The following is a 70,713-nucleotide window of genomic DNA, read 5'->3' as shown; positions in this document are numbered from 1 at the left end:
AGAGGGGACTGCCCTGGTGTGGTCAGGGAACTCTACTCAAGAGAGTGGCCTGGAGGGACAAAGAGATCCCAGCCAAGAGAAGCTGGAGGTGTGGCCAGATTGCTAGGGATGTGGATGGAGTAAGCAAAGAGCCTGAGGAAAGCATATCACCTGAATTGAGAGGTCCCCAGCAATGGGGGGCTGGGGGAGCCGAAAGCACCCACAAAAGTGTCAGCATTAAATACTTGCCAAGTATAGGAAACCTCCCTGCCAGATCCTCACACCAGGACCAATCACATGGAAGCTTTCCTGCTTCTTCCCACTGCAAGGATCAGAAATCACAGTTTCAAAGAAGAGAGAGAGGGGACAAAAGTGCCCTCTTCTCTAAGTGCACAGCCTGAACTGAAGGAGAGGGGAGAAGCCTCAATTTTATGTCATATTTGGAGTCTTAACGATTATATAAACATTTTAATCACTGAGTTGAGGACAGACATAAGGTGACTAGGAAAGACCTAGAAAATCATGGGATCTGCTTGAATTTTTATCCAGGTGCAGGTGACATGCCAGCTCCACCAAATTTAAAGGGTTAATGAAAGAGGAAACTTGAGTTTCTTTAGAAATACATCCCATGAGTTATGCTTGTTTAATGTAACAGTTGTTCAAAGAATGTACTGATTTGTTAAATTGCTTTGCTACGAAAGCTAGAAACAGTTATGCCATTTATAAATAGACCCCGCTCCTGGGATGATGTTCAGCTATTGGGAGGAGACAGGCCAATGAGAGACAGACCTCCACTCTCGACGTCACAGCCTTGAGGGAAGTGTCCAGGCAGGAGCAGACCTGCTTCTACAGGCTTGGGGAAATTGTTACCCAAGGTCAGGCCTTCATCATGGTCTGCAGCTGGTGGAACACCACCGGCCTATTCTGAGGATGCTCTGAGACTCGAGACTCTGCCAGCTTGCCTTGGACAGAAGAGACGGAGAATTATGCAGCTAAGCCTTGGTGCAAGAGGAGCCACAAGCACAGAATCTGCTCCATTTGTCCAGATGGGAGAAATTCTACCCTGAGCTGGGTTGAAGGGGGTGTGGAGCCATTGGTGCCACTTGCTTCTTGGTTCGCAGTGTGCCATCAATAGCCTCCTTGTGCATCTGACTGCCTGGTATAAGCAGACTCACTTCAGCTGAAGCATGCTAGTCGGCAAGGGAGGATGGAAATAGAGCATGTGGAAATTACTCAAGGTGGCTCAGAGGTCATGCATCTGGAAGGCAACCCAACGTGTTCATCAGACATGTCCCAGCAAGTTTGAATTCAAGCTGAGACCTACCCCCCAGGTCCCCTCTCCCTGTCCCATCACATACATACACACTCATACATGCAACATTAGGAAGTAAAATATGAAAATGCCAAGAGTGGAACCCAGGACTTCTGGCACACTCCTGCCCACTGCAATAGTGTCCCCAGCGGCCTCCTTGCCTCAAAGCTTTCCTCCTCAAATGCAGCCTGCACACCACCACCAGATTAATATCCCCAAATCCCTGTTTTAATGTTTCCCGTTTCTCAGGTATGGATCATCCTGCTCTGGGAGGGCTCAACTCATCTACCTTTTTGGCCTTCTCTGGGGCTTTTCTCCCATACAGCCCTCCTTCTTCTGTGGCTGCACCTCTCTCTTCACTGGCCCTGAACAGGCTTCAAGTTTCCCTCTGACCTGTTTACACGCTTCCCCCAGTGCACAGAATCCCACGAGCCTCAGGCACATGGGCCAGAGAAGCTGGCAGTGGACTGACACTGTGAGACCTAGTCACCTCTTCTGACTCTGCCACTCCACTCTTCAGACCTGTGACCTACAGGAAGCAGCTTCCATCTCTAGGTCTCCTTTCTTCTACCATAAAATTATTAGACTGGATAATTTTGAAGTTTTCTTTTGCAGCTCAAAAACTCTATGACTGCCCCAGTCAGCTTATGTCTGAATACAGTCTCAACTCAGTAACTAAAATGTTTATATCATCATTATATGTCTCTCCTTCATCTCTGCTGAAAACCCAAGGAGAGAAATCATATTTAGAGGGTAGCACAAAAGATAAAATGATCTGTCATGGGAGTTAGGTTCACTTGGGTCTAGAATTACCTAAAAGGCAATTCCAGACCCAAGTAAACCTAAATCCCATGACCTAAAAGGCAATTTCAGACGCAAGTGAACCTAAATTTTAAATAATTCCAGACCCAAGTGAACCTAAATCCCATGACAGATCATTTTACCTTTTGTGTCACCCTCTAAATGTGATTTCTCTCCTTGGGTTTTCAGCAAAGACGAAGGAGAGACATATAATGATTATATAAACATTTTAGTTACTGAGTTGAGACTGTATTCATACATAAGGTGACTAAGAAAGACCTGGAAGTTTATGGAAACTGCCTGAATTTTTATCCAGGTGCAGGTGACATGCCAGCCCCACCGAATTTAAATTTGCATTGCTTTTGAGCATCTCAAATTTTCTTTGCTTTTGAGCATCTCCACCAGCAAAGGAAACTTTGTCTTTTTTTTCTTAGCATATTCTGGGTCTTCAAATTTGTGTTTTTTATGGCAATAGCTTGACTTGAGGCCCGGCTTCAAATGGTTGAAGGATTTTAAAGATTCTGCTGTCCAAGCTTTAATTAGACACAAAAGTTTCTGGGTTCATTTGGGGCCACAAGAATGGATTTTTTTTTTTTTAAGAGACAAGCTCTTGCTCTGTTGCCCAGGCTGGAATGCAGTGGCACAGTCTTGACTCACTGTAGCCTCAACCTCCGGGGCTCAGGTGATCCTCCTGCCTCAGCCTCCCGAGTACCTGGGACTACAGGTGTGTGCCACCATGCCTCACTAACACAAGAATAGGATTCTAAAAGAGAGAAAGGGCAGAGGTTTAGCTAGAGTATTTTCCAACTAAATTTTCATCACTCAGGAAAGGCTAGAGACTACCACATAACAAGAACCTTGCCAAAGACGTTGAGATTTTGCCTGCTTATCTGCTCTTGGCAACTGTTCTGCTTCCACTCCGGGGATCAAGGATCACAGTGCCTACCCTCCCTTTCAATCATTAAGTCCATTTGAGAAACCCATTCAGATGGACATAGGAGCATCAAAAATGCAAACATTTGCATTAAGGACTGGGCTCCCCGGGTACCAATCCTAGACAGCTGTTCTGTTAGTTGGGTGACCATGGGCTAGAGTCATAACCTCTCTGTGCCTCAGTTTATTACCTATCAAATGAAAAATAACAACAGGATTATCATGAGGATTAAATAAAATAATGCATGTGAAAGTCCTTAGCACAATGCTTGGCACAGGTGATTCATAGTACGATAAGGTATAAATAACCACACCAAGTGCTCACAGTCACTCAGCTTTGTGCTCCTGAGAGTGAGGTTTGATAATGAGAGAACACAGAGAATGCAAGGGCCCAGGGTCTAATCCTTGTTCTCCTCATCTCCTTGCCTTTGACATGAGTTCCAAAGTATCCCTCCACCTACCTACCCTTCAGCACCATGCTACAAAAATAGGAAGTAACATGCAGGCAGCAAGCAGTATGATGAGTTATTATGAGTGGCCCATAGAAAAGGCATAAGAGGGCCAGCCATAGTGGCTCATGCCTGTAATCCCAGCACTTTGGGAGGCCAAGGCAGGCAGACCACTTGAGGCCAGGAGTTTGAGACCAGCCTGGCCAACATCGTGAAACCCCATCTCTACTAAAAATAGAAAGAATTAGCTGGGTGTGGTGGCGGGTGCCTGTAGTCCCAGCTACTTGGGAGGCTGAGGCAGGAGAATCGCTTGAGCCCGGGAGAGGGAGGTTGCAGTGAGTTGAGATCGGCCCACTGCACTCCAGCTGAGAGTGAGACTCCATCTCAAAAATAAAAATAAAGAAAAAGCTTGGCAGGGCGCGGTGGCTCACACTTGTAATCCCAGCACTTTGGGAGGCCGAGGTGGGCGGATCACGAGGTCAGGAGATCAAGACCACGGTGAAACCCCGTCTTTACTAAAAATACAAAAAATTAGCCGGGCGTGGTGGCGGGCACCTGTAGTCCCAGCTACTCGGAGAGGCTGAGGCAGGAGAATGGCATGAACCCGGGAGGCAGAGCTTGCAGCGAGCCGAGCTCGCGCCACTGCACTCCAGCCTGGGTGAGAGAGCGAGACTCCATCTCAAAAAAAAAAAAAAAAAAAGCTTCAGAGAAAGTGAAGATAAAACGTAAGAACTGGGGCAGGGCAGAGGTGTGAGAGGACCTGGACTCCATTCATCCTTGAATTCTCTCTTTACAGGTAAGCAAAGGAAAATCCATAGAGTAATAGTGAATCAATGGTAGGACTAATTTCAGGGAGATCTTGGTAAATGGCAGACCCAGGGAAGTAGTGCTAAGTCAAGTTTTAGGAAGCTGTGAAGAAACTAGTATTAGTTTTTGCCATAAATTGCCATTATAATTGCCATTTAGATTTATTGCCTAATAAATTTAAACCATTTTCATTAACCACCCCAAAAACTCTATACCCATTGGCAGTCACCCCCGATTTTCTCCCAATTCACACCCTAGGCAACCACTGATCTACTTTGTCTCTATGGATTTGTCTAATTAGCTTATTTCCCTTAGCATAAGGTTTTCAAGGTTCATTCATGTTGTAGCATGTATCAGTACTTCGTTTCTTTTTATTGTGAGAGAATATTCTGTTGCATGGGTATATACATTGTGCTTATCTACTCATCAATTGATGGAAACGGGTTGTTTCCACCTTTCGGCTGTTGTAAATAATGCTGCTATAAATATTCCTGTACAACCTTTTGTGTGGCCATGTATTTTCATTTCTTTGGGGGATATATACCTAGGAGTGGAAATGTCAGATTATGTGGTAACTCTGTTTATCCATGTGACGAGCGGCCAAATTGTTTCCCAAAGTGGCTGCACCTTTTACACTCCTACCAGCAGTGTATGAGGGTTCCCATTTCTTCACATCCTCACCAACTTGCTACTATCTAACTTCTATTATTATTATTATTATTATTATTATTATTATTATTGGAGACAGAGTCTCGCTCTGTCGCCAAGTGTGGAGTGCAGTGGCATGATCTCGGCTCACTGCAAGCTCCGCCACCCCAGGTTCAAGCAATTCTCCTGCCTCAGCTTCACGAGTAGCTGGGACTACAGGCGCATGCCCCCATGCCAAGCTAATTTTTTGTATTTTATTAGAGACGAGGTTTCTCCATGTTGCCCAGGCTGTTCTCGAACTCCTGAACTCAGGCAATCCGCCTGCCTCGGCCTCCCAAAGTGCTAGGATTACAGGCATGAGCCACCGCGCCTGGCTTATCTAACTTCTATTATACCCATCCTAGTGGCTGTGAAGTGGTATCTCATTGTGGTTTTCGTTTACGTTTCCCTGATATCTAATAATGTCGGGCATCTTTTCAAGTGCTTATTGGCCATTTGTATATCTCCTTTGGAGAAATGTCTATTCAGATCCTTTGCCCATTTTTAAATTGAGTTGTTTGTCCTTTTATTATATATATATATATATATATATATGGTCTTGTTCTGTTGCCCAGGCTGGTGTGCAGTGGAGCAATCTCAGCTGACTGCTGCCTCCACTTCCTGGGCTCAAGCGATCCTCTCACCTCAGCTTCCTGAGTAGCTGGGACAACAAGCATGCACCATCATGCCCAGCTAATTTTTAAATTTTTTATAGAGATGGGGCCTCACCATCTCACCCAGGCTGGCCTCAAACTCCTGGGCTCAAGCAATCCTCCCAGCTTGGCCTTCCAAAGTGCGGGGATTACAGGCATGAGCCACCGCACCTGGCCCTGTCCTTTTATCATTGAGTTGTAAGTGTTCTTTATATAATCTGGATACTAGACTGTCATCAGAGAGATGGTTTGCAACTATTTTCTCCCATTCTGTGGGTTGTATTTTCACTCTCTTGATGGTGTCCTTTGAAGCCTGTGATGGTTTTACTTTTGATCAAGTGCACTTTGTCTGTTTTTTCTTTCATCACTTCTGCTTTTGGTGTCGTATCTGAAACACCGTTGCCTGATCCAAAGTAATGCAGATCATTATTTGCTTCTCCAGGCATTTTGTTAGTGTGCAGCAATTTTGGGTGAATTATAAAGTAAAGATGTTTAATTAACAAATTATATTTTATTCCATAAAATTTATTTATTGTCTTTATTTCAGCAGTATCACCAACTATGTTGCTATAATCTAAATTCTTCACATAACTTACATTCTATTGATCTAAGGGGTCAGCAAACTATGATCCACTGGATAAATTCAGCCCACCACATGTTTTTGTAAAGATTTATTGGCACATAGTTACACTCATTCATTTACTTATTGCAGTAATCACCTATAACCGCAGAATTGAGTAGCTGTGACAGAGATCACATGCCTAAAATACTTATTAGGCATGCTAAGCCTGAAATACTTATTATCTGGCTCTTATTACTTATTATTACTATCAAGCTCTTTACAGAAAAGGTTTGCCAAGCCCTGATCTAACGGATTAAAAAATAAAATGTAATTTTGTTCAAAAGATATACAATTTAAATACATTTCATCAAAAATGTACATTAAAGGGCTGGGTGCACTGGCTCATGCCTGTAATCCTGGCACTTTGGAAGGCTGAGATGGGTGAATCACCTTAGGTCAGGAGTTTGAGACCAGCCTGGCCAACATGGTGAAACTCTGTTTCTACTAAAAATACAAAAATTCACCAGTAAGTTAGCCAGGTGTGGTGGCACATACCTGTAATCTCAGCTACATGGGAGGCTGAGACAGGAGAATCACTTGAACCTGGGAGGCAGAGGCTGCAGTGAGCCAAGATCGCCCCCACTGCACTCCAGTCTGAGGAACAGAGTGAGACTATCTCAAAAAAAAAAAAAAAAAAAAAAAGGACATTAAGGTCAGTGTCAAATATTGAAAAATTTAAATTATCTTTCTGTTATTAAATCTTAAATTGCCTATTAAAATTAAGACAAAATTCAGACCAGGCATAGTGGCTCATGCCTGTAATCCCAGCGCTTTGGGAGGCCAAGGTGGGTGGATCACCTGAGGTTAGGAGTTTGAGACCAGCCTGGCCAACATGGTGAAACTCCATCTCTACTAAAAATACAAAAATTAGCTGGGCGTGGCGGTGTGCACCCGTAATCCCAGCTACTCAGCAGGCTGAGGCAGGAGAATCGCTTGAACCCGGGAGGCAGAAGTTAGAGTGAGCTGAGATCACACTATTGCACTCCAGCCTTGGTGACAGAGTGAGACTACAACTCAAAAAAACAACAAAAAAAAGGACAAAATTCAAGCTATCAACAAATAAATATCAGTATTTTAAATAAAAATAATTTAAGGCTGTGTACGGTGGCTCACGCCTGTAATCCCAACACTTTGAGATGCCGAGGCCAGCAAATCACTTGAGGCCAGAAGTTCTAGACTACCCTGGTCAACATGGTGAAACCCTGTCTCTACTAAAAATACAAAAATGAACTGCGTGGGGTGGCGTGTGCCTGTAGTCCCAGATACTCGGGAGGCTGAGGCAGGAGAATCGCTTGAACCCAGGAGACAGAGGTTGCAGTGAGCCAAGATGGTGCCACTGAACTCCAGCCTGGGTAACAGAGCAAGACTGTCTCAAATAAATCCATAAATAAATTAATTTAATTAAACTGATGTTTTCTTTTTGGGCATTTTAATTAAATCTTAATATTTTTATTAAAATAAACTATCCTCAATTTGTCTTAGTCCCTTAAGACTGCTATAACAAAACATCTTTGAGTACCTTAGAAACAACAGAAATTTCTTGCCTACTGTTCTGGGGGCTGGGAGGTCCAATATCAAGATGCCAGCAGATTTTATGTCTGATGAAGACCCACTTCCTTGTAGATGGCACCTTCTAGCTGTGTTCTCACATGGTGGGTGGAAGAAGTGAGTGAGTTCCCTTGGGCCTCTTTTAGAAGGGAACTAATCCCATTCATGAGCGCTCTGTCCTCATGACCCAGTTACCTCCTAAAAGCCTTACTTTTTAATACTATTACTTAGTACTATATACTTAATACTATTACGCTATTGGAGGGTTTGGTTTCAACATATGAATTTTAGGTGGTGCTGTGGTTTGGATGTTTGTCCCCTCCAAACCTCATGTTGAAATTTGATCCCCAGTGTTGAAAGTAAGTCCTAATGGAAGGTGTTTGGATCATGGGGGCAGATGCCTCATGAATAGATTAATGCCCTTCCTTGAGGGTGAGTGAGTTCTCACTCTATTAGGTCCCTGGAGAGGGGGTTGGTAAAGAGAGACTGGCACCTCCCATCTCTCTTGCTTCCTCTCTTGCCATGCAATCTCTACACATGCTGATTCCCCTTCCCCTTCCACCAAGAGTGGAAGCAGCCAAGGTGCTTACCAGAAGCCAAGTAGATGCCAGTGCAATGCTTCTTGTAGAGCCTGCATAATCATAAGCTAAGTAAGCCTCTTTTCTTTACACATTACCCAGCCACAGATACTCCTTTATAGCAAAACAAAACAGACCAAGGCTGGAGACACACACATTCAGACCATTGCACAGTTCTAGTATACAATGTTCATCTAGTGACTAAAATAAAGAACCTGTATCATGCATCACAAATCATGTTACCTACACATAGGCACATTTAAGACTAATATGAATTGTTTAATATTGCAAAATATTCCTTAGTCACAATGTGAAACTTTTGCAAATACCACATTAATTAGCATGAGCCACAAATGGAACAAAAAGAGAAGCAAGAAAATAGATGTGTGGTACTCCTGGGAAACTACTTCATTATGCAAGAATCTATTGCATTCATGTTATCTGAGAGAAAGGATTTGACAAGTTAATTTGTCTTTTCTCTTACCTAATCCCCCTGGTGCTCAAATCCAAAGCGTTCTGTCACCAGCACAGGCAGCAGCCACAGACCATTTTGTTTCATGGATACCGGGCACAGGCAGTGAAAAAGCATTGTCCTGGGGCCTGAAGAGCATTCATCGTGAGAATGGATGTTTAGGATGATAGGTCATGTTGGTTCCATGCTGAGCATAGAATTCAGAATGACAAAGGCATATTTTGGTTTGTTTTTTAAAATAAATGTGTGCTTGTAATATGAAGTCTTATAAAGCATTGAACCCAGAGCAGGGGTCGCTCTTCCTGCATCTAAAGGTGGTGTTTCCAAGACTGTTAGAAGGAAGTGGCATGAAAATCTGGGGTTTACGAAGAATCATCCTGGAAATAGAGCCATGAACCAATATTTTAGTACAAAATATCTTACTGTAACCCAAATCTATAACTATATTGTGGTACAGAGTCTTCGACTAAATAAGCCTAGTTGGTTGGCTTCTCTTGGATAAGGGACTTTATCTCATGAAGGTATAGAAGTAGATGTTTGAAATGTTTTTGAAAATTTAAATTCTCTAAAATGTTAGATAATTTATTATATAAAATTTGTTATTTCAATTTGAAATGCTTAATGTCTTTAAGCATGATATTTTTAATTTTTTTTTTTTTTTGAGACAGGGTCTCACTCTGTCACCCAGGCTGGAGTGCAGTGGCACAATCACAGCTCACTGTAGCCTTGACACCTCCTGGGCTTAAGTGATCCTCCCACCTCAGGCTCCTGAGTAGCTGGGACAACAGGGACATGCCACCACACCCATCTAATTTTTTTGCATTTTTTGTGGAGACAGGGTTTTGCCATGTTGCCTAGGCTAGTCTTGAACTCCTGGCCTCAAGTGATCTGCTCGCCTTGGCCTACCAAAATTCTAGGATTACAGGTGTGAGCTACCGCATGTGGCCAATATTTTAAAAACCTTAATCAAAGTTCTCCATGCTTAGGGATGTGAATATGTTTTTTGTTTGTTTGTTTGTTTGTTTGAAATGGAGTCTCACTCTGTCACCCAGGCTAGAGTGCAGTGGTGCGATCTCAGCTCACTGCAACCTCCAACTCCCAGGTTCAAGCAATTCTCCTGCCTCAGCCTCCCAAGTAGCTGGGACTATAGGCGCATGCCACCACGCCCGGCTAATTTTTAGTATTTTTAGTAGAGAAGGAGTTGCACCATGTTAGCCCGGCTGGTCTCGATCTCCTGACCTCGTGATCCGCCTGCCTTGGCCTCCCAAAATGCTGGGATTACAGGTGTGAGCCACTGTGCCTGGCTGTAAATATGTTTTTAAAGATAACTTAAAAAGTGAAATGAGCTGGGTGCAGTGGCTCATGCCTGTAATCCCAACACTTTGAGAGGTTGAGGTGGGCAGACTCAGAGTTCAAGATCAGCCTGGGTAACATGGTAAAACCCCATCTGTACAAAACAAACCAAACAACAGCAACAGCAACAACAACAACAAAATTAGCCAGGTGTGGTTGCATGTGTCTGTAGTCCCAGCTACTTGGGAGGCTGAGGTGGGAGGATGGCTTGAGCCAGGGAGGCTGAGGTTGCAGTGAGCTGAGATGACACCACTGCACTCCAGCCTGTGCAACAGAGTGAGACTCTGTCTCAAAAATAAAAAAATAAAAATTTAAAAATGAAATAATAATTTGAGGCTTAACAACAATAACAAAAACCATAGTTCCCCATCAGTTCCTAGTAGCATGCATGTCCAATCTTTTAGTTCTTCTAGTAATTACTTCCATATTTCTATAGCATATTGCTCTCTTTTGTTTCATCAATTGCAGACAATATCTATGACTTCCTATTATGGTAGATGAGAATGTTTAACTCTCTCACAGCACCCATCCAATTTCCAAATATATCACAATTTTGCTTGGATTCATGTTTCACTTTTTTTCTTTTTTTTGAAACGGAGTCTCGTTCCGTTGCCAGGCTGGAGTGCAGTGGCACGATCTCGGCTCACAGCAACCTCCGCCTCCCAAGTTCAAGCAATTCTCCTGCCTCAGCCTCCTGAGTAGCTGAGGAACTCAGCCTCCTGAGTAGCTGTAGGGACTACAGGCATGCACCACTACGCCTGGCTAATTTTTGTATTTTCAGTAAAGAAGGGGTTTCACCATGTTGGCCAGGATGGTCTTGATCTCTTGACCTCATGATCCACCTGCCTCAGCTTTCCAAAGTGCTGGGATTACAGGCGTGAGCCACTGCGCCCGGCCCATGTTTCACATTTTAATTATGATGATCATGTAAATATTGCTCAAGGTTGAGCCAATGTTTTACTATGATTTTTCTTCATTTTCTGTTCACTTGGTTCTCTTAGAATCAATATTATCTCATTGTTAAAAATAAACTTTTAAAATTTTAGAATAGTTTTAGTTAACAGAGTTGTTGAGAAGATAAAACAGAAAGATCCCATATACCCCACACCCAGTTTCTCATATTACATTAGTGGGTATATCTGTCACAATTAATGAAACACTAATGATACATTGTTATTAACTAAAGTTAATACTTCATTCAGATTTCCTCAGTGTTTCCCTAATGTCCTTTTTCTGTTCCAAGATCCCACGCATGATACTTTGTTACATTTAGTTGTCATGTCTTTGTAAATTCCTCTTGGTTATAACAGTTTCCCAGACTCTCTTTGTTTTTATAATGTTGAAAGTTTTGAGGATTACTGGTCAGGTATTTTGTAGAATACTCTCAATCAGGATTTGTCTGATGTTCTTCTTGGAATTAGACAGGGGTAACATTTTTGAAGAGGAAGATCACGGAAGTAAAGTGCCATTTTTATCATGCCATACCAAGGTTACGTGTTATCAATATGACTTATCATTGTTGATGTTAATCTTGATTGCCTGGCTTGATGGAGTTTATCAGTTTTCTTCACTCTGAAGTTACTTTCCCCTCTTCATCTGTCTTTTTTTTTTTTTTGAGATGGTGTGTCGCTCTGTCACCCAGGCTGGAGTGCAGTGGCGCTATCTCGGCTCACTGCAACCTCCGCCTCCCAGTTCAAGCAATTCTCCCTGCCTCAGCCTCCCGAGTAGCTGGGACCACAGGCATCCACCACCACCCGGCTAATTTTTATATTTTTTAGTAGAGACAGGGTTTCGCCATGTTGGCCAGGCTGATCTTGAACTCCTGACCTCAGGTGATCCACCTGCCTCGGCCTCCCAAAGTGCTGGGATTACAGGTGGGAGCCACCACGTGCAGCCTGCCCCCTTCATTTCTATACTGTGCTAAAAAAGAAAACCACAGGCTGGGCTCCTAATACATTTAATCATGTATTTATATCATTTATACTTTGGTGATACTCCAATACTACTTTGTGTATTTTTCTTCTTTGTTATTTCTCAGATTGTTTTAGCTCGGGCCATTGGGTGCTCTGTCAGTTGGGTCCTATATCCCTTATACATATCCCCATTATTGTGGTGTTTTCTTTTGTTTTGTTCTTTCTTTCTTTCTTTCTTTCTTTCTTTCTTTCTTTCTTTCTCTCTCTTTCTTTTTCTTTCTTTCTTTCTTCCTTTCTTTTTTTTTGAGATGGGAGTCTTGTTCTATTGCCCAGGCTGGAGTGCAGTGGTGCAATCTCGTCACACTGCAACCTCCACCTCCTGGGTTCAAGCAATTCTCCTGCCTCAGCCTCCTGAGTAGCTGGGATTACAGGCACCTGCCACCACCATGAGCTACCGCGGCCGGCCTCGTGGTGAGTTTTTAGTTTGGTTTTGGTTTTGTATGCACTTTCTTACTTTACGGCACGAAAAGATGCTCCAGACTCATTATGTATATTTCCTGTCTCAGTCCTACAATCAATCATTTTTCCAAGGAATCCTGGCTCTTTTATTGGAGAATGGTATTAGAAACCAAGATCTGGGTGCTAGGTGTGCTCATTGCTACTGGGGTGTCTTGCTTCTAGGCCCTCTCAGCTGACAGAGCAAGGAGATATATGTGTGTATACTAACGTATATATATATATATGCATATTTATAAATATATATATGTAGCCATCTGTGTTAGTTTTTGCATTACTATAAAGAAATACCTAAGGCTGGGTAATTTATAAAGAAAAAAGATTCAATTGGCTCAAGATTCTGCAGGCTGTATAGAAAGCATGACACTAGCATCTGCTTGGCTTCTGGTGAGGCCCCAAGGAGCTTTTACTCATGGTGGATGGTGAAGCGGGAGCAAGCATGTCACATGGCAAGAGAGGGAGCAAGAGAGAGAGAGACAGTGGGAGGTCCCAGATTTTTTTTTTTTTTTTTTTTTTTTGAGGCGGAGACTTGCTCTGTCACCCAGGCTGGAGTGCAGTGGTGCGATCTTGGCTCACTGCAGCCTCCGCTTCCTGGGTCCAAGCAATTCTCCCTGCCTCTGCCTTCTCTGGGTGGCAGTGGGGCTTCTTCCTGGCAAAGAGCTTTAGGAGTCCTTTTATCAAATCCTCATGGTTTTGTTTTGTTCTGTTTTTGAGACAGAGTCTTGATCTGTCACCCAGGCTGGAGTGCAGTGGCACAATCTTGGCTCACTGCAACCTCCAATCTTGGGTTCAAGTGATTCTTCTTTCTCAGCTTCCCAAGTAGCTGGGACTACAGGCACACACCATCACACCTGGCTAATTTTTGTATTTTTAGTAGAGATGGAGTTTCACCATATTGGCCAGGCTGGTCTGGAACTCCTGACCTTGTGATCCACCTGCCTCAGCTTCCCAAAGTGCTGGGAGTATAGGCGTGAGCCACCACGCCTGGCCCCAGGCTCCTTTAAACAACCAGATCTCGCGTGAACTAACTGAGCAAGAACTCACTCATTATCACAAGCACAGCACCAATCCATTCACGAAGGATCCACACCCAGGACCCAAACATCTCTCATGAGGCTCCACCTCTAACATTGGGGATCTCATTTCAACATGAGCTTTGGTGGAGACACATACAAACCATATTAAGATAAACATGAATTCATGCTGATTTCTCTAATTCTAATTACCACACAGATTATTCTAGCCCCTGCCTCCTGCTTGTCTGTAAGCTTTCCTTCTAACAAGGAGAACCCCACTTTCACCATTGGCCATCCATTTTCTTAATTGTTCAATTCCAATATACATGTATAATGATTTTGGAGTTCTTAAGCTGTATCCCTGTAAGAAATAACTAGTTTTTTTTTTAATTAACTAGTATATTTACAGTGTTTATATAGAATGCCTTTTGCCTTATAATTACAGACTCCACTCATTTCCAAAGTTACAGAGGTCAGACCCTTATTCCCCCATCCTCTCTAGAAAGATTGCTTTGTGTGTTTGCAACACATTTAGATTCCTTTGTCACATTCTGCATTTCGTGCTGAGTTCCCCCAACCTCCTAAATGATTTAAATTTTCATACATTAAACTTTACTCTTTGTATAGTAGTTTTAGGGTTTTAACAAATATCTAATGTCTCGTGTTCACTATTACAGTGTCATGCAGAATCATTTCATCTCCCTAAAAAATCCTGAGTGCTTCACCTATTCAACCTTCCTCCTTGAGACCCTGTTGACCACTGATCTGTTTACCATTTCAGTAATTTTGCCTTTTCCAAAATGTCATATAATTGAAATACAGCATGTAGTTTTTTCAGACTGGTGTCTTTCACTTAGCAATATGCATTTAAGATTTATCCACGTCTTTTCATGGTTTGATAGCTCATTTATTTTGATTGCTAAGCAATATTCCACTGTATGAATGTATCAATCCCATTTTTCATGCACTTAGGTTACCTTAAACTTATAGTTAAATCTTGCAACACTACCCAACACTGAAGTGTTTTCATGCAAGTTTTACATGGTCAGTTGGTCAATGCTGTCAGATGATCTGCCAGTTCCTTCTCTCCCCACCTCCTGCCCAGAGATACCACACCTGCAGTTTTCCATTGTCACCCCTCCAATCTAAACTAGCAGTCCTTGGCCAGGCGTGGTGGCTCACGCCTGTAATCCCAGCACTTTGGGAGGTGGAGGCAGGCGGGTCACCTGAGATCAGGAGTTCGAGACTAGCCTGGCGAAAACCCATTTCTACTAAAAATACAAAAATTAGCTGGGCGTGGTGGCACGCGCCTGTAATCCCAGCTACTCAGGAGGCTGAGGCAGGAGAATCACTTGAACCTGGGAGGCAGAGGTTGTAGTGAGCTGAGATGGTGCCACTGTACTCCAGCCTGGGCACCAGAGTCAGATGCTGTCTCATAAAATAAAATAAAATAAATAAAATAAAATAAAATAAAAAAATGAAGCAGTCCTCTAACGAAGCTATAGAATTGTTGTCCTGGATCTGTTCCTTGACATCATGCTGAAAATTCCTTTGTCTCTCTCTGTAAACCTCTTGCTCCCTGCATCCAACGTCTTCCTTTTTCATGGTTTGTTTCTTTATTTTGGTGGAACATATCCTCCAGCAGCTTCTGCAGAAATAGTAAATGGAAAATGCACTTTAATAATAAGAGCAAAAATGGGCAAAAGTCACAGATAAGCAAAAAAGAAGGAAAGAAAGGAAGAAAGGAAGAAAAAAGAAAGAAAGGAAGAAAGGAAGGAAGAAAGAAAGAAAAGAAAGAAAGAAAGAAGAAAGAAAATAGAAAATGCAGCGCTGAAAGTTGTGGCTTCACTCACGATTGAGAGTTGAGCTAGATTTAGAATTGAACATTAAAAATAATTTTTACTCAGAAATGTAAAGAAATTGTTCCATCATTGTTATTGTCGATTTTAGCTCCCCACATTGTTGAGAAATCTAATGACATCTGATTCCTGTTTTTTGTATGTAACCTATTTTGTTCTTTACAGGCTTTTAGCATATTTTCTTAATCCATAATGTTCTAAGATTTCATGGTGTTGCGCCTTATCAATTTGAATATTGATGTTCTTCAGTTCTGGAAATGTTTTTGTACTCTCTCTTTAATAGTAATATTTTCTCTACCACTCTGCTTTTTTGGAGTGCCCATTTGTAGTTTTTAAACTTCGTGAATCTTTTTTTTTTTATCTTTTTTCTCCTTAGTGTCATCTATTTAGTTTTTCTGTTCTAATTTCTAAGAAGCATGCTTGATTTTATTTTCTAACTCTTCTGTTTAGTTTTTCTTTAATTTTTTCTATCATATTATGAATTTTAAAGTGTGCTTCTCTCTTATTCCGATTTTTAATATATATACGTACATATGCGTGAATGCATGGATGTGTGTGTGAGAGTGTATACATATGTATAAAAGATCGATGATAGATAGATAGATATTCCTGTTACTAGTTTGTAGAGATATATTATCTTTTATCCATTTGGGGAAACTAATTATAGTTTCTTTGAAGTTTTTTCCTGTACCTCACATTGTATCTATTTTCTCTGAACCCTCTTTTTTTCCTGTGTTCAATTCATTCTCTCTCATTGGACATTTTCCTTAAACATCCAGCAATCCTAGGCTGGCTATTCATATTTATAAGGCATTAAAAGTTGATTGAAAGCACCATATATATGGGTGGGACTTCACTGAAAGGAAATCTCTGGCTGTAGTCTTTCTGCTTTTCATCAAATCAAACTTTTCCAGAGATTTTATATTCTGTGCTAGCCCCACCTATCCAGGTACCTAGAATCTGTTTTTGAGCCTTTTCTGGGTTTTGCGAGGGACCCAGCTCACATTTGCCCTTCGGTGACTCTCCCAGCTTGCCAAGTCACCCATCACTTCCCCCTCTCCTTTCTATTTTCCTATATGGCTCAAGGCCTCAAGTGTCTTCTTACTTGTTTTCTTTACTTTTCTTTTTCTTCCTTTTTTTTTTTCTGCAAGATAGGGTCTTGCTCTGTTGCCTAGACTGGAATGCAGTGGTGGCAGTGCAATCATAGCTCACTGCAGCCTCAAATTACTGGGCACAAGCAATCCTCCTGCCTCAGCCTCCCACGTAGCTGGGACTGTAGGTGTGCATTACCACACCCAGATAATTTTTTTTTTTTAATAGAAATGAGGTCTCACTATATTGCACGGGCTGGTCTCGTCGAACCCTGGGCTCAAGTGATCCTCTCCGGCCTCGGCCTCCCAAAGTGCTGGGATTAAAGGTGTGAGCTACCTCACCCAGCCAATATTTGTGATTTTAATTTTTAAAAATTAAAGACAATTTGGTTAATTTAATTTTATTTATTTATTCATTTATTTTTTACTTGATAGCTCACTGTAATGTTGAAAGCCCTTTTTGTTGTCTTCTGTGGGGAGTGGAGTGGAGGGGAGGTGTGGGGTGGGGGGACAGTTGTCTTGCTCTGTTGCCCAGGCTGGAGTGCAGTGGTGCAAACATAGCTCACTGCAGCCTTGGATTCCTGGGCTCAAGCAATGCTTCTGCCTCAGTCTTCTGAGTAGCTGGGACTATAGGCGTGAGCCACCATGCTGGCTAATTATCTAAATTTTTTGTGGAGACATATTCTTACTATATTGCCCAAGCTGGTCTTGAACCCCTAGGTTCAAGCAATCCTCCCACTTCAGCCTTTCAAAGTGCTGGGATTACAGGCATGAGCTATTGCACCCAACCCCTAATTTTCTTTCCTTTTCTTTTTTTTTTTTTGAAACAGAGTTTCGCTCTTGTTGCCCGGACTGGAGTGCAATGGCGTGATCTTGGCTCACCACAACCTCTGCCTCTCGGGTTCAAGTGATTCTCCTGCCTCAGCCACCCAAGTAGCTGGGATTACAGGCATGCACCACCATGCCCGGCTAATTTTGTATTTTTAGTAGAGACAGGGTTTCTCCATATTGGTCAGACTGGTCTCGAACCCCCAACCTCATGTGATCTGCCCACCTCGGCCTCCCAAAGTGCTGGGGTTAAAGGTGTGAGCCACCGCACCCTGCCAATTTTCTAAATATAATTATGTTATTATTGGATTGGTAAGTAGTGTTACATTAGGACATTTTTCTTTATATCAGATTTACATGATGGCCATGAGTATCATTCCCAACACACTTGTGCAGCTAGCATTCTGGGTGTAAATTAAGTTACACCAATTAGATCTACAGGTGGACTACGCAGCAAACTAAAACTTTCAGCTACAGCCAACCACCACCAAACACCTACTATCCACAGCAAAATAGCTACTTAGTAATGTCTGCAATGGATGCCTCTGTTTCTAATTGGAATTGGAAGTGCCAATGGAAGCGACCCAGTTATCCTTTCCCATTGCAATAGTGCTTTCTGTGTAAGCTCATTTGTTTTTGGCTGGTGTACTGAAAATTGAGCTAATGAATCTGGAAGATGAGGATAATCCATCAAAACCCAAGGCATCAAGATGACAGAATCAAAATAGAGAATACCCAACCATCAAAGTCCGTTTACTGAGCAACTTCTGTTTGCCTGTGCCTCGGGCTGAAAACTAAAAAGTCGCAACACCTTTCCTCATGGAGGTTTCAATTCACTTAGACAAATCACAACATGTATATGAGCAACAATTACCAAACAAGACCGTGGAGAAAAGCGGCAAAGTCCCTCTTCCTGACGCTACGCAGTGTGTAGTGCTAGTGACATTTCGGCTTCGGTCTCTATCTTTGGTGTTGAGAATCCACTGCGGCAGTGGCAGCCAGATAGCGCAATTCGGTGATGAGACAGTTGTGGTGGTGGCTTCTACAGCTTCCTGATCCTGGCTTTATGATCTCTGAATGGCATTTTGGTCAGTATGCCAGGAATCTTTTGATCCCAGTAGTTTACTTTTGGCCTCCTGATCTCCACTTTTCTGTCTGTGGCAAAGGAAGCATCGTTCTTGATAGACCAGTTCTGCAACATTCTGGGAGTCATGCCAGAGATATGCCTAGAGCCCACCCCTCCATCTCTTCCAAAAAGTTTCTAAATACCTAATCTAATCTACTGTATTTAACCCCTTTCTGTTTAAAATACCTAGAGTAAGCAGGGTGAGGTGGCTCATGCCTGTAATCCTAGCACTTTGGGAGGCCGAGGTAGGCAGATCACCTGAGGTCAGGAGTTCCAGACCAGCCTGACCAAAATGGAGAAACCCTGTCTCTACTAAAAAAATACAAAATTAGCTGGGCGTGGTGACACATGCCTGTAATCCCAGCTACTCAAGAGGCTGAGGCAGGAGAATCGCTTGAACCCGGAAGGTGGAGGTTGTGGTGAGCCCAAGATCGCGCCATTGCTCTCCAGCCTGAGCAACAAGAGCAAAATTCCATCTCAAGAAAAAAACAAAACTAGAGTGTTTCTGTTTCCTTCATTGAACCCTGACTAATGAACCTTGTTAGGAATTTGAAGTGTTTGAGAGAATAAGATATATTAAAATTTTAATTACTTGAAATATTTAATAAAAGCTAATGAACTACGTATATAATATGCTAAATGTTTAGGGATTTAATCTTTTTTTGAGGCAGAGTTTTGCTCTTGTTGCCCAGGCTGGAGTGCAATGGTGCAATCTCAGCTCACTGCAACCTCCACCTCCCAGGTTCAAGCAATTCTCCTGCCTCAGCCTCCCAAGTAGCTGAGATTACAAGCATGTGCCACTACACCTGGCTAATTTTTTGTATTTAGTAGAGATGGGGTTTCACCATGTTGGTCGGGCTGGTCTTGGACTCCTGATCTCAGGTGATCCACCCCGCTCCGCCTCCCAGAGTGCTGGGATTACAGGCATGAGCCACCGTGCCTGGCCAGGATTTAATTTTTTACATATAAGTATTTTTTTAAATATAAGTATTAATTGAATGTTAATCACGGAACAAGTAAAAATAATGAATCTCATTTCTTATATAACATAGGATTAGATTAATAATTATCAAGATTTGTAAGTTGAGTTTAAAGACTTAAGAAAAACTATGGGTTTAGTGGCTTACACTTGTAATCGCAGTGAATCAGGAGCCTGAGGCAAGAGGATCATATGAAGTCAGGAGTTCAAGACCAGCTTGGGCAACATGGTGAGACCTTCACTACAAAAAACACAAAAATTAGCTGGGGTGGGACATGGTGTTGCATAGTTGTAGTTCCAGCTACTCAGGAGGCTGAGACAGAAGGATCATTTGATTCCAGGAGCTTCAGGCTGCAGTGAGCTATGATCACACCATTGCACTCCAGCGTGGGCAACAGAGAGACTCCATCTTAAAAAAAAATTAATGTTTTTAAAAAAGAAAAACTAAGCGGGGCACGGTTGCCCAGCCTGGAGTGCTGTGACGCAATCTCTGGTCACTGCAAACTCTGCCTCCCGGGTTCAAGCGATTCTCCCACCTCAGCCTCCTGAGTAGCTGAGATTGCAGGCACACACTACCACGCTTGCCTAATTTTTTGTATTTTTAGTAGAGACGGGGTTTCACCATGTTGGCCAGGCTGGTCTGGAACTCCTCACCTCAAATGATCTGCATGCCTCAGCCTCCCAAAGTGCTGGGATTATAGGCATGAGCCACTGCACCCAGCCTCATAATATCTAATTAGTCATAAGACAGACTGACTTGAATTTCACATCTTATTCCTTCTTCCGAAGAAGAGTAAAGTTGATCAGTCTAACCACAAATGTTGAAAAAGCAAGGGAATAGGTTTTTGCAGCCTTAATAAGAACCACTGTTTATGGTGCAGGGCACAGAGTAGTGCAGAGCATAGAGCGCTACCATGTGCAGGGCACTCAACGACTAGTTGATTTCCATGTTATTTCATTTAATCTTCACAACAGCTCTATAAGTGCTATTATTGACCCCATTTTATAGATGAAGAAATACAAGCTTAAGCAGGTTAAGAGAGTCATGCAAGATCACACAAGTAAGAAGTGGTACTGGGGATTTAAGCCCAAATCCATCTTGTTAAAAGCCCATCTTTCTGCTGCACTTTCATGCCTTTTAGTGATAAGATACATGGGCTGTGCCTCTGCCAACTCGTGGCTGCCAATATGTAACATAAGCAAGAAGCAAACCTCATTTATTTTCTTAAGCCACTGATATGTTTGGAGTTGTTTATTACTGCAGCCTTATCTAACAGAAGCTGGCTGATAATAGGTATCTTTATTTTCTATTTACAGTGGTGTAAACCTTGGAAACTGTTTTAGTATTAATAACTTAGTATAGTGCAAAACATGCTTGCTGAGAACCTCTATTAATTTATACCATCCCCAAACAAGTATTTTTTTTTTTCTTTTGACAGGGTATTGCTCTGTCGCCCAGGCTGAAGGGCAGTGGCGCAATCTTGGCTCACTGCAAACTCCACCTCCCAGGTTCAAGCGATCCTCTCACCTCAGCCTCTTAAGTAGTTGGGACCACAGGCGCGTGCCACATTGCCCGGCTAATTTTTGTATTTTTTTGTAGAGGCAGGGCTTCGCCATGTTGCCCATGCTCTCAAACAAGTACTTTATTTAGACAAACGCTCAACAATGATTGATGCTGTCTGGGGAAGACAGTGAATCTGTTGGGGGCATGGCTTCGGCATTCAAATTTGTGGCAACACAAATTCCTGTATAAATATCTAGAAAAGTGTATTTTCTTAAGAGCAACTAGAGAATTTTAAAACAATATTGTTAGATGGGAAATGTAAATAGAGCCCCATACTTTCCTATGTGTATTTGCAAAGTAATTAAGAATTTATAAGAAACTTACTAGAATTATGACATAACATTATTAACAAGGTGCCCAGGCAAATGCCTATAATTTTCATAGCCTGGATTTAGTTAAGGCTAAGAAAATATATACTAAGGTGATAAGCAGTTATTGTATCTGTAGAGGTGGAAAACCTGAATAATTCTTTAGAACAGATTGTTTCCTTTGTGTTAGGAAGTCTGCATAAAGGGGCTCTTCAGTTGCACAAATTTAAAGCAACACTCACTTGTCTTGGGAAAAGTTATAAAGAAACCTTTTTTCTGAATGCAAATATATATATATATTTTCGAGACAGAGTCTCACTCTGTTGCCAGGCTGGAGTGCAGGTACAATTAGAGCTTACTGCAGCCTGAAACTTCTGGGCTCCAGTGATCCTCCCACCTCAGCCTCCTGAGTAGCTAGAACTACTGGCACGTGCCTCCCTGGCTCTCTCTGTGTGTGTGTGTGTGTGTGTGTGTGTGTGTGTGTGTGTGTGTGTGTGGTGTGTGTGTGTGTGTGTGTGTGTATCTGTAAACAGGGTCTCTCGGGTCTCCAAAAAACTGGAGACTCAGGGCCAGGGGAAATAATTTTTTTCTCCCCTGTAGTCTTAATTTGATGGAGCAGAAATTAACCTGGAGTGAATTGCAGCTGGTGAGCAGAGTGGCTCCTGGCCACATGGAAACAGATGGAGGCAAACAAGGAAGGACCCCCTGGACATGGGTCTGGACTGTAAACTGTAAACACATCTAGTAGCCTCCTGGGGACAGGGTGGTGGTACCAGCACCAGCCTGAGAGTGAATGATCCCAGTATTGTAGAAAAACAATACGAAAATTTTGGAAATTTCCCTTGCAAATTCTATAGTGAGTGGACACTAATATTTACTTAGAACAAAACCTGTCATGGACTCATTGTGTGCCACATTACCTCAATGCAAGAATGGTTACAGAAACCTGCCATCATTGAGAAATTTTGATCAACTAGACTGAAAAAAGAAAGAAAAAGAAAGAAAGAAAGAAAGAAAAAGAAAGAAAGAAAGAAAGAAAGAAAGAAAGAAAGAAAGAAAGAAAGAAAGAAAGAAAGAAAAAGAAAGAAAGAAAGATCAGCTGCAGTAGAGCAACACCTCCTCTTCTGGGTTGGGCAGACGGGCAGGAGAATTTCTTTCCACCAGCTCTCAGTACCTTATCACTGAACTGTAGTAGTGGCTGATGAAACACGTGTTAGCAACCTATCACTTGAAAAGTGATTTCATTATTTATGTTTACAACTAATAATATATTACCCATGACAGAAACATCTGCAAGAGGAAAAGGACATGCATGACAAAGCTGAATATTTGAATTAGGTTAAGCACAAATGACAGAAGCAGGTTATTATTTTCCTTTTGGTAAGGGGTTGACAAACTTTTTCTGTAAAGGGCCAGATAGTAAATATTTTAGGCTTGTGAGCCATGAAGTCTTTTTTTGTTTCCTGAGATGGAGTCTTGCTCTTTCACCCAGGCTGGAGTGCAGTGGCAAGATCTCAGCTCACTGCAACCTCTGCCTCCAAGGTGCAAGCGGTTCTCCTGCCTCAGACTCCCGAGTAGCTGAAACTATAGGCGTGTGCCACCACACCCAGCTAATTTTTTGTATTTTTAGTAGAGACGGAGTTTCACCGTGTTAGCCAAGATGGTCTCGATCTCCCGACCTCATGATCCGCCCGCCTCAGCTTCCAAAAGTGCTGGGATTACAGGTGTGAGGCATCACGCCCGGCAGAGCCATGAAGTCTTTGTTGCAACTACTCAACTCTGCCTTTGTGGAATGAAACCAGCCATAGACAATATGTAAACAAGTGGTCATGGCTGTCTTCCAATAAAACTTAAATATGGACACTGAAATTTGATTTTCACATACTTTTCACATGCACAAAATATTATTCTTCTTTCGTGTGTTTTTTAACCACTGAAAAATATAAAAAACATTCTTAACTCATGGGCATTCCAAAGAACAGGCCATGGGTCAGAGGACTGTAGTTTGCTGACCCAGTGCTCTCGGTCTAATAAGCTCTGCAATGGTCCAGCAAGTAAATATACAAAAGTAATTCTGAGAGATTTTTAGCTCACCTAATCTGCAATACCTTTTGAAAAGAGTAAAGAGGAAAAAACTGTCACATACTCAAAACTTGAAACTAAAAAATTTATCAAAATTAATTTTCTAACATACTTGATAGTAGTAGTAACATAGAATACCACTATTACTATTAATAAAGATAGCTAATATTTATATAGGACTCACAGCATAAGAATCACAAAAATGGCCAGGCACGCTCAGGCCTGTAATCCCAGCACTTTGGGGGGCCGAGGTGGGTGGATCACCTGACGTCAGGAGTTCAAGACCAGCCTGGCCAACATGGTGAAACCCCGTCTCTACTAAAAATACAAAAATTAGCTGGGCATGGTGGTGCGTGCCTGTAATCCCAGCTACTTGGGAGGCTGAGGCAGGGAAATTGCTTGAGCCCGGGAGGTGGAGGTTGCAGTGAGCCAAGATTGCACCATTGCACTCCAGCCTGGGCAACAGAGTGAGACTCCATCTCAAAAAAAAAAAAAAAAAAATCACAAAAACAAAGGTAGCATTTTTAGTAAATAAAGTATGTCTGCAATATGTTTTTATAGGACCTTAAAGAGCCACTTACTCTAATTAGGAAATGTATAATTTGAATTGGAGTTTGATTTTAAAAAGAAAGAACTAGGCAGAAAGAAGGGGAGAGCAAGTTATAGTAGTAATAAGAAAAGAAAAACATGGGGAAAATACATCTTTTCATAATCTATTTTTTTTTTCTGAGACAGAGTCTTGCTCTGTCACCCAGGCTAAAGTGCAGTGGCACGACCTTAGCTCATTGCAACCTCCACCTCTCGGGTTCAAGTGATTCTCCTGCCTCAGCCTCCCAAGTAGCTGGGATTACAGGCGCCCACCACCACTCCCGGCTAATTTTTTGTATTTTTCTAGAGATGGGGTTTTGCCATGTTGGCCAGGCTGGTCTTGAACTCCTGATCTCAAGTGATCCATCTGCCTCAGCATCCCAAAATGCTAGGATTATAGACATGAGCCACTGCACCCAGCCCATAATAGATCATTTTAAGAGCTGTTTCCTGTCAAAGTCATATTCTATTATCATCAGTAACGGGACAATAAAGATGGAAAGAACTAGCCAAAGATGAAACAAAATGAATGAAAGAATGAGGTGGGCAAGTCCTAAAATAAAATTACTAAGAATATATTATTAGATGACTTATTTGGGCTTAAAACGTGGCCATCTTTTTTTTTTTTTTTTTGAGACGGAGTCTTGCTCTGTCTCCCAGGCTGGAGTGCAGTGGCGTGATCTCGGCTCACTGCAAGCTCTGCCTCCCAGGTTTTTACACCATTCTCCTGCCTCAGCCTCCTGAGTAGCTGGGACTACAGGCGTGCACCACCTATGCCCAGCTAATTTTTTTTGTATTTTAGTAGAGACAGGGTTTCACTGTGTTAGCCAGGATGGTCTCGAACTCCTGACCTTGTGATCTGCCCTGCCTCAACCTCCCAAAGTGCTGGGATTACAGGCGTGAGCCACCGCGCCTGGCTTGGCCATCTTTATTATACTGTGAAGTAAAAAAAACAGGCTGGGCGCAGTGGCTCACACCTGTAATCCCAGCACTTTGGGAGGCCGAGGTGGGTGGATCACGAGGTCAGGAGTTCGAGACCAGCCTGGCCAACATGGTGAGACCTCCCCCCCACCGCCCGTCTCTACTAAAAAAATAAAAAATTAACCGGACGTGGTGGCGCACACCTGTAATCTCAGCTACTCAGGAGGCTGAGGCAGGAGAATTGCTTGAACCCGGGATGCAGAGGTTGCAGTGAGCTGAGATTGCACCATTGCACTCCAGCCTGGGCAACAGAGAGAGACTCTGTCTTAAAAAATAATAATAAAAATTTAAAAAATAAAAAATGAAAAGAAATTTAAAAATCCGTATTTACTGACTGCTTCAAAGAGCAGTCAGTAAATAGTCAATAATATTCATTTTAACAGATAATATACTGGTAATAAAGGGAGTTACAGCCGAAATCTGTCCTCAATATAATTTACTAAGGAAGATGAGACAAATATAAATGAAAATTTAAAATACACGGTTTCTTTCCTTTTCAGAGAATATTTATCCCTGAATCAAGTGGAGCAAGGGAACAGAGAATCTTGCAAGTGAATTGTTTCTGGAAGTAAACTCCTGTGCACAGTGGAATCGAGTGGTAATCTCAACCTTTCTAAGTGTCTCTTTACCTAGTAGTAAAAATAAGAATTATCCGCTCAAAAGACAGTAAGGTTGGCACAAGAAATGTTGGAAACAGAGTTTCCAGATTAGGAAAGCCGTGTTTCAGTGCAAATTACTCTTGGACTTCCCCCACTCCCAATAATGCCTTTGGAGGATTGGTACTGGAGAGAGATTTTTCTAACTGTGGAGATACAGAGGTATTTCTTCCCCTAGTCATTTGAAAAAAAGAAGTTACTGAGTTATAATTTACCTACCATACAATTCATCTGCTCTAAGTAGACAATGCCATGATTTTAAATATGTGCACAGTTATGTAACATTACCACAGGTGGAGTTTTGAGTAGTAAGCAAATCACTGAAAAATTGTGTCTTGTGGCTGGGCGCGGTGGCTCATGCCTGTAATCCCAGCACTTTGGGAGGCCGAGGCGGGTGGATCACGAGGTCAGGAGATTGAGACCATCCTGGCTAACAAGGTGAAACCCCATCTCTACTAAAAATACAAAAAATTAGCCGGGTGTGGTGGCGGGTGCCTATAGTCCCAGCTACTCCGGAGGTTGAGGCAGGAGAATGGCGTGAACCTGGGAGGCGGAGCTTGCAGTGAGCCGAGATCACGCCACTGCACTCCAGCCTGGGCGACAGGGCGAGACTCCGTCTAAAAAAAAAAAAAAATGTGTCTCGTGATTTCAGCTCTTACAGCAGTTAACTCTTTGAATTTCTTTCTTCTCATGCCCCCCAAGTAATCATTTCCAGGGTAAAGTATGGTGCTGACACTAATATGAGGGAACTTCAGGAAGTTTATGGAAAAAATGGAATTAAAAAATAAAAATAAAAACTTAATTTCTCCATATAAGCTCCATCAAGCTCAAGACACTTTCGTAAGTAATGATACCAACCATTTAGTCCATCCCTAAAGACCTTCAGGTCCTGGGAATTTAACCATGTCAATGTACTCTTTTTCACTTTTTAAATTTTTTTAAATTTATTTTGTTTATATTTTTTTAGATGGAGTCTCACTCTGTCGCCCAGGTTGGAGTGTAGTGGTGCAATCTCAGCTCACTGCAACCTCTGCCTCCCGGATTCAAGCGATTCTCCTGTCTCAGCTCCCCCCCCCCTCGAGTAGCTGATTCCAGGCGCGCGCCACCACGCCTGGCTAATTTTTTGTAGTTTTAGTAGAGATGGGGTTTCACCATGTTGGCTAGGCTGGTCTTGAACTCCTGACCTCAGGTGATCCGCCCGCCTCGGCCTCCCAAAGTGCTGGGATTACAGGCATGAGCCACCACACCCAGCCCTTTTTCACATTATTATTAAAAAAAAAAAAAAAGGTGCCATTTAAACATTTATAAAGATTAAGAAACAGGCCGGGCGCGGTGGCTCACGCTTGTAATCCCAGCACTTTGGGAGGCTGAGGCGGGCGGATCACGAGGTCAGGAGATCGAGACCACGGTGAAACCCCGTCTCTACTAAAAATACAAAAAAAATTAGCCGGGCGTGGTGGCGGGCGCCTGTGTTCCCAGCTACTCGGAGAGGCTGAGGCAGGAGAATGGCGTGAACCCAGGAGGCGGAGCTTGCAGTGAGCCGAGATCGCGCCACTGCACTCCAGCCTGGGCGACAGAGCGAGACTCCGTCTCAAAAAAAAAAAAAAAAAAAAAAAAAGATTAAGAAACAAAAAGATGTCAGAAGGAGTCAAATAAAGACTGCAAGGTGGATGCCTAATGATTTCCCATTAAACCTCTTGCAAAATTGCCCTTGCTTGATGAGAGGAATGAGCAGGAGCATTGTCATGGTGCGGAACTCTCTAGTGAAGCTTTCCTGGGCAGTTTTTTTTTTTTTTGCTAAAGTTTTGGCTTTCTCATAATAAGCATATCTGCTTATTCTCATAATAAACACAAATTATCATTCTTTGGCCCTCCAGAAAGTCAACAAGCAAAATGCCTTGAGCAGCCAAAAAAAACTGGTGCCATGATCTTTGCTCTGGGACTGATCCATTTTTGCTTTGACTGGACCACTTTGATCTCCTAGGATCCATTGTTTTGATTATGCTTTGCCTTCAGGATTGTATTGGTAAAACCATGTTTCATGTCCTGTTACAGTTCTTCAAAAAAATGCTTCAGGATCTTGATCGCACTTGTTTAAAATCTCCATGGAAAGCTCTGCTCGTGTGCAGCTGATCTGGGTGTGCAGTTTTAGTAATCTTTGAGTGGAAAATTTGCTCAGCTTAAATTTTTCAGTTAGAATTGTGTGAGCCAAACCAATTGAAATGTCTATGGTATTGGCTTTGGTTTCTGCTATTAATTGTTGGTCATCTTCTATGAGAGCATGTGAGAAACAAACTTACCCATCCAAACCCAAAGAATGGACTCAGAGACCCAGAGAGCAGCAAAAGTGAGACTTTTAAAGACAGTCTTGCAAGATTGGATGTCTGATAGACAGGCACACTCAGCACAGTTTTTTTTAAATTAAATTTTATTTTCTTTTTTTGAGATGGAGTTTTGCTCGTCGCCCAGACTGAGGTGCAGTGGCACGATCTTGGCTCACTGCAACCTCCGTCTCCCAGGTTCAGGTGATTTTCCTGCCTCAGCCTCCCGAGTAGCTGGGATTATAGGAGCCTGCCACCATGCCCAGATAATTTTTGTATTTTCAGTAGAGATGGAGTTTTGCCAAGGCTGGTCTCGAACTCCTGACATATGGTGATCTGCCCACCTCAGCCTTCCAAGGTGCTGGGATTACAGGTGTGAGCCACCACACCAGGCCCCAGCATAGTTGTTTTTTTTGAGACAGAGTCTCGATCTGTCAACCAGGCTGGAGTTCAATGGCGCGATCTCAGCTCACTGCAACCTCCGCCTCCCAGGTTCAAGAGATTCTTCTGCCTCAGCCTCCCGAGCAGCTGGGACTACAGGTGCACGCCACTGCGCCCAGCTAATTTTTGTATTTTTAGTAGAGACGGGGTTTCACCATGTTGGCCAGGATGGTCTCTTGACCTCAGGATCTGCCTGCCTCAGCCTCCCAAAGTGCTGGGATTACAGGCGTGAGCCACCACACCCAGCCCCCAGCACAGTTTTTTAACAAGCAATTTATCCCCTAGTGTGCAGGTCCCTCCCGCCGGCTTCTCATAGGCTGAGTACTGAGGGGTCACAATCTTCCCAGACATTGACTATTAATTGTTGGGTAGAGGCTTTAGGGTTTTTTTTTTTAGGGTTGTCTTACTGCATTTTATTGCAGCCCACAATGCATTGCAATCCTAGTTAGCTCAGGGGCTCTTCAAGTATTTAACTAATGACCTAAGTAGCTGGGCAGTCTGATAAGAGAAGACAAAGTGAGCTATTTTGCAGACTAGTAAACTTTTATCTTAGACTAAACTTTTTTGGTTTGGGTGAAGGCAACTAAGGGGGGAAGGAGAAGTGCAGGGGAAGAGGGAGGCCGACAAGCAGGCATCAGCTATCCAAGCAAGGGTCTAGTATGTCCTGTTTCTTCTGTAGTTTGCTGACCTAAGCCCATGTAAGGCATTTATGTCTTGAAAACGGACCACTGTATATATTATTGCCTTCAAGCATGACAAGATTAATTTTTTCCTTGCAAATTGACGTGGGTAGTCTGCCATTGCAGGCTTCCTCTTCAACACTGTCTCATTCCTTTTTTTTTTTTTTTTTTTTTTGAGACAGAGTTTTGCTCTTGTTGCCCAGGCTGGAGTGCAATGGCACAATCTCAGCTCACTGCAGCCTCTGCCTCCCAGGTTCAAGTGATTCTCCTGCCTCACCCTCCCTAGTAGCTGGGATTACAGGCATGTGCCGCCACGCCTGGTTGATTTTGTATTTTTAGTAGAGACGGGGTTTCTCCACGTTGGTCAGGCTGGTCTTGAACTCCCGACCTCAGGTGATCCGCCTGCCTCAGCCTCCCAAAGTGCTGGGATTACAGGCGTGAGCCACCGCACCCAGGATCCCTTCTTAAAATGAACTCTCCAATTATAAAATACTGATTTCTTTGAGGCATTGTGCCCATAAACTTTTTGTAAAGAATTAATGATTTCACCATTCTTTCACCCAAGGTTCATCATAAATTTGATATTTGTCCTTGCTTCAATTTTAACAGAATACATGTTGCTCTGATAGGGGCTTTCAAACATATGTCTTATTCTTTTTAGTACCTCAAACTAGATCCTGTTCATACATGTTATAACAAGTTAGTATGAGTTTATTTTGGTGTAAAAAATTTTGAAATCCATGCATGATTTGTTCATAATACACATGTTCCATGAACTTTTAAAAGTCTCCTCCTGAGATTATTGGATTGAATCAAAAGTATTTAAAAAGTTTCTCTTGGAGGAAGGAACTTTTAATAAATAGCAATAGTGTTAAAAATTAGGTTGCTTCCGACAATGAAGTTGGTAAAGTTCATGCTTACTAAATCAGCTGGTTGTGGGAGCAATTCATAAAACTGACAGTGAATGTATAACTAGGGAGTTTAGAAAACCCTTAAACTCCAATTAAGATGAGGATGTAATCTTAGGAGGCAAAACTGGAAGTGGTTGTAATTTGCTCAGCACAAAAGGAATCAACCGTCTAGTATATTGTTTAGAGAACTGTATGAAGATTAGCCTGTAGAAAGATAATTGCCAGTCTTTACCCAGCACTGTCCAGGGAACAGAGACACAGAATCCAGGTGCTGTGGATTTTCCTGTCTTGGAGAGAAATACTTTGTTGTGGGGGCAGTGATCGTTTATCAGGTCTCAGGATCTGAATGAAATATCCCTCAGAATGATTCACCTTGTTTTGTTCTTATTTCCAAATAAATTGTTTACTTGCTTTTTTGATGTTTTACTCTTGTGGACTGAAATATGTTAACTCTGGATAACTGGTAACATCCTTAATTGTAATCATCACAAAGCTAACGCCATCCTGGGAGACCTGATAAAACAGCCGTCAAGACTTTTCCTGCCATATACTGACCTCATCATCAACTCCAGAACAGTTGGTTACATTCAAATACAAAAAAAGATGCCAATAGAGAAATAAGAATGTCCTATTCACTCTCAATTAAGTTCTACTTTGTATTGTGCTGAACTGAACAAAATCAGAAATTACTGCATTAAATTAGACAAGAATAAATCAAAGCAAATTCAGGTTGGGTGCGGTGGCTCATGGCTGTAATCCCAGCACTTTGGGAAGCCAAGGTGGGCAGATCACTTGAGGTCAGGAGTTCGAGACCAGCCTAGCCAACACGGTGAAACCCCATCTCTACTAAAAATATAAAAATTAGCCAGGCGTGGTGGCATATGCCTGTAGTCGCAGCTACTCAGGAGGCTGAGGCACGAGAATTGCTTCAACCTGGGTGGAGGATGTTGCAGTAAGCCGAGATCCTGCCACTGTACTCCAGCCTGGGTGACAGAGCGAGACTCCATCTCAAACAAACAAACAAAAAGCAAATTCAATTATATTTTTCTGGAATGAAAATACCTTGAAATTAAAAGTACCTATGTGTATTGTCTCATCCCTTCTTAAAATGAACTATCCAATTATAAACTACTGATTTCAGTTATCACTTCAGTTATTGACTTATCATTAATTAACAGAAACTTTGCCTGCATAAATTTAAACTGATGTATAAAAGAACAGAAAGAAAATGTGTTCAGCAAATAACTGTTGAATGAAAGAATCAACAGGCTGCAAGTTTTTTAAAACTCTCCTCTTTTCTGCCATTCACTTAATGGAACAATGCTAGAAACAGTAGATTTGTCGAAATAGTATCTTTTTTGGTCACCTTCTCATTTAAAAACATATCAGGCTCTGGCCAGGCACAGTGGCTCATGCCTGTAATTCCCCCACTTTGGGAGGCCAAGATGGAAGGATCGCTTGACTTCAGGAGTTCAAAAGCAGCCTGGGCAACATGGCGAGAGCCCATCGCTACAAAAAATACAAAAATCAGTCTGAAGTGGTGGTGCATACCTGCAGTCTCAGCTACGAAGGAGACTGAGGTGGGAGGATCACTTGGGTCCAGGAGGTCAAGGCTGCAGTGAGCTGTGATTGTCCCACTGCACTCCAGCCTGAGTGACAGAGCAAGACCCTGTCTCAAAAAAAAAATTGGCCGAGTGCAGGGGCTCATGCCTGTAATCCCACTACTTTGGGAAGCCAAGGCCGGAGGATCACTTGCAGCCAGGAGTTCGAGACCAGCATGGCCAACATGACAAAACCCCGTCTCTACTAAAAATACAAAAATTAGCTGGGCATGCTGGCTCATGCCTGTAATCCCAGCTACCAAAAATACAAAAATTAGCTGGGCATGGTGGCACATGTCTGTAATTTCAGCTACTCGGAAGGCTGAGGCACAAGAATGGCTTCAGCCAGGGAAGCAGAGGTTGCACTGAGCTGAGATCATGCCATTGCACTCCAGTCTGGGTGACAGACGGCAACTCTGTCTCAAAAAAAAAAAAAAAAAATATATATATATATATATATACACACACACACACATACACACACACAAACACACATCTATATATACTTGAAGGATGGTCTGAAGGATAGGCAATCTATCCTTCCTTTGACAATTTTCAGAAGTTCTTTTTCCTTTTGGGATCTATGGACTCCTTTAAGAAGTTCATCAAAATTCCAAATCCTCTTCCCAGAAAAAAGTACACACATGCATATAATTTTGTACATGAACACATGCATATAATTTTGGAAAATATTACAGAAAGCTCAAGGATTACCAAAGGTCATCTGTGGATATACCGAGGATCTACAGACAAAAGACCAAGCATCCCTGCTCATTTCAAATTGAATTTGTATTTTGGGGTCACCGAGAAACATTTGTAAAATATATTTCATCAGCTTTTAGAATTAGGAAAACATGTCCTTCTCCTGAATGACCTATTTATTTTTATCCCAAAGGCACTTTGGATTTTGAATACACAATACTTCTGTACCCTTCTTTACCGTGACTTCTGGGAAGACTAAAGTAAAATTTGCAATCTATCTCAACAAATTCAACGGGCTTTCACTGCAGGCATTTTGTATAGCAATTTATGCTTATTTAATTTAATCCACCCCTTATTTTCCCATTCCTCTGATTTCTTACTCTAGTATTTTTTGTTGTTGTTAGATGGAGTCTTGTTCTGTCACCCAGGCCGGAGTGCAGTGGCGTGATTTCCGCTCACTGCAGCCTCCACCTCCTAAGGGTTCAAGAGATTGTCCTGTCTCACCCTACCGAGTAGCTGGGACTACAGGCACGCGCCACCATGGCCGGCTAATGTTTTGTATTTTTAGAAGAGACGGGTTTCGACATGTTGGTCTCCAACTCCTGACCTCAGGTGATCCGCCCGCCTCGGCCTCCCAAAGTGCTGGGATTACAGGAGTGAGCCACCACGCCCAGCCTCATCTAGTTTTAATAATGTTTTATGGTATCTTTGTAAATTGCCTCACATCCTTGTGGAAAGGGACTGCTGTAAATAAATAACATGAAGAAAATTATCCCTTAAATTCAGGGTGTAGATCTGTTATGGCAAACTTATGACTGCACGGTTTGATTTTAACTTGTTGTTGTTTCCCCCTCCTTTTTTTTTTTTTTAGGAGGAGTCTCACTCTGTAGCCCAGGCTGCAGTGCAAAGGCGCCATCTCGGCTCACTGCAACCTCCGCCTCCAGGGTTCTAGCGATTCTCCTGCCTCAGCCTCTCCGAGTAGCTGGGACTACAGGCGCCCGCCACCAAGCCCGGCTAATTTTTTGTTTTTTCAGTAGAGACGGGATTTCACCATGTTGGCCAGACTGGTCTCGAATTCCTGACCTCAAGTGATCCAACCGCCTCGGCCTCCCAAAGTGCTGGCATGAGCCACCGCGCCCAGCCTGATTTGAATTTGAATTCATTAGCGACGTTTAAAAATCCCAAGATTTCACATAAAAATCCAGATTTCAGACGTCGAAAAAAAAGTAAAATGTTATCTCCCAATGCCGCAGGCAAATAGGATAACAGTCCTGAATAGCAACCGCGGTCTCTAGTGGTTACGGTTCTCACATCCATTTTGCTCCATTTTATTACCTGAGAGGACTGGTATTTTCAAAACCTGGTGTATCAGTAACTTTTAGGGGAAACTTTTGAAAAAAGGACTGCACACACGCACCCTTTCTTCCTTCTCGTTCTTTGAAAGCAAACAACAGAAACAATTCATCCTGCAGGCATTCTGCGCTAATCCCACGGACAGGCGATTAACAAGAGATAAAAAGGTGTGGGTCCCAGAGGCAGTACGGTGTTACCCCTTCTGGTTGGCAGATACCACGTTGCCGGTCGGGATACGGACCCACTGCGACTAGCACAAGGAGTGCTGAACTGAGCTATGCAAAGTTCTGACGAGAAGGTGGAACGGTACTTAATGAAGAGGATTAAGGAATCTAAATCGGTTTCGCTAAATTAGACACATCTGTCTAAGCAGCCACGGCCTGTTCGCAGCAGCGTGGGGAAGACAAACCAACGCCCCAGCTCTCCATTCAATCACCGGCAACTCAGCTCTGGACTAGACGCACTCTTCGAAGATACCCGGGTTTCCGGAGCAACCGCCCGGACCGTCCCCCTTTGGCCCCGCCTCCGAGACTCTTTCCCGCCAAAGGCCGTTATCGCCGCAGAGCATGGTGGGACAACGCTTTAGGCTAGGTTTCACCAAGTCCTTTGAAGGCGCCGAGTTGCTTTCAAAGATCCTCATTCCTGGGGAAATCGACCATCCTTCAAGACCCGACCTGGATGACTAGCTCCTTTAACGAAAGTTCGTTATTTAACTTTTACCAAACGGCTGGTCACCCTGTTCACAAACCACCCCAAGCTGGGAACGCGGGGGACTTTTTTTTCCCCTTCGTGCGGAGGGTGACGTCGCGCGTGCGTGCGCGTGCGTTGAGCGTAGCCTTCGCAGCATGCGTTGCGCTCCCGCGCGTGCGTGTTGGGATCGAATCGCTGTTTCCTTCCGCTTCTCTTCCTCTGTCTCCCCCCATATCCGTGCGCCGAGCTGATAAAGGCGCCATTTTGGAGGGGCCGCGGGAGACGTGGTGCCGCTGCGGGCTCGCTCTGCCGTGCGCTAGGCTTGGTGGGAAGGCCTGTTCTCGAGTCCGCGCTTTTCGTCACCGCCATGTCGGGAGGTGGTGTGATTCGTGGCCCCGCAGGGAACAACGATTGCCGCATCTACGTGGGTAACTTACCTCCAGACATCCGAACCAAGGACATTGAGGACGTGTTCTACAAATACGGCGCTATCCGCGACATCGACCTCAAGAATCGCCGCGGGGGACCGCCTTTCGCCTTCGTTGAGTTCGAGGACCCGCGGTGAGGCGGCATGGGGCTTGCAGCCTTGAGGAAATAGGTCCGAGTAGTCGGGGAAGGCTCCAAGGCCTTAACATAGAGAACGGGGAAGCGGGGGCTCTTAGAGAGGTTGGGGCGAGACTGTATCGCCCATGCAGGAGTCGAGTAAGGAGCTGAGTTGGTGTGGCTTCTCTGGCGCCTCGCCTTGGACGTCCCCGGAGCCCATTCGCAGGCTGGAGCGGGAAACTGAGGCGCTGAGGGCTGGTGTAGTGGTTGGGAGCCTGGCGTGTTTCTGGGTGGGGGAGGGGCCATTCCTATTATGCGGCGCATGTGGGCTCTTCCACGTTGGGTGCGCATGTGCGGGGGGTTTGCTGGTTCCCGAGTGAGCGAGCTTCTCCTCCTGGTCTTTCTCATGCCTTTTACCTTCTGCGATCCCGCAGAGACGCGGAAGACGCGGTGTATGGTCGCGACGGCTATGATTACGATGGGTACCGTCTGCGGGTGGAGTTTCCTCGAAGCGGCCGTGGAACAGGCCGAGGCGGCGGCGGGGGTGGAGGTGGCGGAGCTCCCCGAGGTCGCTATGGCCCCCCATCCAGGCGGTCTGAAAACAGAGTGGTTGTCTCTGGTGAGTGTACTGGTTGTGTGGATTGATGTGAAGGGACGGAAACTACCTAAAATTTTTCTCTTGCGTGACCAGTTTAATAATTGCAAATTTTTCATGCTAGGTCTTAAATTGCTTTAGTTTTTGGGTGAATTTAATAAACGAGGATTGCTGCTGTGGTGATTTATCAAATTAGGTTGCGGTACTAGATACGAAGATCGTTACAAATAATTTTGGACTCTGGATTCCAGAATCTTACAGCTCTTTACCTGGTATCACTTAAGTACACCTATTAAGTACTTTAAAGTACTCTTTGTCCTAACGTACCTTACTAGCTTAACGTGAAATTTAAGATAATTGATTCTAAGAAAAATAAATCACTTTTTCAGGACTGCCTCCAAGTGGAAGTTGGCAGGATTTAAAGGATCACATGCGTGAAGCAGGTGATGTATGTTATGCTGATGTTTACCGAGATGGCACTGGTGTCGTGGAGTTTGTACGGAAAGAAGATATGACCTATGCAGTTCGAAAACTGGATAACACTAAGTTTAGATCTCATGAGGTAGGTTATACACGTATTCTTTTTTTTGACCAGAATTGGATACAGTGGTCTTAACAGTGGAATTTCAAGGTAAGGATTCAGGCAAGGGTGTCCAAGTAAATTGCCAGATTTCTGGTTTTAGTTACATTGTATTCATTCAGCATGCCTGAAGATAGATGAAAGCTTAGATCTTTCAATGGAAAGTTCTGTCTATCCAATAGGGAGAAACTGCCTACATCCGGGTTAAAGTTGATGGGCCCAGAAGTCCAAGTTATGGAAGATCTCGATCTCGAAGCCGTAGTCGTAGCAGAAGCCGTAGCAGAAGCAACAGCAGGAGTCGCAGTTACTCCCCAAGGAGAAGCAGAGGATCACCACGCTATTCTCCCCGTCATAGCAGATCTCGCTCTCGTACATAAGATGATTGGTGACACTTTTTGTAGAACCCATGTTGTATACAGTTTTCCTTTATTCAGTACAATCTTTTCATTTTTTAATTCAAACTGTTTTGTTCAGAATGGGCTAAAGTGTTGAATTGCATTCTTGTAATATCCCCTTGCTCCTAACATCTACATTCCCTTCGTGTCTTTGATAAATTGTATTTTAAGTGATGTCATAGACAGGATTGTTTAAATTTAGTTAACTCCATACTCTTCAGACTGTGATATTGTGTAAATGTCTATCTGCCCTGGTTTGTGTGAACTGGGATGTTGGGGGTGTTTGTGGTTATCTTACCTGGGGAAGTTCTTATGTTTATCTTGCTTTTCATGTGTCTTTCTGTAGACATATCTGAAGAGATGGATTAAGAATGCTTTGGATTAAGGATTGTGGAGCACATTTCAATCATTTTAGGATTGTCAAAAGGAGGATTGAGGAGGATCAGATCAATAATGGAGGCAATGGTATGACTCCAAGTGCTATTGTCACAGATGAAATTGGCAGTATTGACCTTATACTAAAAGGCAGGGGTTAAAAATGATTATATACATTTTCATTAAAACACTTGCAAACATTTTATTCAGTTATCTTTAGCTACAATTGCTTTGCTCTTTAAACCTTGGCAATTGTGGCAAAATTATATTGCCCATTTTGTAGCAACTTATTTTGCTCCCTTCCCCCCATTTTTGTTTTAATAGGGACTAATGTGGGAAGAACTGGCTAATTTGTCACAGTGCTTAGTTACAACTGTTAATGTGTGACCTGCTGTTGGTGTACATGTGGGTACAGGGTGTCTTTAAATCCAACAAGATAGAGTATAATATCAATACTGCTAAATCTGCATGTCCTCTGTGTGACTGATAGAGCGTTGCTATTTCATTTTTTTTAAGACAAAATGAAAGCAAAATATAGAGTTCCAATGTATTGGTGTAGATAATCTAGTTGGGAATACTTTTAAGTCTCACCTTCCCCTTTAAACTAATATTCATAATTGGTTCATATGTTTAAAAGACTTTAATTTACAAATTAAATTGCAAATGGGAGCATTAGATTTAGTTTTAGACTTAGGTGGGTAGCAATGCCAGTAAACTTAAATTACGTAACTTCTTGCAACCACGAAACCTGTAATACGCTGTACAGTAACAAGTGTTGGCATTATCAGTTGAACTGTAAATACAAAATGCTTCTTCCAATTAGTCTCTATGATGATTAAGTTTCTAAAATTTATCTGAACACCATTCAGAAACTTGTTTTGGGGAATTTGATAGTTATTGATGTGCATCTGTTAAACTGATGACAGACATAACTCATCATTCCCCAGAAACCTTTTTTGATTACAGTATCTAACATTTTGCCTCCTCTTTTTTGGTTTTGCTGGTTATAAAGGTTTGGATTGGAGAGGGCTCACTGGATCCCAATCCTTGGAGCTGGATCATTGGATTCAAATCATAATGTGGATAGGATAGGGAGGATGAATTACCAGGATTCATGGAGCGGGATCAGATTACCAGGAACATAGGAGTGGATTCCTGCCCCAACCAAACCGCATTCGTGTGGATTTTTTTATTCAACTTAATTGGCTATTCCAAAGATTTTTTTTTTCCTATTTTTGACGATTGGAGCCCTTAAGATGCACGATGGAATTGTGTTTTGCGTTTTTTGGTAAAAGGAGCAAAGCGAGGACCTGGAGATAAACGCTGGAGCAATCTCCTTGGAAGGATTCAGCACGAGTAGATGGTAAACATTTAAAGGGGAAAGGGGGGGTTTGTTTAAAATAGTAAATCAGTAAGTCACTTCTAAATTTAAAGAAAACAAAATTGGAGTTGAAGAATAAGTAGGTTTCCAATTGGCTATTGCCATTTTCTTTGAAAAAATAAACATTTTTTAAAAAACTATGCATGGTTGTCCTTTTTCCTCTTCATGTAAGATTCTAACTGGGTCTATCAGTTAATCTTTAAATTGTTAAGTAAGATAAGATTTTGACTCTTGTGTTAATGTGTTAGCAAATTAAAAGTTCTTAAAAGGCAATCTAATGGTATTAGCCATCTTTTATTGTTAATTGTAAAAGTCTTCAGGGGAAAGCAAAAGGGGAGAATAAGGCATTTGTGTATGTAACTTGGTAAATGACGGTGGGGGGTGGATCTAGCATCTGAAAGATAAGCTTCTCTACTTTGTTATAAAGTGGTTAAAAAACTATAGATGCTGCTTATTTTCTGGTGGTCATAGACAACATAGGCTTTTGTGCAAGATTGGTTGATGGCTAGTAAATTAATGTTCACTTGGAGATAGCTTTTGATATTCTCAATGAAACTCATCTCAAAAAAAGGTAAGTATTAAATGTTAACATCAGCACAGATGTATTAGAACTGTTTTTTGATTTTGAGACAGAGTCTCGCTCTATTCTCCAGACTGGAGTGCAGTGGTGTGATCTGGGCTCACTGCAACCTCCACCCCTGGGTTCGAGTGATTCTCGTGCCTCAGTCTCCCGAGTAGCTGGGATTACAAGTGTGTGCCACCCTTGCCTGGCTAATTTTGTGTTTTTAGTAGAGATGCAGTTTCTCTATGTTACCCAGGCTGGTCCCAAAACTCCTGGCCTCAAGTGATCTGCCTGCCTTGGCCTCCCAAAGTGTTAGGATTACAGGTGTGAGCCACCATGCTCAGCCTGTAGAACTTTTAACACAAGTCACATTTCTTTTTTGAAAGGGAAAGAGTGTACAAGATTAACTGCTGCTTTGGATGAATCATTGCTAATAAAAAGCTGGGCATTTAGAATTTTGCCTTATAAGCCCTTCTCAACCATAAGATGATTTTGTACCAAAAACTTTGGTGTTCTCTACCAAAGCAGTTGTTAAAAACTTTTAGTCAGCTACTTTTTGTATTTGTCTGACAGCCCCTTGATACTATTTAGGTTGGGGGAGGGGACCTAAAATAAATAGCTTTAACATTTCCCTTGGGTGCTAATCATAGTTGGAAGTTGAATTTAAGGTGATTATTTGGGTGACAATTAAAAACCTAGGGAAAACCAGAAATCTTGGTAGTGGAAGAAACGTGTAAGGTCACCCCAATCGGTAGATTTTAATGAACGTTGTGGAATGTTGCGAAGAGGGGATGTTAAGTTGAATGCAGAATTTCACTAAGTACTTAGTGTAAATTTATTAAGGATGTAGCTCTTTTTATCTAAGAATTCAATGTAATGGCCAAAAGGCAGATTTACTGTTTAAAATTTGAATAGTTTTACATGACATTCTTTAAATTCTAAGTTTTATGTGTAGAACATTTTAAAAATTCATCAGATTATTAAAGGGAAAATAAATGATTAATGATAATTTTGGAAGGTTAATGTGACCTAGACTGAAGTAAACTTTGGTTCATTTGTGTTCATTGAATGTTTTGGAAACGACCAAAAATGTAAATAGCCTTCACTCAAGTTTGAGCGTTTAAAGTTGAAAGATGGGCTTTACTAAAAGTTATAGTAATTCTAACCTCACATTGAAATGAGACAGTATTCCTTGTTACACAGGCTGAATTTGAAGATTAGACAGGACCTAATGTTTACTTAATGAAAGGTAAAGGGGCATAGGTTTTGTAGTTAAGATGACCAGACAGCTAAAAGCTCTGATGGGAAGTATGGACTGCTCCTAATTATAGTCGCAGAAAGTGGACCTTTAGGTCTCTATCCATATTGGCAATTATTAGAAGAAAGTTACACCCTTTTGAAACTACAAAAGCTGTCTTGGAATTTCCCCCTCTTCTCCCTATTTATGTCCCCTTAAAATATTTTAGGGAGCCTATAATTATTTTCTAACCAAGGAAAAAAGTCTTTAAGAAGCAATTACTTTTCATAACATCAGATTGAATAACCCACCTTGCTGTTCAGCCCACATCCTACTGGAAACAAAAGGTAAGAAACCCATTTTCTGGTTCTTGATTGTTTGGATCTGAATTTTGTTTTTAAAACTATGCTAAGTTTAATGTTTTTTAAAATGCTGTTTGGAATATGAATAGATTCCCCACAAAATGATTTTCCTAAGTTTTACGCTTTAGTAAATATTCAGTGCTCACGTCTGGGCATCATAGTGCTTGCGTTTAATATGATTTATTGTAGAATCTCAACTTTTCTTGGTGTTGTCTTTGAAACATTGTCTTGGTCATTAGGACCGGTGTTTTCACATTTCTGTGGTCAAGGTGAATTTCTTATGTGTGCCTTTTTGCTTACTTTGTATATGAATTTTGTAATTTAAATTGCAAGTAAGTTATATATATGTATTTACCATAAATAGTATTAAAAGATGAGAAACTGTTAGACTGAAGTTCTGTTGTAACATAACCACTATTATTTCCATCACAGTATGAAGAGTGCAAACGCAGAAAACAGATTACAGTCTCTTACCCATTTTTTGAAATCCAAAAACTATGAAAACAAAAGATTTTCTGTTGTTGAGCTAATTAAATGTGAACCCTGACCAGAATTGCTGCCTTCATTTTGCACTTAGTGTGACTAAACTGTTTACTGTTGAACGTCATTATTCATTGCACAGTTGCCACAGACTTTGATGAGGGTTTTATGTAATACAGGGTATATATGTACGTTATAAAGGGCATACAGCTCTGAATCCCAGATACGTCTATCTCCAAAGAGTTCATATAAGGGATTGTAGGAACTGTACTAGCATACACAGGCCTAATGCTTTTGTCTGTAACTGGGGTGTCGACTGAAAAACCTGTTATTGTGAATCCTTTATTGATTGAATTTTAAGTTCCCCCATCTTTTTAGGCTGAAGCAGCCACAAGAAAAAAAGGTATGGCCCACATTTCTTTACATTCTGTTGTAATAGTGGACTCAACAATTATATCCCATTGAAGCAAATACTCAGGCATCCTAGAGTGTACAATACAACATTCTTTTGAGTTATTGTTTCTGTATCAGTACTTAAAGGAACATTGACCAATTAGATCCTATAGGAAAAGCTGGAATTGGCATGAAGTACAGAGATTATAAGGAAACATCTGTTCATTATGTCTATCGTGATTGTCTATTGAATGAATAGTAGTGCTGCCAAAAGTAACTTGCTTTAAACAAACCCCAAGAGATTATAGTATACTTAAACCAGTACTTATTTCTGTTACTGAGACCTTTGCAGTGCTTCTTGGTAGCTTTGAAAGCTAATGCCTAACAACCCCGAGGGTGGTTGTGAGCTTGTAGTGATTAAAGGAAGGATTTTTAAATTATTATAAAAACACTACATGCTTCATTAATGCACAGAATAAAAATTGAATAAATGACTCTTTGTCATATAGAAGTTAATTTAGGCAGATACAACATTTGTAATTTACATTTTAATAGGTGCTAGGCTGGGATTTCAGGGGGTGAAAAGTCATACATGACTTTTCGTAAGAAGTTGACTATTTAGGTAAGCAAAACGGAACACTTAGGTCAGCTTTGATACTCAAGCATCGGGTTAAAAAGCATCAGACTTCTGTCACCAGACAACTTATAAGTGCCAACTATTGGCAGAACTGTGGACATAAAGATAGTGGAGGCAACTTCTCTAAGATGCTATACTCACCTCCACCAAATGCACTTTGAACAAAAACAACTTGTAGAAATAGGTCTTAATTTTAATTTTAATTTTTATTTTTTACAACATACTGTATTGTGCTAGGGAAAATCACTTAGCCACTAGAGGGAGGTATAACACAAAATTAAGCAGGAAATAATCCCCATTATAGATACATACAACAAAGTGGAGACCAGCTAACTACCTTGATCCTCTGTATCAGCTCTAAAGTTAGATGGTTTGGGTAAGTTTTCTTGCAACTTTACCTTTGTCTTCCTATCTTTTGTGCAAAATTATTCCCCTTTTCAGCTTTCGCATCCATTTAGGTTTTCAGTAGAGTTTACCTTACAGTCACTCATTTTGTAACAAATCTAGGTTGTGGGACTAAGAAAATACTGAAGACATAAGTCTGCTTCTTTTTCTGCCTACCTTGTACATCAGGTATGGAATAATGCCATGAATGTGAGAATTGGGAACAGGAGTTAGGTGTGCTGGGGGAAAACTAGACATAACAATTTGGTTATGAACTAGAAGAAATGAATATGCTTTCAGAGACCTGCAGTTTGCTTTTATGGAGTGACAGTTTCAGATGTGATTATCTTCTCAGTATTACTAAGAGGTTCTTAAAGTTTGTCCTAAAATCCTACTGATGTGTCAACTTAGCTGTTTTCTATTTTCTAGGCCTCACTTAAGTAGCAGGTTGTCTTGTGACCAAAAAGTCAGTACACACAGTAGTTAATGCCATATTAACAGCTGAAAATTACTGAGAATTAAACACTTCTAGTATCTGTCATTCCTATCACCACTTTCTCCCCAGTTTCTTTTATAAAAAATGGAAAGGACACAAACTTGTCTCCTGTTTACAGCATAAATTGTCATTGAGAATACTAAACCTTTTAGGCCCACATGATGGGATTTAGTCATCCAGAAGACAGGTGTGGGACAACTGGCCTTAAAATATTAATTTTAGAAAATCGGTCTGCTTCAAAGAATAAAGCACTAAAAGTGGACAAAGTGGACTTCTTGTGGGGGGAAAAGTAATCAAGTTTACACAGTAGTGATTTCCTTGCCTGCTAAGGTAACACTAAGTAGCAAGGAAGGATACAGAAGGTAGTTACTGTTAACTAGTCTTGCTGCAAATTGGATTGACAGCTGAAAGGGCACTAACTAGATTGAAGCCTGTCTTTAATCCTGTAAATGTTAGCTCTGGTGTCCCTTTGATAATTTTAAAATAACTTTTGAAGACGCACTCTGAAGCCACAAATTAGGCAAATGAAAATTAATTCATAATAATTGTAGAAAGAAAAGTGCTAAACCTGGAGATTGTAAAGTGCTAAGAAAAACCATGGTAGAATTGTTCCCTCAGGTGCTGTGTATTAGAGGAGTCTTTATATGTCATTTTGGGATAAGCTTTCAACAATTATTAAGGCTTAAGACTATAGGATCAGTCAAACAAAAGAGAAGGTACAACCTTTAGATAGGACTGGGAAGTGCTGGGTGAATCTCTTCTACCCTTAACAGTGGCATGCCTAGGAATTTGAATTATAAAATAACACCAAGAGTGACATTCACATTTTTTTTTTGTCTGTTTTTGACACAGGGTCTGTCTCTGTCACCCAGGCTGGAGTGTAGTGGCATAATCTCAGCTCACTGCAACCTCCGCCTCCCGGGTTCAAGCAATTCTCCTGCCTCCCAAGTAGCTGGTATTACAGGTGCCCACCACCACATCTGGCTAATTTTTGTATTTTTAGTAGAGACAGGGTTTCACTATGTTGGCTCAGCTGGTCTCTGAACTCTTGATCTCAAGTGATCCGCCCGCCTCGGCCTCCCAAAGTGCTGGGATTACAGGTGTGAGCCAGCGCGCCTAGCTGACATCCACAACTTAAGGCTAGAAATGTAAAATGTTGGTTCGCAGCGTAACGAGCACATTCCAAAGAAAACTCAAATGGCTCCTTTGTACTCTAAAAATAGTAAATTTGCAGCAAGATGATAGTCAAGTTCTGTGTCTTCAGGGTGCCACCGCATCTATGATTTAGACTAACCTAGAGATTGTTTACTTGCCAAATAGAGTTCTTCAAGATGATGTTTGGATTTGTCTTCCCATCTCCAGTTGCCATATCAGCATTTTTGTCTGTACCCAAATTCATATTACTGAAGTGTTAAAGCTGGTTTCAGTGACTCCAGTTTCTTAAAACATGTCACTCCCTTAATATGAGTTAACAGTGGGTTATATTCTACCTTTCCAATTTATCCTGTTCTCAATCACATCTTCCCCTACCCTGGTTGATTTGGTAAATATATATATTTTTTAACTCTACAGACCCAGGAACTGAATATATTTATATTTCCCAATGAGCTAAATGCAGTGCTGACAGTTTTAATATTGATTGGTGAGATGGAAAGAATTTAGTACTCCCTAAAAACAAAGCACTGTAGAAGTCTGTTTCACAAGCTATTCGTTAACTGGGTGGATTATTGGAGAAGGTATTTTAATACTAATAACTCCTCAGATGTGAAGCCAGAAAATTTGAATTAATCTAAATGCTAGCCTAAGTCCAAGTATAATTGGATAAGTAAATGTTGCTCCGAGAATTGGTCTTGCAAAGACAGACCAATTGTAAGACCAAAGTAAGTGGTTTTGATGTAAGCTGTGCACACTTTCAGTACAGATCATGAAGAATTGATGACATTGTCTCCTAAAAGACTAAGTAGTTGCCTCCTAGGTATCCTTTTTCAGTCATTCTCTTTTAAGCTTCTTACAGAGGAAGCTTTAAGTTGCCTCAGAATTTAGTGGTATTGCCTCAGCGAGAATTCCTGCATATTTCTCTTTGGGATGGAATCACTTTGGTTCTTTTTTTGTTGTTGGTAACTATTCATAAAGAGATTAATACATAACGATGTATTGTGAAGAGACTAGATAGTATGTATATTATTCCTTGGGTTGGGAGGCTTAAGCATTACTTCAGGACCCTGACCCTGGTCTTTAGGTTTATAGGATCAGCTAGCTTAAACAATTCTCTCAAAACCAAGAGACCCAGCATTCATACATTTTAACACCCCACACCATAAATCCCATAAGCAGCCCCATTCCTTTTGCCATTAAAAACCTCACCCCTTCGTGATCACACCTAACGACTGAAGCATTCTTGAACTAATTGCATTATTTCTTCTTTGCTTCTCTTCATGTTTTAGAAAGTGTGCTATCTGTGCAGGCACTCACATGTTGCCCTTAAGCTGTTCTCTAGTTTAACATGTATGTTTTGTTTTCCTCAGCTACATAGTAAACTGAGAGCAAAGGCTGGTTTTTTTGTTTTGTTGTTTTTGTTTGTTTGGTTTTTTTTAGACGGCATCTTGTACTGTCACTTGGGCCGGAGTGCAGTGGTGCAATCTCAGCTCACTGCAACCTCCACCTCCTGGGTTCAAGCGATTCTCCTGCCTCAGCCTCCCAAGTAGCTGGGATTACAGGCACCTGCCACTACATCTCGCTAATTTTTTGTATTTTTAGTAGAGACAGGTTTTCACTATGTTGGCCAGGCTGGTCTCAAACTCCTGACCTCGTGATCTGCACACTTCGGCCTCCCAAAGTGCTGGGGTTACAGGCATAAGCCACTGCGCCCGGCCCCCCAAAGGCTATGTTTTAAACTTTGACATTTCTAAGATGTCCAGAATGCTAGTGCCTGCACCTTAATAAATGTTTGTGAATAAATACATTATTGAAATCTTAGGCAGGTGTGCCACATCGCTTAAATCTGAGACACTGTGTTCTTCAGTCAGATCATGCATATTCCTAGAATAGTAACCTCAAAAGTTTATACCCTTGCTACCTTTTTTATATTTTTTGTAGAGACAGGATCTTGCTCTGTTTCTCAGAGTGTTTTTGAACTCCTGGGCTTAAGCAGTCCTCCCACCTTGGCTTCCTAAAGTGCTGGGATTACAGGTATGAGCCACTGCGTCCAGTGTTGATACTGTGGCTCATTTTAATTCTCACGTAGTATTTAGTTTCATTTTGCAGTTTGAGGAAATAGGCCCAGAGATATTAAAGTGGCAGGCCCAGAACTTGAATCCAGGTCTTGTGATGAGAAATTCTCGTTTTACTATCACGTTGCATTGTAAAGCCAGCCTGCTTTTTCCAGTTGGGAGGCCTCGGGGAGAAAAGTCCGACCCAAGTGAGAAACACCTGTAATATCTACCAGATGCCAGCAGGGTGTCCCATGGTGCTGTCTTTAATCCATGTTCTTACCCTGTGTGCTGAGGGTTGTTCTAGAGTAGGACTACATCTAGTCACAGTGGCCATGTTCCAGAGCCTGGCAGCAAGAAAGAGGGATGCCTGGCTCCTTGGCTTTCCACTTTGCAGTGCACAGCCAGCTCTCTCAGAGAAGCCCTGGCCCTCTCTTGACCCCTACTATTGAGGCTGGCCCCACAGGAGGACAGCTGGTCACACAGTGGCCGAGGCCTGGCTAGCCACTCAATAACTACGCAGCAGCCCCACAAAATCATAGAAAAGAACCTGTGAAAGGGTAAATGTTTAAAACATCTGCATTTGTGTTGATAGCTGAGTATACACTTACATTAGTAACAGATCCACAAAAATGACCCACTCTAGGAATTTAAGTTTAAAAGCCAATGTGTGGTAACTTCCAGTTTCCAATAAAAATGTTTGCATTACACTTAGCCTATGTATACAACCTCTTAGGTATCAGTTTTTGTATTCAGCAACCCTAGTTGGTAATCTACAGTGTCAAAACTATCACTTATGTGAAAACAAATAGCCCTTTAAAAATTTCCTTTCCCAATGCTCGTTAAGCACTTGGTACAAATGTCTGTAACTTTTATAATTATTTCTTTGCAAGGCTTGGTTTCTTCAGTAGAGAAGATTCTTAGAAGTATCCCCAGTGACAGTACAGCTCTTGGCATTTAGTAGGTGCTCAGTAATTATTTTACTGAAATACCAATGTTTCCATAATAGTTCTGGGATAATTCTACATACAAGCCATTTTTCTAAGGAGAGTCCACATTAGAGAGGTCTTTGTTTTGTATTCAAGATGGTTAAAATTAATTATGAACTGGGAAGTTAGTCCCTGGGGTGTCCTGGCTGGCCTTTGGAAATCTTCACTACATCTTTCTGGGTTGGAATTCTCAACCACAGCCTGAACGTGGGGCTGTATCTGAGCTGTCTCTGAGTGCCGTCCATTTGACATATCGAGGACTGGGTGTTTACCAGGGCTCTTCAAGCCACTGGGAGAAACAGCTAAAGAGTAACCTACTGATTTGAGATGTGGATTTGTGCCCCATCCCTTTCTCCCTGTTTCCCACAGGAGTTTTATCCCAAACTCTTAAGCCATTTTTAAGGAGATCACTGGAACAAACTCCAAACCTACCCTCTAATAGTCAAGTTTACCTGAATTTTCTCAGTTCTCGGGAGAAGACTAATCACACATTGTAGTACCAACTTGGACTCTTCATGTGCTTTTCTTAACTGATTAGAGTAACACAACTAAAGTGTATAGAACATACATGGGGCTTCATCAGGCTTCAGAATCAGTTTCACTAGATGTGCTATGTAGGAGGCCACGGAAAAATAACTGTAGGAGTAAAAGTTATCAGTTCTGATGCAAACAATCATTTTGTCCCATATTATAAATAAATTGGCCTGAAAATATCCTTTCATATGTGAGGAATAAGTATATGGTGCCTTTCTCCTTTAAAGTATGAACTGCTAAAAGACAGGGATAACGTGTATTCTGTATTCCAGCACCCACAGTGTGTTTCTGGTCTTCCTACCAGGTGCTCAGGAAGTGTTTTCACTGGCTTGGGTTGACTGCTTGCCATCTGCTCTCTGAGCATTCATTTCTGAATGAAAGGGGAGAAAGTGAAAGGAGAGGTGGGAAGAAAGAGGAAGCTGCAGAAATAAGAGGAAACAGCTGGAGGAGGGAGGTGAAGCTGAGGAGGTGGGACTTACATAAGGTCAGTAAAACAAAAAGCTAGCAGGGGGCAGGGTCAGGCCTTGGGGGTAGAGGGCTAATTAACTTCTGTCAGCTAGTTGGATAGAGCCTTATGTGCTTTGTTAGAGACCAAAGGTACTTCAAAGGAAAAAATCTAGATTCTTCCCTGTGTACCTTAATAATCGTTCATCAGGTCAAAATCTATCCTGTCCTCTAGGAATTCTGGTCTCCCCTCAGGCCTAGCAGAGAGCTTTCTGCCACTACTCAGGCAACCAAGGGTGAAGTGCTTCAAGTAGTATTTGTGGACAGCAGCAGGTAAGCTTGATGTGTTATTCACAGCTTAAAGAGTAAATGCTGAGTACAGCAGTTGTCCATGTGTAGAGCTTTTAATAACCAGCTCAGCAGGCCCCTTCACCTGCTTTTATGCCTGGACCAGATGACTGAATGTAGAACTTTAGGCACTTTTTTTTTTTTTGAGACGGAGTCTCGGTTTGTCGCCCAGGCTGAAGTGCAGTGGCGCGATCTTCAGCTCACTGCAAGCTCTGCCTCCCGGGTTCACACCATTCTCTTGCCTCAGCCTCCCAAGTAGCTGGGACTATGCCAGGCTAATTTTTATATTTTTTAGTAGAGACGGGGTTTCACCGTGTTAGCCAGGTTGGTCTCAATCTCCTGACCTGGTGATCCACCTGCCTCGGCCTCCCAAAGTGCTGGGATTACAGGTGTGAGCCACCACGTCCGGCCCTTTAGGCACTTTCTACTTCTCAAGGTCAAGAAATATCCTTTTAAAAAGTTAATTCCCTTTTCTGGAGCCTAAGCCAGATCTTATCTAGGCCTTGTGTTGCCATCTGTTGGCATTGATTTCTGGAATGGAGCAGCTTTCTCAAAGTTTGGTCTTGCTAGTCATGAGGTCATGTCAGTGTCTTAGGTCACTGCTGCTCACCTTCCTTACCCAGGGAGCATACTGCATCGGTTTCTGAACACCTGTTTTCATTATTCACTGTTCCTCTCACTGCCAAGAATGGAGGGACCCTCAGTTGAAGATCAAATTGACTCTGAAGAAAAACTGGAGAGAGATGTTTCTCTTGGAGTTTGGATAGAGTATTCACTTGATAACGTTTTTGCCCTGCCTTGCTCTTCACAAGAACATCTGGCCAGGCATTAACAATTAGTAAACTTTTTTGCATATGAACAGTATTTTTTTTCTGGTGATGTAGATGGGTGCACATGACACTAAACAATGCTGTTTAGTGTCATTATATCCCTCTTAACTGGTGGGATGTATTTGGGGTGGAGGCTATAGCCAATGAGAAGAGGTTCACCTCTGTACCCGAGAAACTTTGTGTAGGAATTTATTTTTTTACTATTAGCACAATGCTATAATTGAGCTAATCTTTGTAGTTTGGTGCAGGACCACCAAATTTGTGTGACCCATTACCTACTTTTTCCATGCTCAGTCATTACCATGTCCTGAGGCATCTGAGGGCAGTAAGGAACAGGTGTCCAAAGGAGGAATGTTGGTGCCTATGTTTTCCAGTTGTATTGAATTTCTTACTTGGTGTATTTTTGACTTGTCTTAGTTTCTTTCCTTGTGGTCTATGCTATTTTACTTGCGATTTGTTGGATATTCTCCCCTGTTATTAAAGAGTTGTAAAATGGAAGTTAGTATTTCTATGCAAATGCTTTAATGGATGAAGCTGATAGGTTTAGCATTGATTTTTGCCGGTGTCCTTCAACAAGCATGAAGGTGATAAATGTGTTTCCATGGCTTTAGACTCATTTTTGAAGTCTTGGATTGTGTGAACATTCTTAGAAACAATAAAATGTTTTAATTAAAAGCCCTCAACTACCAGTTGAACTCAGTGTCTACTAGGAAAATGGGTAGATTTGTTACATTGTCCCTTTGCTCTCTATGACTTTGTTCCAGTTGTCAAGGAACTTAAAGGGGTATTCAGGAAAAAGAATTCTTGTTTCCCTTTCCTCACCTTGCCAGTTAAATAACTCCTGGTGATACTTCAGGTGGTAGAATTGAAACACAAACCTGACTTCTGACCACATGGGTCAAAGGAAAAGGCAAATGGCTTCAAAGCCCTTAGTGTGCTTGTCCAGTTCAGGCGGTGAGGACTTCTGCTTTCCTCCCTGAGGAGTTTGGAGTATTTAAGGGGGGATGGTGGGGGGGTGTCACTTTGAAAATATGTTGCTTTTTCTCCTGATTGTATTGAGGCTGATATGGAAGGGTTATTTCTTTCTGGCCAATACTTTTTGGTATTTCTAAATATTGCAATCTTGATTTTTACTATTAAATTTGTTAATTGTCAGTTCTGGCTTCTTTGCATAAAGAGTTGGTCCATTAACTTGCCAATTTGAAGCTTCTAACTAGATATTCCCTACTGAAAGTTTTGGATTTGTTTTTAGTTTGTGGAGCAGTCTTAGCTGGGGACAGGTAATTGACAACGGCAGAGATACTTTCTTTTCCTAGGATTCTAAGTCTGTAATCCATATCCTCCATGTATTCACAGGACTTTAAAATTCTCTCCAAACGAGGAAGGAAATATCCTGTTGCTTTCTAATGCTTACTAAAAGTTGTGTTTAGAACAACAGATTTTAATAGGCATCTTCCTTTGTTACGTGTCATTAGCCCTTTGCCCATTTACCTTAGGGCTCTTTGAAGGAGAAATGGATGGGAGAAAACCTGTCACTTGGCGAAAGTAAAGGGAATAATTAACTGGCTCAGAGCTTATGTGCAGAGTTCCCAGCCCCAAAGTTAATCTAGAACTACTCGATAACACCAATAAAAATATTTATTTCACATCTGTTATATTTCTGGAAAATGTTGTAAGCATCTTACATATATTTCTCATTAAATCCACAGGTGGCCATTGTGAGGTAGATATTTTGTTTTAATTTTCCAGATGAGGAAGCTGAGACCCTAAAAGTTTAGGTGACAGGTTATATAACTTGGAGTGTGGGAGGAGGAGAGAGGAACCTGAACAGGGCCAGTTGGGGATCTGACTTTTGTTTGGGTAGATGTAGGCACATTGTATTTTTGGCTTAGATGCTTTATTCATCATGGGTGAAGGTAATACCATTTACTCACTCACCGAAAATTGTTTACAATAATCAAGATGAATTTGCTGTCTTTGGACATCTGTCTTTTGACTGGACCCCAGTATATAGTCTGTGGAAGCTCACTTAAGGAGAGAGCTCCTTTTTTGTTTGGTTAGAGAAATTGTCTGTCCTAAAAGTAGAAATAGCCCCTTCTAGGTAGGGATGGAGCATTTGATCATACTGGTTTCATTATATTCCTCTAACAGTTGGAACCGATTGTTTTTGAGTACTTGTTTCAAACTTCTGAATATTTTCCTTCTGGAAAATAGCTCAGTGTTTAAAATTTATATGATTCTTAAAAGGTTAATTTTTTTTAAAGAATGTTTGAGGAGCAATCAACAATTCTGATCTTGTCTTATAGATAGAAATAGAATTAGCCATTTTCCTCAAGAAAAGTGATTCTTCTGAATCTTAGCTCTTCAGTAATGAGAACTGGACTGTTTTCACTTGACCTCTATTTCCTATTAGTGGGAAACCCCTCCCCAGAGGTGCTGTGTGAAAGATTGCTGGGGAAAGGGTTTCTAGATCCCAGCATAACAAGTTCAAAAGAGTCTAGCGAGATTGTCATTAGAATAATGGTCTTCATTAAGTACTAGTTTTCATAATCCTGAAGCTTCATTTTCACCAATTTGAAAGGCAGTAGCTAGGGAGGAGAAGGCTATGCAGGGAAGGAGGAAAACTCAGGAGTGCATCACAGAGACCTTGAGTGAGTTAAGGCAGGGAAGAAGCAGATTTGCTATCCACTGAATGAAAATAAAAAGAATTCCATTGTCCAAGGTCAGAGCAAGAACACAAAGGTTTTAGTTTACTTAGTTAATTCCTTAGGTTTGGACATTACAGGAGACATGGGGGTCACCCACAGCAGTTTAGCTGATAAATGTATCAGAAACTCTTTCATCATTTTCTGTCCCCTCCTATCTTAGGCTGACCGGTTCCCTGATGTGTTACCTGCTTCTACTGATCCAAACTGCAGAACTTCTCATTCATCCCCAAGGCCTCCAGGCAGTATCCAATGGGGAATCAGCTCTAAAAGGAACCAGACCAACGTTTTCCAGCCCCTTCATTCTGGTGACTGAGGGGAGGAAAGAATGGGAGGGGGTATTCTTGTCTAGTGGATGGAAAGGAAACACACTCAAATTACTGTATCTCCTTGGTTTTCTATTACAGTAGAATTCTCCAGCCATATTTTTATTGTCTATGGGGGAAGTTGGAGATGGTAACCTTGATTAGAAGTGTCTGGAGGGGGATAAATGGAGGGGATAAGATTCAGTTGGTTTTGGAAAATGTTAAAAGTCTTAAAATAATGCGTCCATCTGAAGAATTTTTTCTAAAACCAGAGTTTATAAAAATATCACTGATAGAGCCTGCCCCCTCATTTCCCTGCCACAGGAGATGTCTTGGACTAGAGACTTGTTTAATAATAGCTTGTCTCTGATATTCCCAGTAGCTACCCTCTGTGTGAGGAAAGGATAGAAATGTTCAGGACATCATCATACAGGCTCCTCATCTACAAAGTTCCAGTAGCAGTGACGCCTACACGGAAGACTTGGAACTGCAAACAGAGGCTGGGGTCACCTCAGTGACATCTCCTGACGCTGTCCAACCAGAAGTTCGATTTTTGTTCTGGGGGTGAAGGAGGAAACAGACTGTACTAAAGGACTAAAATAATTTCTTGTCTATACTATCTCACTTGTTTTTATTTTTGGCGGGAGAGGAGGGGTGTTGGGATAGAATTTCACATCCTATCGTGGAGTGAAGGGGAGGATGGGGAGGCTCAGCCCTTCACCCAAGAATAACCCAGTAATGACATCTCTACGCGTGGGAAGTGTTTCCCTCCACACTGAGAGGATCTGAGGCTGCACCCCAGTGGGATTCCCTGCTTGAGTTGGAAGGCCATCTCGCCATGAGATGCATATCATAGCGAGAGCGCAGAGGGCTTAGCCGGCTGGGGAGGAAATGCCAGAAGGAAGAGAGACTCGAAGTGGAAAGGGCTTTCCCCAATTTGGAGGTGGGGACCATGCTGTGCATGAGCGACTGAAGAGCCGGGTGTCCGCCGTGGCCTGTGCCCTCCGCTGAGGGTCTAACAGGGACGCGACGGTGCTGGACACCGTGTCTGAGTCACGGGAGACGGCCCAGCTGTGCCCAGCGGGCCAGCGCCAGACCCTGGCGTCCTCCATCTTCTCTCCTGAGCTCCCCCTGCTCCAGCTGCCTGAGCCACGGACCGCAGCACCACACACCCCCGCGGGGGGGGACGCCGCGCCCCATCCCCGCCCCGGGCCCCACCCCAGCCCCCCCGCGGGGGCCCTGACCCCACCGCCAGCGGGCACTGGCTGAGCTCCGAGGCGGCGAGCCGGCCGCGGGGACGCCCAGAGGGGGTCCGGGCGACTGGGGGCGGCGGCGGCCGGGCCGGGGCTCCCCCCCCGCCCGCGCTCGCCGCCGCGGTGGTGCGTCCCGGAGGTTACCGGAAGTGGCCGCGCTCGGCGCTGCCATGTTGAGGAGCCGCCGCTGCCGTTGCCGCCGCCGCCGCCGCCGCTTTGTTGTCGCCTCCTCCGGCTGAGGAGGCTCCCCGAGCGGGGGGAGTGGGGAGGAGGGGGGTCGGCCGCTGCAGCCATGGAGGCCAACTGGACCGCGTTCCTGTTCCAGGTACTGGGGGCCCCCCCGGGGGGGCACGGGGGGGACAGGGGGGCCGGGCCCCGGGCTGGCGGGCGGGCGGGCGCTCCTCCTCCCCTCCCTCCCGGCTCCGCTCTCCGGCCCGGCCTTAATCCCCCTTTGTTTTTCCGCCCGCCCGCCCGCCCCGGCGGAGCGGGGCTGCTGAGGTGAAAGGAGGCGGCCTCACGGGGTGCGGGGGAGAGAGCAGGCCTCGGGGTGAACCCGGGGGCCCCCCAGCACACACACGCACACACACACACACTCACACACACCCTTCCCTCCCGCTCTGAAGGGGAAGGGAGGAGGCCGGTCGCTGTCACCACCCCGCGGCCCAGAGAAAGGAGGGCGCCGGGCCGCTGGATAGCGCGGGCTGCTGGGCCATTGCGTGCCGGCCCGGTCCCGCACGGTGGGGTGAGGAGGTCCCCAGGTCCTGCCTTGAGTCTCCTCCCCGCCACTTCATCCATCTTTCGCTTGTTCTCTTTTCACCTTCCTCGTCTTTTTGTGTGTGTGCGTGCGTATGTTGACTTTCTGACCCCCTCCCGTGTCCCCGCGAATAGCGGGTATCCCTAGGTTCCCCGCCACTCCCCCTCACCGCCACCACCCCTCTCGTGTTTACTCAGTTGCGGGGGGAGGATGTTGTGAGTGCGTATCCCCTCCCCAAACTTTTTCACTGGATTTACATTTTTTCTTTCCCAAGTCTTAGCCGAGCCTTGGCAGCTGACACCTTCTCCCTCTGTCCAGCTCTCCCGCCGTCCCATTCAGCCCGGGGAATCCCCCAGCCGGGTCGGCCCGGGGCGGGAGGGAGCGGTGGGGGCCGGGACTCCTGGAGGCCCGACCTTCTCCCGAAGCGCTTTTCTTTCTCGCCCACCTCGAACGTTTCCTCCAACCAAGTGGAGAGAGCAAACAAAGTCCGCTTACAAAGCCCCCAGATGAGTCACTCTGGGATGTTGGTCTTCGCTTTTTTGCAAGAAACCTGAAAGTGACTGTAGCCGATCTGTTTTGGCAATTCTCTTGCCTGCCCACTTTAGATGGGGGACCCCTGTTTGGCAGATCTAGGCTGGAACTTGTTTTTTTCTTACTTCGTTTCTATTTGCAAACGAAGCATTCAGTGGGCAGTAGCGATGAGCTCACGGGGAAACTTCGGAACTGGAGGAGGTTAGGAAGCTCGTCACTTTTAAGTGCGTTCTTCCCGCCTCTCTGAGTTATTTTCCTTTGAATACTTCGTGAAATCCCAAACGCATAGCTGGGGCGCTTGATACCTTTTGGAACTAACAAGAACGGATGCAGAATTTTCAAAAAATTATTCTCCCAGCCACTGGATGCATCCTAGTGGAGTTAATATAGATAATTGGATAACTCAGAAATTACCTATTGTGTAGACTGGCCTGTTGTTTTAAGACATATTTTTTCCAGTGTGGGCAATTTGATCTTTAAGTAGTTATGGAAATATATTTGGGCTTCTTCAAATCGAAAATACCCAACATTATGGAATTCATGAACTTCCCCCTTTTCTAATTCTGGTCAGTGTTGTTTTATTTTACTTTGATGAGCTTGCTAATAATGTGATAAACCAACTTGAAAATGCATTGGAAAAGAAATGATATATAACTAGCATGCATCCAGGTTGGTGTAAAGGTGGCAAATACTTTCCCCAGAAAAAAACTCAAATGGTCATTTTAAAATATGGGATTGATGGGCCACTGAAGTGATTTTCATGTGATTAAAAACCATATTAAGCATGGTGTCTACAGAGATTGAAAAAAAAAAAAAGAGTTCTTCTTCATGTAAAGGAAAAACCTATAACGCATCTTTGGAAAGCTGGTTGAAAAATCTTCTGAAATGCTTTTTTAAAGATTATTTTTCCCCTGGGTGAAACAAATGCCAAGCGTTTATTGATCAACTTTTTAATTAGATTTTATATTATTTATTTTTTTTCAGCTATTAAAATCTTTTTTTCCACCTGATGGAGAAGTGTGAAAACAAATTATTTAATCCTGGGCTTGGCAATGTGTGCAGTGAAATTTGTTGGAAAACTTAAAATTTAGAGCCGAGAGCAGTTGAATGGGTAAAGAGAATATTTCAGTCTTTTCTATGGAAAGGTATGAATAGACTTAATCAGTTCTGGTTTTAAGTAATTTTCACTAGGGATATGGAGTTAAATTATCTTGTTTGTTTCCTGGAGCATCCTGTTGAATTTATATTTTGAAACAATTTAATACCTGCTTGCTTTCCAGATAACTTGGTGGAAAGTGAAAGCTATAGCTATTAAAATGTTTGATGGATGATTCTTCTAACAGGACATTCAAGATATGACTCACCGATGCTAATTTGTTCAGTACAAAATCTTTTACCCTCTGGCACTGGAGATTTCATGGTGCCATATCCTACTACCCTGGGTGATGAAATAACATTTCTGTTTTGTTTCTTGCCAGCCCCAGGAAAAGGAAAGCTTGGGCAGGGTTAAAAAGCCTTGCAGTTGAAAGAGATGGGATATAAAATTAAAACTTTGGTTTGATGATGCTAGTCAAATAAAAGCCTACCCAGAAGTTATATTTTTAAAATAAATCACTTAACTGAAGGCTGGCTGTGGTTGTTATTTTACTCTGTCTCTCCCCCAGAGAACAAGTTGGGAAAACCCAGTTCCCCCTTAGAAGGCTTCATGTAGAAGTGTGGGGATCCTAGGAATCCTCAGAGAGTGATTCCTGTAGTGGTTCTACAGCATTTCACCCAAGAAGCAGGGACCTGGTGTGACCCTCGTGTGAGAGTGAGCTTCAGCAATGCTGTAAAAATACTTTATGTTGCCACAGACATCTGAATTGGTAAAATGGCAGTAAGTGCTTTTAGTACTCCATCGTACTAATGGTTGTTTAGAGTTGAAAAATGCCTCTAAATGCTATAAGTCTGAACTTTGTCCAGAAGATCTGCATTCCCTATTATCTGATCTGTTAGCCTTTGAAATTGTATATCTTCAGCTATCTTCAGCTATTAACTATTTGTATACTGTATGGAAACTTGAGTATCCTACAGCCAGGTTGGAAAAGGGGTTATGACTGGAGTCCAAATTCTGTAAAGTTTCTACTGATGTCACCTGGGTAGATAGACCCTTACATTTACAGGAGCTTCACAAATTAGATTAAAAGCGGACTGTAATTTGCTAGGAGCAGTAAGTCCAGAAAGAGACTCATAAGTAACCACATAATTTCTGAGACTGCTTCCAGGACTCAAAGGGTGATTACATCAAAATTATTAAATTGAAACTGAGAACTCTGGATACCACACCTCCTAATCGTTTGGGGGAGACTAGTTCCAGGCTTCACTGTTATGCTGCCATCAAGTAAACATAGAAGCAATGTGTGGTAGATGTTCTTACGCATCAGAGGAGGAGCTGTGAGTGTGTGTGTGTGTTTCTCCTTGTTTTTTTGTCCTTAATCAAGTTAGCTATGGGACTTGTGGTTATAGAGTAAGAAGGGTAAATAACTGTCTAAAGTGTCTAAGATGATGGGATGGGCCCCTAGTAGGACATCGTACGCTTAAAATATTTAAAACTCCTCTTGAGTGCATGCATCCTATTAGGATTACAAAACTCAAGCATAGGGGCTTGGGCTCACTGTCAAGAGTTTCAAAAATAATGTTGGTAAAGAACAACATATTAGGAAGAACTGTTTCAGGAATTTTTTCCATCATTTCCTAAATGTTTATCAGTATGGAGAATTTTGAAAGTATCAGAACCAAGAGAGTAACTACTCATAAATGTCAAGAACCTGAGCCATGGTGAAATTTTGGTTTCATTGCGGCTGAAAGAATTTCCAGTGTGCAGCCTCCAGTTTTGGGAGTGGAGAAGCACATCATAACAGCAAGTGTCTAATACTTTATTGAAACCTACAACTGCTGGAAGAAGATGAATATGAAAGGAATTTAAGTGTTTATAGTTTGTTTTTCTCATTAGTCTGTCTTTGAGAGTTTGGGATTTGAACAGATAGTGTTGCTGAAAGATGCAGACTTCAGTATACAATTAAATGACCTGAGAAACAACTGACAGGTGTTTTGCTATAGGCTACCTTCACAGATGCCTTCCAGGTTGCTTAATAGCAGATTTTGTTTCAACCAAACCTTTTAGTAGAGTCAAGTGAAAACTTAAAGTTAACAACTAGCAAATGTATTTAGAGAACTAGATTTCTTTCATCACTTAGCAACAGCCTCTTCCTCAGTCTGAGTTTTCTGATAGAAAGACATGATGCTTTTCTTCTGGATAATAGACAAATAGATGATTGTGTTATTGCGTGTATGTGAGTGTGTATGTGTGTATTGCTGCAGTAAGGTACTATTAAATACTTAAATCTGGAGTGGTTTTTTTAAGTAAGTTATTTAAACTTGGTTTCAACACTGACAGACTAATGCAAACTGATTTCATCAGCTGGTCTATCCCTTATGAACCAGGATAGTGTGTAGTTTAGTCAGCTGTTTAAAAGCAAGATCACTGTCAGCAACTTAGTTGCAAAAGTTTTGTGTCTGCACAGTGATTTTTCAATGCTTTGTATTGTGAGCTCTTAGAGTAACTAGGTGGTTGCTGGATTACTGCTGCAGAGTAGCTTATAGGTTCTTTGACTGTTTCTTCTGGTCTCTATTGTCTGGAGCATGTTGAATTTCGAAGGCCATTGTGAGAGGCTGAGTTTCTGAAGTGTAAATGTTTGGTTTTAGGCCCATGAAGCTTCCCATCACCAACAGCAGGCAGCACAGAACAGCTTGCTGCCCCTCCTGAGCTCTGCCGTGGAGCCCCCTGATCAGAAACCATTGCTTCCAATACCAATAACTCAGAAACCTCAGGGTGCACCAGAAACATTAAAGGATGCCATTGGGATTAAAAAAGAAAAACCCAAAACTTCATTTGTGTGCACTTACTGCAGTAAAGCTTTCAGGGACAGCTATCACCTGAGGCGCCACGAATCCTGCCACACAGGGATCAAGTTGGTGTCCCGGCCAAAGAAAACCCCCACCACGGTGGTTCCCCTTATCTCTACCATCGCTGGGGACAGCAGCCGAACTTCGTTGGTCTCGACCATTGCTGGCATCTTGTCAACAGTCACTACATCTTCCTCGGGCACCAACCCCAGTAGCAGTGCCAGCACCACAGCTATGCCAGTGACCCAGTCTGTCAAGAAACCCAGTAAGCCTGTCAAGAAGAACCATGCTTGTGAGATGTGTGGGAAGGCCTTCCGAGATGTGTACCATCTCAATCGGCACAAGCTCTCCCATTCAGATGAGAAGCCCTTCGAGTGTCCTATTTGTAATCAGCGCTTCAAGAGGAAGGACCGGATGACTTACCATGTGAGGTCTCATGAAGGAGGCATCACCAAACCCTATACTTGCAGTGTTTGTGGGAAAGGCTTCTCAAGGTACTGCATTTTGCTTTGCTTTGCTTTGTTATGGTATCAGTGTACTTCAGTTTTGTCTCCATGTGATCTAGAATGTTTATGTGAGAACAGATGTGGGCAGACCTGTGTTATTAGAGGAGGTTGGTGATAGATAAAGAAGTATTAACACCTCCAGGTCTAACCCCAGTTTGGTGTGATTGACAAGTGGTGACATAGTGATTAACCTGTTTTTTTCACTTAACAAGTGCCTCGGTGGACTCAGGCATTCATTTGGCACATGGATACTTATCACTGCAAAACCAACAGTTTTCAGTTCAGTTGGGGGACTAGACATGAGGCTCACTGTGCAAATTAAAGTAACATTTCTTGGAAGTTGGGATGACCTTGGATACTCTTAATTCAACTTTTAGAATATTTTTTCATTTTTCTGAGAGCACCAACATTTCCCTAATTTTCATTTGTAAAAGCTTTTAGAGTTCATATAGTGGTAGCTGTTTCTGGCAAGTGTTAAGACTAAAACTTCAGGTATTTCGTAATTGTAAAGAATCAAAACCTAATATGATTTGATGTTGACTAGGAGAGAAAATTAACAGGTAGAGGCCTAAGACTTTGTTTATGGTAAGAGAGGGAAGGAGATTTGCACTGGGGGAGGGAGGTTGGTAATTCTGCTAGCTTTCCCTAAAATGCACCCCTTCCCAATCTGCCAAGCATGTAAGCATCACATAAGTAGCATTTCTCTGTGTGTTCGATTATATCTTCTGTTGAAACTCTCTTTTTCACAGGCCTGACCACTTAAGCTGTCATGTAAAACATGTCCATTCAACAGAAAGACCCTTCAAATGCCAAGTAAGAGTTAAAATGACTTATCCTTAGTGTAGCACTTAATGCACATTATCCAGAAGGTCTGAGCCAGTTGAATCTCACCATTCTTGAATAGTCATAAAATCACTGACCTGAGTAAATGTGGCCCATTTGACTTCTAGTTTTATAAAATATAACTGACAGCTTCTATTTCTGTAAAGCAAGATCATTTAAAAATTTAAATGTGTTGTTTTTGTTAAGCTATTTCCCTTTCTTTAGGCAATAGTATTTTTTGTTAGAAAAAAAAAAGTTACAGTCTTGCAAAGGTGGTTGTGTATTTGAAATGAATAAAAGAATAAAGGGCTTTAATTTCTGGGTTGATTATTGAAGTTGTTTTAACTGTAATAGGAGAAAATAATGAATTTTTCTCCCAAATGTTATCACTTACTGGATTTTTGTCTATTATTACCAAATTGGAGCACTTTCTAGTTGTTTAAAAATCTATTCTGGTTAATGATTTTATTTGACATCAATTATAATATCGAAAACATTAAGAATTTTGCTAAATCAAATGACTGTTTTAGGCATTGGTAATTCTAGTTTGTTGCTGGAAGTCTTTTAATGCACCTTTCAGTTAAGTTTGTTAGTGACTGATTTTATTAAATAAATGATTTGAATTTTAAGAAAGATGTAATTGGAGGAAGGAAGCTAGTATCATTGAGTGAGTGCCTGCTGTGTATACCAGGCTCTTCTTAATCCACCAGTAATTTTGTGAGAGATGTTATTATCCCCATTTTACAGATGAAGAAACATTCAGATAGGTTAACCAACTTGTTCAACATTATGCTGTTTAGTAAACTGTGGAGCTCAATTTAAACCCAAGTTTAACTTACCCTAAAGCTTACATTTTTTGTGCTACTCTGTGTTGATGTATTTTCTTCCTTCAAAATGGAAGAGTCTAAAATTTATCAAGTGTTTTATTATGATTATGATTCTAGGTAACATATGCAATTAAAATTCAAGTAGTTGTCAGCTTGCTGATGTGGATAGGGTAATGCATAGAATATAACGTACTTCAAAATGAGTAGAACAGGATAGTCTATATTTAAAAAAAGTTTTCCTCCCTCATGCAGACGTGCACTGCTGCCTTTGCCACCAAAGACAGACTGCGGACACACATGGTGCGCCACGAAGGCAAGGTATCATGTAACATCTGTGGGAAGCTCCTGAGTGCAGCATACATCACCAGCCACTTAAAGACTCATGGGCAGAGCCAAAGTATCAACTGTAATACATGTAAACAAGGCATCAGTAAAAGTAGGTGGTGCTTCAGATTTTATTTCTTTTATATTTCAGATTGGTGAAATATGCATGTTTTCATAATGTATCAAAGGTATTAATATTCACCTTACATGTTTCCTCCTATTGCCAACATGTGCAAACAGGCAGCAATGGACAGACTATATTAGTGTCAGAACTATGCTTTACTTTCATCTATGCAAACAGCGTTGATAAGCTAATAATAACCTTTAAGGTGAAAGCAGTGTTAATAAGCTTGCTTTTCAAACCCAAATCTATAGAGAAATGAGATATCATATCCACTTGCAGGTTTAAATGCTTTGCTTGCCTTAAATTCAGAGTTGAAGATAGAATACTTGCATTTACCCAGGCTTTTTCTTTTAAGATTGCCCTAACCACTAGAAGAAGGCATTTTCCTAATCCTTTATTCTATTATATTTGTACTTTATGCAGTAGAAACATCAAATTCTCAAAAAAATAGATGGCCACAAGAGAATGGGAAAGAAAGCATAATGTGTGTTAATTTATCCATTTTTGCTTCTTTGTAAGTACACTGGGTTTGTTTTCTAGTATGTTGTACTTTATAAGCATTCACTTCTTTTTTTTTTTTTGAGACGGAATCTTCACAATGTTGCCCAGGCTGGAGTGCAATGGCACGATCTTGGCTCACTGCAACCTCCGCCTCCTGGGTTCAAGCGATTCTTCTGCCTCAGTCTCCCAAGTAACTGAGATTACAGGTGCACACCGCCATGTCTGGCTATTTTTTTTTTTTTTTTTTTTTTTTTTTGGGACGAAGTCTCGCTCTGTCGCCCAGGCTGGAGTGCAGTGGCGCAATCTCGGCTCACTGCAAGCTCCGCCTCCCAGGTTCACGCCATTCTCCTGCCTCAGCCTCTCCGAGTAGCTGGGACTACAGGTGCCCGCCACCACGCCCGGCTAATTTTTTGTATTTTTAGTAGAGACGGGGTTTCACCGTGGTCTCGATCTCCTGACCTCGTGATTCGCCCGCCTCGGCCTCCGAAAGTGCTGGGATTACAAGCATGAGCCACCGCGCCCGGACTGCCTGGCTACTTTTTTTGTATTTTCATAGAGACGGCGTTTCACCATGTTGCTCAGGCTGGTTTCGAACTCCTGAGCCCAGACAGTCCACCTGCCTCGGCCTCCCAAAGTGCTAGGATTACAGGCGTGAGCCACTGCACCCGGCCTATAAACATTCACTTTTAGTGTACATTATTGTGGTCAAATAAAAAATTTTGTTGAATGTTGATTAGTCCTATATTAATATTATCAAACTTCCATTTTTAAAGACACTTGCTTTTTTTTTTGATGCTTTTTTTTTTTATAGCAAAGAGTCCTTTTCTCTTTGATTTTCGCTAGTTCTCTAGACTTTTTAGTGCTTGATTATTTTGACCAATACAGACACAGCAGCAAAAAAGATGCATTTACTAAGAGCTGTCAGGTTAAATGGTTAAGATCACAGAGGCATGAGAAGTCAATTTTGAAAAAAACGGCAACAATTTTACAGGTAAATACAGTGTTTTTGGTTTGTCTTTGTAATAGCATGCATGAGTGAAGAGACCAGTAACCAAAAGCAGCAGCAGCAGCAGCAGCAGCAACAACAACAACAACAACATGTGACAAGCTGGCCAGGGAAGCAGGTAGAAACACTGAGACTGTGGGAAGAAGCTGTTAAAGCAAGGAAGAAAGGTAAGGCACAACTTCCAGTGTTCAAAATATGGCTAGAGAAGTGTTTTCATTTAGTATGCCAAGTGATCAAAGTAGAGAAGCCACAGTTTTAGGAAATCTGGCTAAATGGAAACGTGGAAATAGTGCATGCTGGGAAATATCTGGTAAAGTATAGTTATTGGCAATAAAGTGTCCAGATAAGTTATTACTAGGAATTAAAAGTTCTCAGTACTTCCTATCATGTTCTTTCTTTTGATTTACTTTTTGCTACAAACTTGGATCCAAATTTGGTCCTTTGCTATGCTCAGAGTTGCATTTTTATATTCAATTTGATGTCAACCTCCATGCATTAAGGGCTTTTTTTTTTTCCTTTCTAAAATATTCCCACTTTTAGAGGTGGATATCCTTGTGTGTACATAAGTTCATTTTCTTGCAACTGTGCTATTTTTGCTCTTTAGTGTTCTTTTTCATTGTATTATTTATTACATGTTTCAGATTCTGTAGTGTTGATGTCTTTTCTGTTGGTCACACCCTTAATCTCCTTCAGTCTGTCACTGGCTGGCCTTAACATATCTAGTCTTCTGCTGCTGAGGACTTTACTGAATTGTTTAAAAAATTTTAAATGGTTTGCTTTTCTCTCGTGTGTATCTTCTAACGAATCAGTTGGAGTATCACTTTTCAACGTACTTTTCAACTTACTGGTACAGCTTTGGCTTCTGGACTATTGTGCAGCCATTTCTAAATGAATCATTTTGTCAATGTGTCATGAGCCACAGGACAGATTTGTAAATTCCTTCTTCCTCCTCCACCTCTGCAATGTCTTACTATGTTAAATGTTAAGGAATGCTCTATCTGTGGGCTCCTTTGTATGTAATTCCTTTTCTGTGTAGTTTCTTCCATCTTTTGCTTTCATGTAGTGTGGCTCTTCCCTTCTTCAGAGTGAGCCCTTCTGTTTTTGTTTTTTTTTTTTTTCTTTTTTAGACAGAGTCTCTCGCTCTGTTGCCCAGGCTTGAGTGCAGTGGCGTGATCTCGGCTCACTGCAGCCTCCACCTTCATGGGTTCAAGTGATTCTTGTGCCTCAGCCTCCCGAGTAGCCAGGACGACAGGTGTGTGCCACCACACCCGACTAATTTTTGTGTTTTTACTAGAGACAGGGTTTTGCCATGTTGGCCAGGGTGGTCTTGAACTCCTGATCTCAAGTGATCCACCCCCTCAGACTCCCAAAGTTCTGGGATTACAGGCATGAGCCACCACACCTGGCCAGAGTGATCTCTAAACCTCCTATACTTGGATAAAAATAAAAGGAATAGCATTCTTTTTTTTTTTTTTTGAGATGGAATTTTGCTCTTGTTTCCCAGGCTGGAGTGCAATGGCATGATCTTGTCTCACCACAACCTCCGCCTCCCGGGTTCAAGTGATTCTCCTGCCTCAGCCTCCTGAGTAGCTGGGATTACAGGCATGTGCCACTGCGCCCAGCTAATTTTATATTTTTAGTAGAGACAGGGTTTCTCCATGTTGGTCAGGCTGGTCTTGAATTGCCGACCTCAGGTGATCTGCCCGCCTTACCCTCCCAAAGTACTGGGATTACAGGTGTGAGCTACCAGGCCCAGTCAGCATTCTTTTTCATACATTTACTGGCATTGGAAGAAAAGAATGCAGCGGTCTGTATAGGCTTTCCATTATTCCTTAGGTGCTGCTTGTTCCTAGCTTCCATCTGAAGATTTGTCATTATTTTAATAAAATGTTTTGGCCAGGTGTGATGGCTCACACCTATAATTCCAGCACTTCAGGAGGCCAAGTTGGGAGGATCACTTGAGGCCAGGAGTTTGAGACCAGCCTGGGCAAGATGGCAAGACCCCATCTGTACAAAAACTCAAAAAAAAAAAAAAAAATTAGCTGGACGTGACAGTGCGTGTCTGTAGTCCCCGCTACTCAGGAAGCTACGATGGGAGGGTCACTTGAACCCAGGAGTTTGAGGCTGCAGTGAGCTACAATTGCGTCACTGCACTCAGCCTGGAAAACAGATTGAGACCCCCATCTCAAAAAAAAAAAAAAACAAACTTTTGTGTTAGAATGGGGAGGAAAAAGTGTAGTGCTATGATAATTGTATAGTGGGTTGAAAGTATATTATGAAGGGTATTTTACTTAGAGAAGGAGTAAAAATGTTTAAGTCATAGTAAAAGGACACTGTTAGATTAAAAAGAAAACACGGAGGAGGAGGTAAGGGGGTCAGCAGATAAGAGAGTAAAGATTCTTTGGTGAAAGCAGGCGGAGAATATCCTCAGCAATACTCCCAGCACCTTAAAGTGAATTGGTTTTCTCTCTCATTCTCTCTCGGTGTACTCCTCTATTTGGTATTGTATTTCAGTTTGCTTGCACAATAAGACTTGATTGTTTAGCTCATCTTCTGACTTCCATGAAACAAAATGTTATTGTATTCCCATTCATAGCGTGAATCTCTCTCGAAAAGACCACTGATGTTAGAAACCTCTGTATTCATATTAGTAAATGTCACATTTTAGAGTAGAGGAGACTCCTGACCTGAAAATCTAAACTTGAATCTACAACGTCCCTTTAAATATTAGGCCTAAATAAGGTAACGTAAGTTTTCAAACCTGATCGACAATCATATTGTCTGGGAAGCTTTTTAAAAATACACATTTCCCAAGTTCCATCTAAATTTCACTAATGATTCTCCTGGAGTCCTTTGTTTTTTTTTTTTTTTGACGTCCTCTAGATAGTTGATTTTGATAATCAGCCAGGTTTGGGAATCCCTGATAGGGAGAATGGTATATGCTAAAGTTACATTGTATTGATCAAGTAAGGGCTGTCTGACTCAAGGGTCCCCCTGCGGTGATAAGACCTTTGTGGATCATATACAGATCTCTATCTTTAGTTCAAGTATATTTCTCCATTTTGATAGCCAAGTCACAGCTAGCCTACCCATCATTTTACTGCTGTTTCTGGTGCTGAATTTTGTTGAGGGGTGGGTTGGGGGTGTCACCTGGCGCACACCTTAATCCCAGCACTTTGGGAGGCTGAGGTGGACAGATTGCTTGAGCCTAGGAGGAGACCAGCCTGGGCAACATGACGAAACCCGATCTCTACAAAAAACACAAAAATTAGCTGGGTGTGATGGCATGCACCTGTAGTCTCAGCTACTCGGTAGACTAAAGTGGGAGGATTGCGTGAGCCTTGAGGGTTTGAGGCTGCAGTAAGCCGTGATCATGCTACTGCACTCCAGCCTGAGCAACAGAAGGAGACCCTGTCTCAGAAAAAAATGTGTCCAGGTTTTGTTGGATAAGAAGGACCAGGGTCGTCTAACTCACTGCAGGGTCTCCTTGCCTAGCTAGTTCTCTTTGGTATGCTTGGTGGTATGTGTAATATGTAGAGTTAAAGATACTAGGCATAAAGTAGGTGATTGTGTCAACATCAGAAACAAGAAGAAATGGGAGTGAGGAGAGCATGAACTTATTGAGGAGTATTTTTTATCTTTCCTAATGTAGTTAAGAAACATAACCAGAAAGAAAAAGATTATTTAACTGAAACATATTTCTAAAACTGAAACAAACAGATGATACTAAAATAGCTTGTTTATCATTCCCCAGTTATGCATTTTTAAAACCTTAACAGAATGTGGCTTCATGTCTCAGGCTTTAACATACTTACTGAGTATGCACACCTCTCTCTGCTAGTTACAGTGTGCCTTATGAGAAGATTTTTCTGATTATCTGTTATTGTGTAACCATTGGCCCAGCTCTGTGTAAACAAGCTCTTTAGCCTGGCCGGCTGGAGGTTGGCTCTTCCCAGTAAAGTTTTTAGAACTCAGAGGAACTGCATGAAGTAGTAGTGAGAAACTTAGCCCTGCACTGCAGAAGTTAACTGATCCTCTCAGCGTCACTGTAAGGTAGGTAAGTAAATCTGAACTTGAAACCTAAAGTGCAAGGCTAAACAAGTTGCTTAAGTCCTTGCAGGAGGTATAGCATCAGAAGGTGATTCATACACTGGGATCCCTGGCCCCCAGGCTTGTGCTCAGAAAGATCCTCTCTTCTGTTGACCACTTGATAGAAAACTGGAATTTGATTTATTAAATGTTTGACATTTTTAATGAAAAGAAATTGATTCAGAAACTGTTTGTAAATTTTGCTCACTGTTTTGAGAATCTAAAGACTCTTTTTATTCTTATTTTAGAAGCTGCTAACCTGTGCCAAACCTCCACGGCTGCTACGACACCTGTGACTCTCACTACTCCATTCAATATAACATCCTCTGTGTCGTCTGGGACTATGTCAAACCCAGTCACAGTGGCAGCTGCAATGAGCATGAGAAGTCCAGTAAATGTTTCAAGTGCAGTTAACATAACCAGCCCAATGAACATAGGACATCCTGTAACTATAACCAGTCCATTATCCATGACTTCTCCTTTAACACTCACTACCCCGGTCAACCTCCCCACCCCCGTCACTGCCCCAGTGAATATAGCACACCCTGTCACCATCACATCTCCAATGAATCTACCCACACCTATGACGTTAGCCGCCCCTCTCAATATAGCAATGAGACCTGTAGAGAGCATGCCTTTCTTGCCCCAAGCTTTGCCTACATCACCGCCTTGGTAAACAGTATTATAAAATCAAAATATGGGTAAAAGTAAATATTTACCAGCAACTTAACTTTTAGTTGATTAAAGCAAAAAGTAAACCATGAAATTGGGAGATTTTATTACATTAGTTAATAAGAGTGTGGTAGCATTTTTCTCCAATTTGGCTGGGATTATTCAAAGTAGGGTGTGTATGTAACTTATCACTGGACCACTTTAATCAGAAATTCCTTTTAGCTGACAACATTGCTTAAACAGGATAGTAGTTGGCAAGATAAAATGCCAGAATTAAAACCAATCATAAGTAGAACCCACTTCAAAAAAAAAAAAAAAAAACAGCATTACTATTTCTAATCCCAAGGAATCACTTTATTGTAAACACTAGCAGAACTCTTCTCCCTATACAAGGTGGATGGCTGATTTTAACCTGAAATTTTAAATCCACAGATTGAGAGCTAGTGTAGAATTGTCTGTGTTTATTGTTTTTATGAGTAAATACATGCATTGTCATAATAAAATGCATTTCAGAGAATATGCATTTTACCTTTGGGAATATGTTAATTTCAGGCAGCATTCCCTATGGGAAAGGTGATACCAGCTCTGATATGCAAAGCATATGATAATTTATCATTCTAACTTCAACATATAATAGGGATTGTGACCTGATATTTGGAGATGTAAATATTGCTCAGCATATTAATCCCGATGGAATATAGCATTGTAGTTGACTTTTTAAAAAAAAAAAAAAAATTAAAAAAAAAATCTACAAATTGTGTTTTGCTAAGAAAAGCCTCAACTGACAGAGGAGAAGTCAAGTGTGTGGACAGGCAGGCTCCTAAGAAACAGAGTCCAGTGGGAATCCTGTTTAGGAGCCAAGGAGTACTTTGGAACAGTTCAAATATATTGCTTTAAATTGGAAGACGCTAGAGGCACTGGGATGTGATATGCCCCTCTCTCTCCCAATCAGAGCCTGTTGATATTACAACAGGGACAGATGTGTTAGTTGCTCACTAGAGTTTATGTCTTATATTAAATTGTATACAGTTTTTATTCTAACCACTAACTAGGTAGTATATGCCCCTTCAGAACATGCAGAGTGTATCTTCTTTTAAATTTCTCCTTCCGTTTCTTAAGTATTGCGCAGATTTGTTCAACTTGTAAATATGGACATCACTTTTTTTTCTTTGAGAAAACACTTGTATCAGCTTTGTGGTGTTTTCAGGGAGACAGCTGTCTGCATTCCCTGTAGAAACCCAGCAATGATTATGCACGTTGAGACATGTGCTTTTTATTTCTTAGCAGGATATTTTATCTCTGTACATAAAGTAGAAACCAAAAGCTAGGGAAACAGATACTCTTTACACCGTCATGCCACACATTGTTTTTAAAGCATTGCGTTAAAAAAAAAAGTTAACCAAGACGCTGTGATTTTTTTTAAGTTGCAGTATGTTTTTGGTTTTTTTCGTTTTTTAATCATTGCAGTTAAGAGAAATGGAAATTAGTCGTGTTAATCTTGCAGAATGTTTGCAGGACTGACTATCAAACTGGATGATTTCCGTTTATACCCTACTGTGTCAGTTCAAGCATCAAAATACTTTGCGTCTGAGACAGACTTCCTACATCAGGGACAGGTATCTGTGTGTCATTATACAAAACAGTTCTAGGGGGTCGAACTACATAGTAAAAAAATAAAATAAATAGTACTTAGTGTAAAATAATTTTATAAATGATCTTTTGTACTTTAGGACATTAAATTGTACAACTTTTGTATATATAAAAGCTTAGGAACTTTCTGTTTAGCAGGAAGGCAACACATTCCTACACTTTTAATGTATATGTTTGTTATAATGTCCATGTAAACATGCCCTATGTTTGTGCCTTTTAATTAGTTTGTCTCAATAAACAAAATGTAGAGAAAAATATGTAGCTATGACTTTGTTACAACTGTTCTTATCCACAGTACAAAAATGGTTTGTTTTTAATATGTAGAGCATTATGTGTGGACTACTGGAAGGACTCGTGTAGGGAAAGCCCAAGAATGACCCTGCTGAGGCCTGGATTGGGAGGCACAGTGGCCACATTTGGAGGAAGTTCACATTTCCTGGCATGCAGACCCAAAACTGGGTTCTGGCTCTGCCTGCTGGGATCTGTTATCTGGTGGGCTGGCAGTCATAATTCACGATTCAGACAGCCCAGGCTTCCTCCACAGTGGTCCAAGGAGCAGTCCTCAGAGGGGGCAGGTGTGGGCCCTACCCCTAAGCTAGAATGTGGTTGTCAGAACCCTGAAAGTATTAGTTCTAAAAAAAAAAAAAAAAAAAGATATATACTAGAAATAATTGTTTTATCAATTCATTGTATAATAAACAGGAGTGAGACTTCATTGTATGACTTCAGTTAAAATACTATTTTGTATGCATTCTTTATTCACTTAAGAAGCTTGTCTGCAATAATAAAGCCACGTCATGTCTTCTTTTGGGAGGGAGAGAGTCGATGGCAGGAGGGGGTTGTGGGTTGGCCACTGAAAAGGGGGACCGAATAGGTTGTGTGATGAAATTCTCCTGTGTCTTGGAACTGGAATTGAGTTTCGATGTTGATGAACTGATTCAACCAGGTGTTGAAGGCACGACGGCCACTGCTCTACGAAAAGGCAGAGTATGTTTTTCCCTTCTGGTTGTAACCTGGTTGAGAGCTTCCCCTTTATCAGATTGGCAGCTAAACAGTTGTATTAGATAATCCTTAAATCTGACATCCAGCCTGTTACGCTCTAGGGCTCGCTGCTTGGCCTGCGTTTGCTTTTTATTGTGTATCCGTTCCCCTCCTACAGTGTGCTCCTAAATGAAGGTTTCTATGTAAGCAGATGATGATTTTACCTGTCAATACCAGCACTGTATTACTAACATGCAAAATACTGCAGATTTATTTTGAAAATTAAAGTTAACCGGTCACAAATGTTACGATGGATTGTTTAATACCTCAGAAGCTTCGTTTGCTCTGATAATAGATAAATTTTTCAAGTACTATCTTTTCAGGTGTGCACATCTCCGTATTGGGTTGGAGAAAGAGGGAGGGACCAGTATCAGGCTGGTTGGAGGATGGAAGGGCACCGGACTGACTGCCCTTGGTAGGTGCACCCTCCCAAGCAGCTCAGGTAAGGCCCAGGAAGCTAGTACTGGAGGCAGTGGCCACAGGT

At 42.0% G+C, this 70,713-nt stretch overlaps 2 protein-coding genes and 1 long non-coding RNA gene across 13 annotated transcripts; all 3 read left to right on the top strand.

Annotated features, from left to right (window-relative positions):
• The first annotated feature begins 32,318 nt into the window (after positions 1–32,318).
• Positions 32,319–38,409, top strand: SRSF1 (serine and arginine rich splicing factor 1). 7 transcript variants are annotated; one of them, XR_010118424.1, is made up of 6 exons: positions 33,782–34,961; positions 35,378–35,562; positions 35,928–36,100; positions 36,301–36,487; positions 36,860–36,978; positions 37,901–38,409. XR_010118424.1 is itself a non-coding variant. In XM_055258845.2 (5 exons), the coding sequence occupies exons 1-5, from the start codon at positions 34,768–34,770 to the stop codon at positions 36,880–36,882; spliced, it is 762 nt and encodes a 253-aa protein (XP_055114820.1). In that variant the 5' UTR covers positions 33,782–34,767; the 3' UTR covers positions 36,883–38,409. The 7 variants fall into 7 exon arrangements, 3 of the variants coding, with proteins under 3 accessions (XP_063486008.1, XP_055114820.1, XP_055114821.1); XR_010118423.1 differs by having other exon boundaries at positions 36,284–36,487; XR_008653286.2 differs by lacking the exon at positions 36,301–36,487.
• Positions 38,410–42,522: 4,113 nt separating this feature from the next.
• Positions 42,523–52,803, top strand: LOC134735381 (uncharacterized). 2 transcript variants are annotated; one of them, XR_010118427.1, is made up of 3 exons: positions 42,523–43,784; positions 48,232–52,187; positions 52,564–52,803. It is a non-coding gene; the product is annotated as an uncharacterized lncRNA (long non-coding RNA). The 2 variants fall into 2 exon arrangements; XR_010118426.1 differs by lacking the exon at positions 42,523–43,784 and having other exon boundaries at positions 43,791–52,187.
• Positions 52,804–53,561: 758 nt separating this feature from the next.
• VEZF1 (vascular endothelial zinc finger 1) lies at positions 53,562–70,477 on the top strand. Of its 4 annotated transcripts, none has more exons than XM_055258836.2 (6): positions 53,562–53,762; positions 58,467–59,161; positions 59,923–59,986; positions 61,057–61,258; positions 62,798–62,944; positions 67,115–70,477. In XM_055258836.2, the coding sequence occupies exons 1-6, from the start codon at positions 53,730–53,732 to the stop codon at positions 67,540–67,542; spliced, it is 1,569 nt and encodes a 522-aa protein (XP_055114811.1). In that variant the 5' UTR covers positions 53,562–53,729; the 3' UTR covers positions 67,543–70,477. The 4 variants fall into 4 exon arrangements, with proteins under 4 accessions (XP_055114811.1, XP_055114812.1, XP_055114815.1 ...); XM_055258837.2 differs by having other exon boundaries at positions 53,564–53,762; positions 61,075–61,258; XM_055258840.2 differs by lacking the exon at positions 53,562–53,762 and adding an exon at positions 56,387–56,598 and having other exon boundaries at positions 61,075–61,258.
• The last annotated feature ends 236 nt before the right edge of the window (positions 70,478–70,713 follow it).

The sequence above is a fragment of the Symphalangus syndactylus genome, chromosome 20 (assembly GCF_028878055.3).
Source record: "Symphalangus syndactylus isolate Jambi chromosome 20, NHGRI_mSymSyn1-v2.1_pri, whole genome shotgun sequence".
Taxonomy (NCBI): domain Eukaryota; kingdom Metazoa; phylum Chordata; class Mammalia; order Primates; family Hylobatidae; genus Symphalangus; species Symphalangus syndactylus.
This window is presented reverse-complemented; position numbering and strand designations above follow the sequence as displayed.

Coding starts and splice junctions, on each gene's coding strand:
- SRSF1 (XM_063629938.1), top strand. CDS start 34,768: ATGTCGGGAGGTGGTGTGATTCGTGGCCCCGCAGGGAACAACGATTGC. Junction 35,563..35,927: donor AAACAGAGTGGTTGTCTCTG/GTGAGTGTACTG, acceptor TCACTTTTTCAG/GACTGCCTCCAAGTGGAAGT. Junction 36,101..36,283: donor CTAAGTTTAGATCTCATGAG/GTAGGTTATACA, acceptor TTCAATGGAAAG/TTCTGTCTATCCAATAGGGA.
- VEZF1 (XM_055258836.2), top strand. CDS start 53,730: ATGGAGGCCAACTGGACCGCGTTCCTGTTCCAG. Junction 53,763..58,466: donor GGACCGCGTTCCTGTTCCAG/GTACTGGGGGCC, acceptor GTTTGGTTTTAG/GCCCATGAAGCTTCCCATCA. Junction 61,259..62,797: donor TAAACAAGGCATCAGTAAAA/GTAGGTGGTGCT, acceptor TCTTTGTAATAG/CATGCATGAGTGAAGAGACC.